This window comes from Meleagris gallopavo, chromosome 1 (assembly GCF_905368555.1).
Source record: "Meleagris gallopavo chromosome 1, MGAL_WU_HG_1.1, whole genome shotgun sequence".
NCBI lineage: Eukaryota > Metazoa > Chordata > Aves > Galliformes > Phasianidae > Meleagris > Meleagris gallopavo.
The window spans coordinates 137,712,488-137,784,576 of record NC_139404.1 but is presented as its reverse complement, the minus strand read 5'-3'; the positions used below and the strand labels follow the sequence as shown (position 1 = coordinate 137,784,576).

General features: G+C 38.9%; 3 protein-coding genes across 4 annotated transcripts; 2 read left to right on the top strand and 1 right to left on the bottom strand.

Annotated features, from left to right (window-relative positions):
- Positions 1 to 21,411: 21,411 nt before the first annotated feature.
- LIG4 (DNA ligase 4) lies at positions 21,412 to 25,364 on the bottom strand. The gene is made up of 2 exons (XM_003203219.5): positions 25,231 to 25,364; positions 21,412 to 24,973 (listed from the first exon to the last, which is right to left on the bottom strand). Exon 2 carries the CDS (start codon positions 24,954 to 24,956, stop codon positions 22,218 to 22,220), a length of 2,739 nt encoding a protein of 912 aa, XP_003203267.1. The 5' UTR covers positions 24,957 to 24,973; positions 25,231 to 25,364; the 3' UTR covers positions 21,412 to 22,217.
- A 76-nt stretch (positions 25,365 to 25,440) lies between these two features.
- On the top strand, positions 25,441 to 33,436 carry ABHD13 (abhydrolase domain containing 13). Of its 2 annotated transcripts, XM_003203218.5 has the most exons (3): positions 25,449 to 25,581; positions 27,053 to 27,088; positions 30,753 to 33,436. In XM_003203218.5, the coding sequence occupies exon 3, from the start codon at positions 30,788 to 30,790 to the stop codon at positions 31,799 to 31,801; it is 1,014 nt and encodes a 337-aa protein (XP_003203266.1). In that variant the 5' UTR covers positions 25,449 to 25,581; positions 27,053 to 27,088; positions 30,753 to 30,787; the 3' UTR covers positions 31,802 to 33,436. The 2 variants fall into 2 exon arrangements, with proteins under 2 accessions (XP_010726897.1, XP_003203266.1); XM_010728595.4 differs by lacking the exon at positions 27,053 to 27,088 and having other exon boundaries at positions 25,441 to 25,581.
- Positions 33,437 to 42,719: 9,283 nt separating this feature from the next.
- On the top strand, positions 42,720 to 56,315 carry TNFSF13B (TNF superfamily member 13b). Its single transcript, XM_003203217.5, has 6 exons — positions 42,720 to 43,245; positions 43,325 to 43,430; positions 51,108 to 51,164; positions 51,466 to 51,578; positions 51,674 to 51,824; positions 53,528 to 56,315. Exons 1-6 carry the CDS (start codon positions 42,919 to 42,921, stop codon positions 53,638 to 53,640), a joined length of 867 nt encoding a protein of 288 aa, XP_003203265.1. The 5' UTR covers positions 42,720 to 42,918; the 3' UTR covers positions 53,641 to 56,315.
- Positions 56,316 to 72,089: the final 15,774 nt, after the last annotated feature.

Sequence of the window (72,089 nt, the reverse complement as noted above, 5' to 3'; positions counted from 1 at the left end):
CACTTACTATTTTCTGGCGTAGAATGGAATGATAAGAACTGGTATTTGGGAGTTTGGTAGAGAATTTGGTATGCCCTTCAATGTTTGTTTTTTTTCAAGCCAAGAAGCTGCTGCTATTACATTTGTTTTAGGATTCATTTGTTATTTGTGATTAAAGGACTAAAGATCAAACAATGTGCTAAAAATTCTGGAGATCAGTTCCACCTCCAACATGTTTTTTTGAACTATAGTGCTATATCTTCACCCACTTGATATCTACCATTGGGAATGCCCTTTTGAAAATGGGTGTCTATTTTGAGAGAATAGCCATGGTTACAAGAGCAGCCCCTAAATTTTGAATTTAGCACATCAACACGGTCTTTCTTTGAGAGGAAAGATGCACAGTGACCTCCTCCTGAAATATCACATAGTCTTGTGGCTCAACTTTTGAAAAACAAGTCAGTAGATACAGCTGTCAAGATGAGATCCTGTATCTCAAATTACTCATTTGAGTATTCACACACTGCAATTACATGAATTCTGCCTAAAAGGAGATTTCATTTCCTCTTTGTCTGGACAAAGGCTCAGCTTTATGAAATGGGGAAGAATGTATCAAGCACATAGTGTTTAGTATAAGAGTTACTGAACTCTTTCACAGAAATAGTTGTCTCCATACACAGTGAAGAATTGCCTTTTGCAAACCTCTTAAAGCACTTCTCTTTCTTTCCCTCAGCATTGAAAGTCTGGGAACATAACTTAGCTTGTTATGACAAAAAAAAAAAAACACCTTATATTTAATATATTACCACACCATGCCCAAAATAACTCAGCAGATTTTAGTCCCCAGTATTTTTCTTTGAACATCTTTTCGCAGTAGGAAAAGATCAAGTTTTTTGGCTGTCAGTGTTAAAATCTTCATTAGTTATTTGAACTCCTTCAGTTTCTTTGAGTCTCTATAGGAGGTTTGATTTTTTTGCTTTGCTTTTTTTTTTTTTCTACTTAATTCAGTATCTAGTATTTTTCATATGCTCCTCACTTTTAATTTTGAGGTACGTGGTGCTAAGAGATAAGTCTGTGGCAGATGTAATTATCCAGCAGGATATTAGTCACCTGCTACTGCCACCTACCAGCCTTTGTCATACCAGTGTGTTTTGGCTGAGAAGGGAGCTCAGAAATCCTTCTACTTTCCTTACAATTACTTCTACACGATAAATAGCTGTGTGGCAGCCAGACAGAAAAATCAGAAGTTCAAATTTCAAACCTGAGACTCATCAGTCCTCTAGTCAGTAGATCTGACTCTCAGAACCTAGCCCATGCTTATTGCTGGCATCATGATGTTGACTTTTTAAACTAAAAAGAACAATTGTAATTTTCTAGTTTGTTCCTAGGCTCCTACCATTTCCTTCAGGCCTGTAACTTCAGCTGAATCAGACACATCTATCAGGAGGCCATTCACTTTGATGTTAAAGCTTTAAAGTACAGAGTGTAATTGGAGCATAAGCTTATTTAACTTTACTGATTATTTCAGAAATATTTTTGCATGCTTTTACCTCATTTCAGTTTGATGTCATTGCAGCTCTTTAGAAGATATGTTATCCTACTACTATAGGTTAAATTCACTTTGCATTACAATGAATAAATAGATACGCATCTGAGAACAGCCAGATCTCCACCATCCAGGATAATTAAATGGACTGGGACAGATGGGGAACAAACATGCAAACTACCCCAGGTCATAAGAATGCTAGGCAACACAAACCAAAAGCTTCCAAATAATTCTGTGAGGAGTCAGTTCTCAATAATCAGTGAATCATCAGCTTTACTTAAAATTGCTCTCACAATGGCTTCCTTGTATCAAGTAACTGGTTTCTCACAGATTTGCTCACTTAGATATGGCACTGGATCTCTCTTGGCGCCGTACATTTTGATAACTCTACACCAGAAATTGAAAATCTGTCTACCAGCACTGCTGGAAAGTGATTCTGAAGAATTTCCCTTGGATCTCTGTCATGTTATCCACTCTGCTACCATGTCACGCTGGATCTGAGCTGGCTTTATGCAGAGTGGCTCTATGATGCTCTTTCCAGAGCTGCCAGTAGTGGGAATGAGTGTTGGAAGGTCTGGTTTGGTTCTGCATACAGCAGTTTCATGGCTCCTGAATAGCATTAGATTTATTGACTCAAGGTGCAAACTGCAAAAAAAGGATAGTACTTCTGGACGTATAACCAGATTCATATGGCACTGCACTTGAGTTTAGAAGTCCAGCTCACAGAAATTAGCTCTACACAGAGTTAGCTTACCATCTTTGCCATGATTAATGGAGTGATTAATCAGCAACCGGATAAACCACCCACAGATCATTCATAGTTGATTATAGTTTCTTTTATCTGACTGTGCTCCTGGAGTGAAATTTTTTGTAACGCACAAGCCAAGATTGTTTCAGCTAAATACCTAGTGGGTATTTGCAATCAAGATGCCACAACACTGCTTGAGACAAATGTTAACTTTTGCTCAAGGGAATATGAGAATAATGGTGCTACTGTAGGTCAGTACAAAATGAAAGGCTATCAGAGTAACTAACAGCCCAGCTTCAGAAAAAGCTGAACTGAAATTCTCAAGATGCCATTCATTGGAAGGAAGTCTTGCTCTTTTCATGATCCCAGTTCACTGAAGTTTGTCTTGGCTTGGTTTGGCTTTTTTGGATTTAAAAATAAGCCCCCAAGGTGGCAGAAGACAAAAATGCTTCTCCACTTTGCAACGGTTAGGTATGCTGCCAACTGCAGAAGCACATTATCTGAGGAAAAATGTTTCAGTTGTACAGAATCAGAGACATAGGGATGGAGGTTTTTTTAAAGGAACTCTGCTCTCAGGTGCCACTGCAACTCTTACCATTTGGAACCCTGATATTAACTCAGCCAAAGGTTCTATGGGTCTCACCTATGCCATGTTTGAGTGGTTAGCAGAACTAGTAGCCAAAATACTATTTTGAGAATAATAAAAATCTTAATTAGATGCTTCTGTGACAAGAAAAATTATCTTCTTGAATTAACTGCTGTTTTGGGTATCTGCAAATGATTACACAGACTCCAAGATGGCTCAGTTAAAGGCCATGTTGAGTTAAAGTAATATAACAGGGGAACAACCTTTAGGCATATTGTATTAATGTAGTAAATGAGGGCAAAAGGACTTTAGAGACTGAAGGCTAACCTACAAAAAATCACAAAAGAACTCTGGTTCTTAACTGTGTCTTTGAGCTGCTTGACAACTATTATTATTGCTTTATGACTCTTGTAGGTATCTGAAATGTCATGGTAACTATAATTTTATGGATAGATATACCCTGAATATCTGCTGCCAGCTTTACCCTGAATCAAACGCAGCCTGAAAGCAGGTAAGCATCTCACTGATTCCTATTACTCATTAATCATATCTACTCTCATCTCACTTCTGGACTTCCAGCATTCAGGATTTGCTGTCAGAATTCAGCTACCCCAAAGAAAACACAGAGAAGATGGGAAGGGTTGCTGTTCCTGATCACAGCATCTCACTCCACACATGGAAAACCCATATTCATATGCAGTTAAAACTAGATCCAGCAAAAGAACTTGACATTGCGATCTGTATTTAAATAAGTGGATATTGCAGTCCTTGTTTTTCACATGTGATGCCAGGAATCCAGGGACCTCCAGACCGCAGGGCACAGGAAGAGAAGGATCCAAATCAGACATCATGCTAAGTAGAGAACTGTCTAAAGTTAGTACAATCTGAATGCAGATTACACAGAAAGAAAAAGCAGAGACACAAGTTGAATCCACTCCCAAACACCACAAGAACAAATCTTTTCTATTCAGGATCCTGTCAGTTTCCTTATAAGTAGCCTCATCTTAGCAGCAGCATACACAAATATGGTTCAGGGGATAAAGGTGTAGGAACATCAAGTTCCTAGACCCAGTAATTTTTGGATGAGACCCAGCTTTGCTTGTGGCAAGAGAAAAATACAGCTCCACATGTGTAGACACAGCACTTAGGCATCCAGCAGGCTCCATGGCAGAGACTCCAGAGATTTGGCTCTCCCCAGAAAAAGCAACTAAAAGAAGAATAACAGAATCCATTTACATGTTGTTCTAGTAGTTCTTCTATAAAATGGGAGATTTATGGATGAAAGCTATTCTGTAAAAGTTAACCTTTTGTAAAAGTTAATTTTGGCACCATGCTTATGGTTTGTCTGTAACTGTTCCTCCAAAGGTTAGTCTTGCAGTCATATAACACAAGAGCAGGAAGTTATAAATATTCAATTTTTGAATCCACAAGTTTTCAACACATTTATAGCAGTCATTTTATTGCCCATTCTACTTGTGTTCTTACTAAGTAAGCAGCAGTCTTTCTTGGCAGTAAGCATTTTATTCTAATAGCACATACTACCACCTGCTGTAAGAAACTGAAATTGCCTTTGCAATTGCAGAGCTTCTAAACCTCGATAAAGTAGTCAGCATTATGTTTAGAATAAATCAAGATTTCTGACATCTCCCTCTGATGCAAACTTAATTACCTAATCATCCAAATATTGTCTAATTTTATCTTAATTATATGTGATTGACATATCATATACATTTATATATAATACCAGGAGTTTGGCTGTCTCTAAGGCATATGGAAATCTATGAAACACTTCTGTTGTAGATATGAAAGAGTGTCTTACTTCAAAAATATTTATGAAGATTAGCCATTTTTAAGTAGAGAAAATTCAGTTGAGAAAGTAACAATTGCTCCAAGGTCAGCAGAATTTTTCTAATAAATCAAGACATTGGGGATCAACTTTTCAGAATACAAATTACTAAAATATTTATTAATTTACTCAGTTGACTCAAATGAAAGCTAAGAAATGTTTAGAAAATCAAGACATCACTTGGTGACTTTTTAGAATAATACTGAAGCGGAATGGAACACGTTATACTGATATTTTAATGTATGCCTCCCTGTTCTCTTCCTGCTATGTTGGTCTGTTTCCAATTTAGAAGCTGAATTATATGTAACTAACTCTTTTTGCCGAATATTCAGCATGCATAGATCCATGTAAGCGTTGTGAAGTCTATGAGCTTGATCACCCTAGTGTAACCTACCACTACAGCTATTCTCAGCTTTTCCACTATCTACCCATGAAGGAATGATTTGTTTAATCCTAAGAGTTATTGTTAATAAAAACAACAATAAAAGTACCAACTTTTTTTCGTTTTCCTTACTGTTTATGTAGTTTTACAATGTAGTTTTTCTTTTTTTTTTTACTCAATTGCCCCATCATTGTTATCCTCTCACCCTTTTCTCCCTTTGTTCAGATCTACACCTTAGGCACTCTCTACACACATTTTTCTTGGCGTCTTCAAGCTTCATTTCAGGCAGTGTCTCCAAAACTGAATGTCTTCTCTTTTTTTCTCTTTCTTCTTTTCCCCCTCCACTTTATTTATAGTCTCCATATCTTTCATTCAGAACCATTCTCTTGCTAGACTTGATTGATTTCCTCACTTTTTAACAACTCTCAAAGCTCCCCTTTTCTACCTGTAACAATGTCAAAACATTTTGCCATATGTTCTTGTGTTGCATTCCTAAACTCCATTCCCTGCCTACTTAAAGCTGAGCTTCCTGAACAGGTTTTTCTGAGCATCACTGTTAACAGTAGTGCCAACAGTAGTGCCCTGAAAGCAATGCAACACATCTGCCTTGTGATATCTATCTGATGAGCACTGCAGAGAGATGCAGGTGCTTTCTGGGATGGATAGATGGATGGATGTAAGGATGGGAAGAAGGAAGGGAGGAAGGGAAGAAGGGAGGAAGGGGGGAAGGGGGGGAAGGAAGGAGGGGGAGAGGAGGGAGGGAGGGGGAGAGGAGGGAGGGAGGGAGGGAGGGAGGGAGGAGGAAGGAAGGAAGGAAGGAAGGAAGGAAGGAAGGAAGGAAGGAAGGAAGGAAGGAAGGAAGGAAGGGAAGGAAGGAAGGAAGGAAGGAAGGAAGGAGGAGGAGAGGGAGGGGGAGAGGAGGGAGAGGAGGGAGGGAGGAGGGAGGGAGGAGGAGGGAGGGAGGAAAGGAAGGAAGGAAGGAAGGAAGGAAGGAAGGAAGGAAGGAAGGAAGGAAGGAAGGAAGGAAGGAAGGAAGGAAGGAAGGAGGGAAGGAAGGAAGGAAGGAAGGAAGGAGAGAAGGAAGGAGGGAGAGAGGAGGGAGGGAGGGGGAGAGAGGGAGGGAGGGAGGGAGGGAAGGGAAGGAAGGAAGGAAGGAAGGAAGGAAGGAAGGAAGGAAGAGGAAGGAAGGAAGGAAGGAAGGAAGGAAGGAAGGAAGGAAGGAAGGAAGGAAGGAAGGAAGGAAGGAAGGAAGGAAGGAAGGAAGGAAGGGAGGGAAGGAGGGAGGGAGGAGAAAGGGAGGGAGGGAGGGAGGGAGGGAGGGAGGGAGGGAGGGAGGGAGGGGAGGGAGGGAGGGAGGGAGGGAGGGAGGGAGGGAGGGAGGAAGGGAGGGAGGAAGAAAGGAAGGGAGAGAGGGAAGGAGGGAGAGAGGGAGGGAGGGAGGGACGGAGGGACGGGGACGAGGGAGGGAGGGACGGAGGGAGGGAGGGATGGAGGGATGGAGGGACGGAGGGACGGAGGCAAGAATAAAAGTTAAGCAACCCTCTCTTCTGCTTTAATGATAACCTCTGTCTTACTCTAAAATATCTCAGAGAGGTGTGATACCTCCTTAAATATCTAGGCCATTTCCTGTTATCTTGTTGCTTAACAACTATAATGTTTGTTGAGACATCTCATTCTGAAGCATTTTCCTTCCCTTTTTCCTTCTTCTTTTAAGCACCATAAATTACGAGGTATCTTTATGTAGGCACCTCATAAATTAAATACTTTAATAATCAGATCAACATGCTATATCTACAGGCACACGTTTGTTATTGCCTCAGAAGCAGTACATCTTTTTTTAAAGCAAGTATACATTTTTCGTTGTCAGACAAATGCATTAGTGAAGAGAATCTCTCTTAGTAACATTTTATTTGTCCAAACCTTTTTATTTTTCCTTTTATTTTGCTTTGGGTTAGTCAAAACAGAGCAGAGAAGAGATTACCTACAACTCAGCTTTATCACTGCTGTTTCTGTTCTGTTGAAGTCTGTAGGATGTCTCCAGAAATATTATCTGACAGGGAAATTGTTTCCACACTGTTTTATGCTTTCACCTGCCAGAAACCAAATCCACAAAAAAATTGAGTATGCTCTAGACTAAACAAAACAGTTAGCTTGCAGTTAGTATAAACCAGTTCTAAAATCAAAGGCTGCACCAGGATTGAGTTTTGTAAGTTAAAATATTGCCTCACATGTTGCTTGTTTTTAAAGATATCCACAGAAATTTTCTTATCATACGTGAAAACTAAATCTTAAATTTAAGTCCAAACCTACACATGCTTAAATACATGCTCTTTAAAAGTAAATTTAAAAGTAAATTTAAAAATACATAGATCAGTAGAATTGCTTCCATGCTTTAAAATTAACTATATGCTTAAGCAGTTGGCAGGATGAGAGCAACGAAAATGTGACAAGTAAAAGCACTGAACTCTTTTGCCTTTTTTTATAACCTATGATCTTTCATCTGCTACAAGGATGACACAGAAATGAAATCATCTGCTCTTGATGCACTAACAGACATGGGGGTTTTGCTTGTTTTTATTTGACTTAGCATTAACAGCAAAGGCATTTTCAACTATGAAACAGCAATATATCTTCAGGCTCTTTGAAATGCAAGCAAAAAGAAAAGGTCAATTATTACTAGAAATGCACACATCTTCACTGATGATACCATCAGAATAAGAGATGCTCTTCTCAAAAGTGAGCATTTTGATGAAAACCAATATTCTCCTACTCTGAAAGAAATAATTACACAGATGAATGAAACCATAAAGAAGATGATTATCTAAATGTTTCTGGTTGTTGGTGGTGGTGGGTTTTTTTTTTTTTTTGAGGGGTTGAAATTTCCTTTTTTAAAGTGTCATTTCTATAAACATCATTATTTTGTTTTCTGCATGACAGTAAAGTCAAATTAATTTTTAAGTCTTGATGTATACAAATATTCTGCTATTCTTTCTGCTATTCTTTCTACAAATTATTAGTAGTTAGATATGGCTCATCTTCCTTGATAAATGCATATAAATGGAAGCTCTGAATAGCTCTAATTCTCCTCTAGGAATTTATATAGGCATACAGAAACAAAACTGTACACAATCGTACATAGAAAAACATTACTTCTTTTCTTTTAGTTTAAGTAGGCAAAACAACTAAATAAGGACATAGATACACCAGAAAACTCAACTCTCACCAGGGCTTACACACAAGATTTCAGAGGCATTTCTATCTCATCAAAGTCTACAGAAGTGACCTCTTCTGTAGGAGGACACAAGTTTTGTGTGTGTGTGTCTGTATACACAAAGTTAGTATGTATAGGAAAAGCTAGATCTATATAAAGCTATCTGTGCCATGCTAATTTATTAAATTGTCACTGAAAACATAGCTTTTTGATGTTTTGGGATGTAGAAGCTCTAAACTTGAATCCATCTGTGAATGTTTATCATTCTGCATCTAGCTCTCACTGAATAAAATCTGTGAGGCAGATAAACTCTGAAGCAGTCAGCAACATGAGGCTCCTCTATGACTTCCACAGGAAAGATGCAGAATGCCTGCTGTAACCCACAGACTTGAGTCTACTTGCTTGGGTTTCCCCTGAAAAGCAGGAAGAAGTGAGCCTGCAGCCTGTCAACCACAGGATATTCAGCATAGGTCACCGACATCCGGTATAAAAACACTTACTGTAAAAGCAACCACCATCATTTTAAAGAAACTGAATTTTACGGCATATTAGGCCAAGCCCACACCAATAGGCAAGATTTGCAGTGCAAATTGGATTGAGTCCTTGCAAAGAGATGTAGGGATTGTGGATTATTATCTGCCTTCATCACTAACGGCACAGAGAGCTGCTCACTGCTATGAAAACTGAGATGCTGCTCTATATATCAGTAGCAGAAGACAAACTGCTTTTTAAGAAAGCCATAAAGCTTTAGTAGCAATTCAATGGGACTCTCAGAATTGCAGTGCTAACAAGAAGTCCCTAAGCTCTGCCTAAGGTGAGCTTTTAATGAATGTATCCCATTTTGCAACTCTAACACAGTGAAGATAACGATGTGATAATTTGTTGAAGCATTTAAAAAGCACGAATGATCTAAGGAGTAAATCATTAGATTTCCACATTATTAGAACAACTACTAATTATAAGTCAAAGACCAGCTAAAAAATCTGATGGGTGTTTTTCATAGATTTTCTAATTAATGATTAATTCCTGTAGTATTCATATCACGGCCTTGGTCATTGATGCAATTGGGAATGCTTACTGATGACCTAAAAATTGTGGAATCAATACTCTTCTTATTCAATGACTACAGGCCACAGGTGGTCAATTTCAAGAATTGTAAAGAGTAGCAGCTTTGTTTTATTTTTCATGCTCAGGAAGTAAAGTTACGTTGCTACAGTGAATTTTATGCAATTATATGTTAGCTGAATTTTCAGTGTACAGATATATTCCCTAAGCTGATTTATCAGAAGACTTCAAATGTCAACTCAGTATTCATAAAGAACGTTTGTTTGAATTAATAGATGGCTGCTGCCAGTAATATTGGGTTACAGAGCACAAGAACAGCCAGTCAAAAACAAAAACAAAAACAAAACAAAACAAAGTCATTGCTTGATTTGATTTTTATTCATTTTTAAGTACTTTCATTCTACTCTGATTGCTTTAGAATTTGTCTGCTTTATGAATGTCTTTAAAAGTAGATGTCGATGTTTTATGCTGTCGTAAGTGCCAACAATCACCACTGTTGATGAACATGGACTCATTAATGTCCACATCACTTACAGCACAAGGATGGTTCTTTCTCTCTTGAGTTTCGTCCAAATAGGACAATTAATTTTTACATAAGCTACTACATGTTTTACCAACACTAACCATGAAATTTAGTTTAACCTATGAATGACAAGAAGAAAAAAAAAAAAAAAGAAAAAAAAAGTTTTGCACAGAAAAGGTTACATTTTTTAACCAGTTGAACAGTTTTCAGAACTTCCATTATATGGAAGTTATCTTTATTTTTATTTTGAATTTCTGAAATTTATGACCTATAGATCCTTTAACTACTCCTTAAACAATACTTGTAATTATTAGTGCAAATAACATTAGACTGAAGCATGGAGAAAACAGATAAAACTCTCCAGCACAAGCCTATTAAAACAGATGGTATGATACTGCAACAGTATGACAGTGTGCTGTCTTATCTTTATTTTGGATTTTGAAGACCAATTCTTTTTAAATGCTTTTCAGTTACATATTCTTGTGATGAGTTAAGGAAGGGCATGGCAATGCCAAATACTTGTGTGGAATGCAAACCCTGAAGTCCTTAAGGAAGAAACTGCTTGTCTTAAGGAAAATGAACACTGCATTAGCAACAACACTATAAAATGAATGGATCTCCTATACGGTTGGAAGTTGCAGCATTCCTTCATCCTGCACAATACCCATTTACTTCTGTGAAGCACTGAAACACCACATAATTGAATCAAATGATTTCGATGTGAATTTCTTTCAATTATCAAATCACCTACCCAAGTGCTATAGGAGTGGCAATTATTTAATCTATGAAATGAAAAGAGACAATCTGTGGAACAGTTTTCAGTCTACCAGTCTGTTTCCCTCATCTTTGATTCTTTCTGTTCTTCCTGTTGATTTCCAAGTAGAAATTACTTCATAATAAGAGTACTGTATTTTTTTCCCACAAGTCTTGGATTCACTGAAAATTCATATAAAGCAGGTAATAGCATTGCATTTTCAGTACCCTTCTTACTAAATAAAGATGACAAATGGCACCAGGTTACAGAAGACCACAATACAGATGAGACTGATAGATTCTCAAGAGTCTGCATAAACATAGCAAGTAAAAATGAAGGTATTTGCAAGAGGGGCACACATCAAGACAAATCGAGCAAACTGAGCACTATGTTGCAGCACTGCAACACACAGTTCTCTAAGCAACAGATCCAAATGAGAGAGTTTTAAAGTAGTTTTGTGGCTTTCTGATTAGATACTTTGATACCTAATGAAGTACAAAATTTTCCTGTTACTGCATTCATTGTTCTCTCTTCATGTGAGCACAATATAGCAGATTGAAGCAGGAAAGGTGCTATAATAGGCAAAGGAATGTGTTTTCATCTTGCTGTGCCTTGGGTTGACTAACTTTATGAGAGGATGAGAGGATGAGTGGAGGAGTCATTACAGCATCTGGAATGCTATTATCATTTCTTCTTTCCAAGATGGGTTCACACAGACTTTCCCTCATATAGGCCACTAATGGCTTCTATCTCTTCTTAGTCACTTGCAGAGCCTAGGCAAAGCAATATCTTTGGTAAATTTGGGTAGAATTGGCTGTTTGGTTTAGAAGCTGTTAGATACGAGTAGACACAAACACAAGCATTCACACTTCAATTGCTCGGTACTGATTCTTTTAGAAAACTTCATGAAAATGTTAGGGGAGGCAGAGGGAACAAGTAAATATTCTGCTCTCTCTGTAAAAAGATCTGATTTTAAAAGTTGCGTCTCTCTTCAGTTTGCCTATGATCCTCGCTTTTTGATTAACATAACATTTTCCTAGGAAAAGAAAAAAGAAAAGGAATAAGAGCCTGGGAAGCTGCTATTACTATACACAGCAATAACAGCACATAGATTTTCCCTGAATCTATTTAAAAAATGTGATTGCTATGCAAGTTTGTTAAAATATATATACATGTTTTATGAAAATAGCCCTTTTTTTTAATCTCCCTCTTTCAGTTTTTCCTCCCCCCTTATAGTAACTCTGCTGTGTGCATTTCAAGCATATATGACTTAGTACTGGTAGAGAAACTTGGCTCAGACTTCTGAGGAAATTACTAAATTATGAGAAAGAGCTGTGAGAAAGTCTGCAGAATGGAGTTCCGTGAGATAAGAAAGGTAAAATTGTAGACGGAGGTAGGATTGTTGAAAGTGGGAGTGCTGGTAGATGAAGCATTCAAGGGGAAAAACACCAAGATGGAAAAGAAACAAGTCATGAAGAATGAAAAGGGATGTGGATGTTAATGCAGGAAGAGCTAAGATCCAGAGAGCAGCAGTGACCTGACCTGGCTTGGAATCTTCTCAACCTGACCTCATTACTGGCTCCCCATGGCTGGCAAAGACTGTGGGTTTCATATGGGAAGGAGGAAAAACTGAGTACACAGACATTTAGCTTCATTTTTTAATAAAAACCTCGCTATCTCTTATACGTGCCAACCAGCTATATTCTCCAAGCTGTATATATTATGCTGACACTTCTCTTTGTAAGTGGCTGAAGGTGTCCAAAGTGATCCAAACAGGGACAGTTACATCCATTTGGTAACATTCAGCAGCTATGCTGAGTTTCTGTTGTTGCCACATAACACAAATTAGTTCAAAAAGGTGTGTATCATTGTTGCCTAATGAAAAGTATACATACAAAATGTTTTGTACTATACGTTTCATCTTCCAGCCTTTGAAATATGTATTTCCCTCTCAAACCAAGTCAGAAGACTGTGTATTTCCCTCTCAAACCAGGCAGGAGCAATACAGTCACTGATTGGTACACTGTTGTCCCAAACTGAAGCTGACACTGGGAAAACTTACACGTCTTCAACCAGCAGAAAAGCTGTGATGTGTGAACTCTCTCTTCTCTATCTTGGAAGTTCTCTGGAAATAAAGTCTTCTCTGTATCAAGAGGAAAAACATCAAGATGGAAAGATATTCTCACTAGATCCTGTGGACCAGTAGCTGGGGCACCTACCTGGAGTGCCATCCCGTTTCTACCATAATTTCTCTTTTTATACAAAGATTGTCTGATGTAAAATGAATGAACAGATTTGACAGCAGGTACTGAAACTTACAATGGCAAGTGCTATATGCATTAGTTCCAATTATAAAGTTATTTTAAAAGCAAAACGTGGACCCTTGGATGTCACCAGAGGAGGTCATGCCTAGCCAATCTGGTGGCCGCCTATGATGGAGTGATGGCATTGGTGGATAACAGGAAGACAACCGGTGTCATTTATCTGGACTTGAGCAAGGTCTTTGACATTGTCCCCCATCACATCCTTATCTCCAAATTGGAGGGAGATGGATTTGATGAGTGGACTACCCAATGGATAAGGAATTGGGTAAGGCCACAGACAGAGGGTGATGATTAATGGTTCTGCATCCAGGTGGAGGCCAGTAATGAGCGGCGTCCCCCAGGGGTCTGTCTTGGGACCGGTACTCTTTAACATCTTTATCAATGACATCGATGACGGAATCAAGTCCACCCTCAGCAAATTTGCTGACAACACCAAGCTGAGTGGTGCAGCTGACAGTGGAAGGAAGGGATGCCATTCAGAGGGACCTCAACAGGCTTGAAAGGTGGGCCTGGGTGAATCTAGTGAGGTTCAACACAGCAAAGTGCAAGGTTTTGCACTTGGGCTGGAGGAATCTCAGGCATCCATACAGACTGGAAGGAGCAGTCCTTGAGAGCAGCCCTGCGGAGAAGGACCTGGGGGTCCTGGTGGATGAAAAACATTGTGCTCTTGCAGCTCAGAAAGCGAATGGTATCCTGGGCTCCATCAGAAGAGGGGTGGCCAGCAGGGTCAGGGAGGTGATTGTCCCTCTCTACTCTGCCCTCGTGGAGTACTGTGTCCAGGTCTGCGGCCCCAATACACGAAAGACAGAGCTGTTGGTGAGGATCCAGGGGAGAGCCATGAAGATGATCAGGGGACTGGAGTACCTCCCCTCTGAAGACAGGCTGAGGGAGCTGGGCTTGTTCAGCCTGGAGAAAAGAAGGCTGTGAGGTGACCTAATTGCAGCCTTTCAGTACCTAAAGGGAGCCTATAAACAGGAGAGGAGTCAACTCTTTGAAAGGGTAAATAACAGCAGGACAAGGGGAAATGGTTTTAAGCTGAAGGAGAGAAGACTTAGGTTAGATATCAGGGGGAAGTTCTTTACTATCAGAGTGGTGAGGTGCTGGAACAGGCTGCCCAGAGAGGTTGTGGATGCCCCTTCCCTGGAGGTGTTCAAGGCCAGGTTGGGCAGCCTGTTCTGGTACTAAATGTGGAGGTTGGTGGCCCTGCACGTGGCAGGGGGTTGGATATTCATGATCCCTGAGGTCCCTTCCAACCCAGGTCATTCTGTGATTCTTTGACCTGGACCAGTGCTTTTCAAAGGATAGTTTATGAGTATCCAACTTTATGAAGAATCCAGGCTCAGTGCCAGTCCTGTCTTAGATATCTAAATTTGAACGGAAAAAAAAGTAAAAATCATTCTGCTTAATGTCTCTCTCTTTTTTTTTTTTTTTCTTCGTCTTGATAGGGCAGAAGAAAGCTGTCAGAAGCCACATAAATCTTTAAGTCTTGAAATTTTTCCACTCAGTTTTTTGGGTTTCTAGAAAGAGGTCCCTTTTGATATGACAGTTCATTTGCAGAGTATCTTCCCAGGCTTTGGTAGGAAGCTTTGGTTTCAGTATAATACGACACCAGCACACCTGATCACTATTTGAAGTTAGATATATAAGATGGAAGAGTCAACATTAAGGTAGGAGGCTATATTGGCAGAAATCATTTCTTCCTTGACATGTTCTTGAAACTGCTTATGTACATTCATGGATCATTATACACTGAAATTATTTCACACAGTTTGCCAAATGCCTGTGATTCAAGTCCTTTTCTGTATTTAAGTAATTTCCAAGTTCTTCTGCCAAGTATATGGTAATTAAAACAGCTTGTATCCCTCTTTCAGATGTATTTAAGACCAAACCTAGCACAGGGTCTGCAAAGTGAAACCCCACCTAAAAGGAATGAGTAGATTAAAAAAAAAAAAAAGAAGCAGTTGACTCACTAACATTGCCAAGACCGCTTCTGCTGGATGCTAATGACCCAAGTTATCTGTGCTGGCCAGCTGCCTAACTATTCGGTTCCTGCCTGATTTTCACTGCTTGGGCTGATCTTCACGGAACCATTATTGTACAAATGCAGCTGAATAATTTAAATCTCTACTTTTATTCTTGCTAGCTTTTAAAATAATTGCAAAAGATAACTTGTGATTGTGTGTTTTCTGATTGCTAAAACTTTTGCGAGATAAGAAATTAATATTAAAATTTTCTACAGGAATTCTGAAATTTAGTCAGAGGGCAGACCACTGCGAGTGAAGGTTGTGGAAGAGTTGAGCAAAGCCCTGCCATTGCACTGACCTTGCCACTCTGACTCTGCTGGACATTCACACTGGGTTGTTTGGTTCCCTCAACATAGTGCTTTCAATCTCTCCTCAGTCTCCATTATGTCTGAAATTATAGCCAATTGGACTAGGTGATCTTAGTGATCTTTTCCAACCTTAATGATTCTATGATTCTATGATCTAGACAGTACCAGAAGGTCTGGTTTGGGGTGGGAACAAAGTTAAGTGTGGAGTAGTCTGTATGTACAATTATTAAGACATTTCAGCACATGTTCTTGTCATCTTGCCTTTCCATCCATCTCTAAACACATCTGTGTTTTCATAGAATAAGGAAGAAAAAGGTAAGGGCAGAAAAGCGCTATCAGAGGCACCACATAAATCTATAAACACTGCATCTAGACAGAGACAAGCATATAGATAGTATGCACATTTACCTGGTAGGTATTCTGGTAGGTTTTTGAAAATTTATTTTAGGAAATAAGAGATTTAGATTTACTTTTCGTGCCCTGCAATCCCTGGAGTTCACTTATACTGGACAGACAAGCAAGCCGCAGCAGCAATCCAGAGCAGGGCCTCAGCAGAGCTGTGCTGCAGCCCTGGGCAGCCTCTACTTGTTCCAGTACCTGACATGAACACAGAATTCTGTAAGCCAGACCAGAATTCACAAACAATGACCCATCACAAAGCATGTGCATTCATGCATGTCAAGACAAATACTGCGTAATTCTAGATACATTTTACACTAAAAGGAGATTTATTATAAAACAAAATACAAGCATGATTTTGGAAAGTTTGAATTGACCACTTTTGCAAAAAATACAATTTAAGAAGGCAAATTATCCAAAACATATACAATAGAATCTTTCTCCTAGATGATTATATTTTTGAGTACCAGGTCTCCTTCTAGTACAAGGATGTCACTTTATTTCCCTCAATTATTAAAAAAATAAAATATTAAAATCTCCAATAGTTTGTTACCTATACTGCACCTCAGATGCCATCAAGGTCTGCCAGAAAACCATGTGGTCTGTGAAGCAGCTGGTTATAAACTGCTTCAAAGAGAAGAACTTATAGACATCAATATAGAAAAAGTGCTTACAGGCTTAGTGTATAAGTGAAAGAAAGTTGGAGTAAAATTATGTTTTTGTTTCTCTTGTGTCTTTAATTTATGAAAATTGTTAATACCTATGATCTCACTTTTCTGTCCTGGTTGTTCTTGTACCACTGTGCCACACTGTTTTACAAAGTACACGCTGGCCTTCACTTACAGCTAGATGGAATTAACAAAATTGTTTATTTGTATTCTGTTCAGGCAATCCTGTTCAGAGGTTTTACTGTGAAAGCTGTCATATTCATATTTTCTTTTGCCTTAGATAATCTTTAGCTTGTTAGCTGTAATCACTGTTTAAATCTTTCTTATTACCTCAATAGCACTCAAGGATTTTAATTAAAAAATAATAATTCCATGACACATTTAACTACATCTATTCTAATAATACATGGGAACGTTCATATAAAGAATTGAAGTGTAAGACGGAAATACTCAAACTGGCTTTTGACTGGGTTAATAAAATCATTCTGCTGGCAGCACACAGGTCTGGTATTTAAAATCTGTAATGCACCAGTCAGAAGAGGCTAAGGCTGGGGAGAAGTGTGGGAGAACAGACAAGAAAAAAACAACCACAAAACATAAAATGAGACTTGTCTGTTACCGTCTTTTCCCTGCATATGCATATCTAAACACACACACAGGGCACCTATCCACCTGCATTTGACCACAATGTTGCATATTTTGGCTTCTCAGTGGTTAACCAGAAGCTCCTTAATTGCAGGTGTGAGATGTGGAAGCTGAAAAGAAAGTTTGAAAAACACCTCGCATCTTGGTGCTGCTGCAGGAATGCCTGATGCAGCAAGGCATGGTTTAAAGTTGCCCTATACAAGAACTGGGAAGAAGCCTGCTCTTCCCTGCATCCCACTACCCTGCAGGGATTGGCGCTGTGGACTCGAGCACTGGCCATGATTTTGAAGTCTACCAGCACAAGAATGAAGCTTTTACTTAAGCAACTCTGGATCACAGCTGGGCAAGCAGTTAAGATGCTGGACTTGTTTTCATCTTCCAAACTGATGCAGCTATGAAAGATCTTCTGTTCTCTCACATATAAACATGTACACTGGAGTACTGTTCTCAATTTTGGGGACCCCACCACAAAAAGAACGTGCGGAGCTGTTGGAGCGGGTCCAGAGGAGGGCCACGAAGATGACCAGAGGGCTGGAGAAACTCTCCTTATGAGAAAAGATTGAGATAGTAGGGCTTGTTCAGCCTGGAGAAGAGTGGGCTCTGAAGAGACCTCACTGCAGCCTACCAGTACTTGAGGCAATCTCATGAACAGGAGAGAACACATGAGAACTCATAGCACATGCACTCATCTTGTGTGTAACAATCATTTTTTTCTTGAGATTAAAGTTCAGAAGACTATTTTACTTTGTTTACAATACATGACACAGGAGAAAATTGAACTCCAGTTTCATAATTCTACATAGTTCCTCTATCTGCAGCATTAACAGAATAATGAATTTAAATATATTTTATCACTAATATTGCAATGTGTCTGTTGAAATATTATTGTTCTATGGGTTTCCAAATAAAATCACATGCTTGGGCATTCTACAACTTTCTGCATTCTTTGTAAGAAAATATAAATACTAATGCTTGCAGTTTAAAGTTGAAATCATCCCTTATGTTCTTCAAAATAATCTTCCTCAAAAATTACAAAGAAAGGAAAAGTTACATCGCTTGAAAAGATACCAATTACCTGCTAAATATATTTTATCTAAAAGAAAATAATTTGAGGACAGACACCTCTTAATTCCCATACTTCTGGAAAGTTACACAGAGAAACATCTGAACCCTAAGTGCCAACTCTATCTTTACTATTCCATTGATACTATAATTCAAACTTACAGACAGTTCCCTCATTTGTATCCACTCACTGCAAAAAGTAGTACAGTAAAACTTCATAGGCCCATCCACTGCAATGTGGTATAACAGCTGTTACCAGCTGCAGATGTCTTCTGCTTGGTTTAACTGACTGTTACCAGGAATTTCTCAAGCCACCTTCAAGTGAATATTATTTTCTCTTTCACAGAAAATTTTATAACCTATAACTTCAAGCCCCTCTTTTCAAAGAAGTCAAAATTCTGAAATTACCTATGAATTGAAATGATTAAATGACTCAGATATTCTACAGAAAGGTTGAAACTGATTGTTACAAAAAAGTATGTCAACCTCACTAGCAAAATAATGAGATTTTTAAAACCTGTCACCAGATCATTAAATCGGCGTGCCATCAGAGGAGTTACACGCCTTATCTGTCGTTTGCCATAGCTGACAGAACTAAGAGATTTTAACTGATTGCTCTTCACTTGAATAAGTGGACCTTCTGCTTCTCCAAGGTTTTTAAGCAGACTCAAAACTAGCAGGTGTACTGTTTCTGTGAAGAGTAAGTGAAAATTGATCAACAGCATCATGTAGGTTCGGTGGTGGTGGTGCTTTCTAACCTGTGAAGTTCTGGTCCATCAGAAATCCTACTCGTGTGGTTAAAATAATTTCCCTTGGAAATTATCATTGGTGCATGCCAAGTATCAAAATAAACTGACTGCCACTTAGCTACACAGGTTAAATAAGTGAATCAGCCCTGTTCTTCAGACATAAAGAAAATATGAATTGATTAACTAAGAGAACACAGTTTTCATTACTGCTTGAATAATAAATTTTTTTTAATCACATTTTAAGCAACACTATTTATAGCCTCCTACCTAATTAATCATTTAATTAGTTAGTGATCACATCGTGCAGTATGTATAAAGAAAAGCATATATGAAAAGTTTCTTGTGCTGACTAAATACAAATTCCTGCCATTCTCCAGCAATTTATCTTCTTAAGAGAAGGAAGAAAATGAAGGAATTTAGTTCTGATATTCACTAAATTAAAAGCTGCATAAATAGACCCAAAGCTATTGTAATATCACAGCTCAGTAGTACTACAAAAAGAGGTAAGCTTTTTTTCATCCATGCAATTGAGCTTCTCCACTATTATTATTACTACTTGCAATATTTTAAATGTGATTGCTAGGATCATACATCTTCAACAATCAGCTGCTTGCAATCTATTGTGTATACATCATTACCTTCGGTGTTATTAACTTTTGGGTCTTCAACAGATAATTAAGCCATTAATAGCATGGTATTTTACAAGACTGTATTTTAAGTCTTATCTGCAGATGCAAAATGTATCTTTTTAAGCCCCTCAAAATGGCAGAAATGCCAATTAGTTATTTTCAGTATATAGGAATAAGAACACAAAACATGAAATAAATTCAGAGGACTGAGCAGCAGTGTCAGTCTGTAAACACCAAACAACTAGCAAAGGCCTTCTTGTTCTGCCACTGGTACACAGACTAACAACTTTGTGGAAAGCAATCCTCCCCCTCCCATAAAAAGTGAAATATTCTTACTCCTATTTTTAGGTTTCAACTTATTCATAGACTTAACAAGGCAGGTGTATTCCAAGTATTAATGGAATTAGAACAATTCAGTAAATTATCCTAGGAATAAATAACTGTTGTCAGTATCATATTCCAATGCCTTCTGAATGTCAGTTTCTTAAGATTGTGCTTTCTTACTTTCTCCTTTAATAACAGGAGAGCTCCAGCAGGTCCTGAACGTTGCTCTCTTCTCCCCTCTCTTTCACTGACAGCATTTTTGAAAAGTGGCAGTGAATAGGAACAACACCAGACTTTTCTTCCCTGAAAGTATAAGATCTACAGTTCTCTTTTCTCAGCTCTGTTCTTCCTCCACTTCTTCACAACCATCATCACCTAAAATAAGCTTCATATTACAGTGTAAACTGGAAGGTTTGTTTTCAAGACAAGTTATTTAAAAACGAATAAAATAAAATTAGTTTTACACAAGATGTAAATAAGCAAAAAAAAAAAAAAATTCACCTACAAAATCCCTATTTTCAAAGATCTAACTGTAATTAAGGAAATGGGAGCATTTACTGCAGTGAAAAGTACAACAGGACGATGTTTTGTAATCAGAGGTCTTCAGGAAGTTCAAACTGCAGGCAAATGTTTCAGCATTTTGACTCCAGCTTTTCCTCTCTTGAACACTGTCTTTGATGGATGATGATTAGCTAGCAATATGGCTAGTTTTATATGGGTTTTTTTGTTTGTTTGTTTGTTGTTTTTTTTATATACCAATCAGAACAGACAGGAGACAAGTTTTTTTGTACACAAGCACCTTTACTGGTCTATCTCAGCTCATACCACTACCTACAGATCTTGCCTTATATTCAGTCTTCCTTAGACATCATGCCAGAAATCCTCTGCATACCTCCTTAATTTGACTTCTTATGAAAAGCTTTAGAGCCTGGAACAAACACTCCTACTTCCTGAATCATTTCCAGCCTTCAATTGTTTCTCAGAATTTTCTTAAAACTAAGCAGATCCACAAAATTCTTCAAACTTTCTTGACTTTTTACAGTAGTTTCTATTCTGCCACGAGAAATGATTCTGTTGTGTCCTCCCACAGCCTATATTCTAGATGTATACACTTTACCCACAGAGCAATACATTCCAGCCACCAAAGTGTCCACAGAAGATCCCTGAAGACCAATTAACAATTCCTTTATTACACTGATATATGAAGTACAAAATTTCTTGTTAAACATTTTAATGTAAACTTGCAAAAAAGTAACTGAAAGAAGAAAATACACCAACTAAATTATTTGACATTATCTAGTATGCTAACTATCATGCTACATATAAATATGCATGCATAACAACTAATTTCTAAACTAATTTCTAGCCCTAATTACAACTGAGGCAAAACACAAAATGAGACATGAACTAAACCAGCATACTGAACCCACAGGATACTTTTAAATTTGTTTTTGTGAAAAAGAAACCTGCTGTTAATACGCTGTGGGAGTTAGTAGAAGACTATGAAGCTTGGTGAGAAATTATTAGATTTAGATTCCGCAGCCTTGCATAGCTTTGAAAGAAAAAGAAAAACATTACTAGTAATTCATATTTTTCAAGAGTTATTTCTCACTTAAAAACAAATAAATAAATAAGCAGGCAGACTTAAAACATACTTTATTTTAAAAATATACATTCAAGTAAATATCTGGAAATTCATTGCACATTACTGAAAAAGCACATGAAACTTTTTTGAAAGATAATGTGTACAAGCCTGGTTACGTCATGGTTGACGGTTTAACTTGAACTGTAATGGAAAAAGATATCATTACAGTTAAGTAATTAATTTGTAGTTTATAGATATAGGTAAGTATTAATTTATTAGCACCTCAATATGAAGTTTGAGTTCTATTTTACAATGTTTATAGAAAGAAACATTGGATCAATGCAATATCCTAAAATCAAAGTGCTACTCAGGTTGCACGGAGCTTAATACTAAAACCAATGTAAACAAAGTAAAACAGCACAAAGAAAGCATATAAATTACTCAAGTATGCACCATACCATACATATATCGTATTCTTTTTTAAAAAAAATATGAATCTCATCATCAATTGATAAATAAATAGTAAAATTTCCATGAGATAGTTATTGTCTCCATCTTGAACAACAGAGGCAAGCATTGCTAATAGCAAGGAATTCTCTTATCTAAAAGATTAGATCTCTTCTGAGAACTGTCGTTGAAGTAAAAGGCTTACATTACTTATCTTGTGGCTTTTTCTCTCTCACCAGCATAGCTTTGCATCCTCTTGCTTCCATGACAGTATAGCTACAAGTCTTCCTTCAATTCCAGAAATAGTGTTATTCTTCAGCCACAGGTTTAAAACACAAAGAAAATTTAAGACAAGCTCATAATATCCAGTTCAATTTGTGACCAAAACTTTTAATCTAAGGTTAAAAACCACTTTAAATTAAGAACTGATTTTCATTCTTTGGGGCTCCTTCCTTAATTGACACTGTTACCCACAGCTCAGATACAATTTTAAATTTTTTCCCAAACATTCTCCTGAGAGCTTTCACCTCTTTTACCCGGGAATGATCTTCTCCTATAACAACATGGGACACACCTTCCTCAAGAAGAGGAACTACTTTTGCACCATAAAAACGGAGCTCCAAAGCTCTAACTGATAGTCTTGTGCCATGGATTTTGGTACTGGGCTTGTTAATAGTAGCATAATAGTCCACATAAATAGTGTTTCCTCTGAATATACACAGTTGACAGCTGTTCCATGAGTATCGTTCTTCTAACTCAGCAATCAAGTCCAAAGGCATCCTCTTATTATCCTTCACTCTTGAGAACACTTCCTTGAGTTGTGCAACATCTGTATCTGCTGTGTAGCTGTCTCCATAGCAATCATACTCACGAGCAAAATGTTCTTTTGTGTCAGGAGACATGTGAATCATAAAGGCTGGCTGCCAAGGTACCAGCATTTTGGACTGAAAACACTGAAGAAGCCACTCTGCTTTAACCACATCATATTTGTTGGAAGCAATGATGTTTTTAACTCTGACATTCTCAGCTCCTACAATGACACAGTAAGTGTCAGGTCCAGGGTTCTGTACCACACTGCCACCACATTCAGCTATTTTGCTTTCCAGTTCAGACTTGGAGTATCTTCCTGTTCCTGTCATAACACAAAATTCTACATCCTCAAACACACTGGAAACTTTGTTGACATTAGAAAGATCGGGAGCTTTAAATTGCTCAGCTATTCCAATTACCTTCTTCACCTTTGGTACAGTTCTCCTTTTCTTCTCTTGTGGCTCATCATATTCATCAATATATAGGTGCTTGGATGCCAGCTTCCCTTCTGCTCTGCTTCTAAGATGTTCTAGCATGTCCAAAGTCATGCATTCATACCATTCTTTGTCCTCTCTTATTTTTTCAATTCTGGGGAATCTCAAAGTACAGTCAGTTTTGTACATATCACTGTCAACAATCTCAGCTGCCTTGATCTGAACTATGACAGAGTTGCAAGGCTCAATGTACATTTCAGGTTTTTCAGTGCCACACAAAATGTTACAAGGAGGGTCCTTCCTATTGTAAGGCTTCCAATGTTTAGCCAGTTTCAAACCCAGATCATATAACTCCTTCATAGTGTAGCCAGAGCCAACACGACAAATAGAGTGGAAAGCAGTAGGTTTTTCATTTGGAGCTGGAGTTTCTGCAATAGCACACAGAAAATGAGACATCATTCCACCACGTGAGCCTTTTCCCCAGTACCCACCAACAATAAGAAGATCTAGCTCATCCATCAGCCCGTTGACATATTCCGGCTTGATTTTTAACCAGCCTTCCCCACGTTTGTCAGGCTTGTAGGTGGACATGGGATCTTTTATCATAATCCCTTCCTCTCTGTTATCTATTGCTTCATTTAAAGCATCAATTACTTCTTTTCTTGTCCTGGCACTTTTTTTATGTACAACATGTATCCTGCCTGTTACTGGGGTAAATACATTATTTAAGATCTTGTATCTTTTGCTCAGGGATTCATGACCCAACTTCTGATCATTTATCATTAATACATCAAACACACAGAAGCAGGTCTGCAGATCAGAGTCCTCTACCATTCTTTTGATGTCAAATTTGTTTCCTTTTTGCATAAAGGTTTGTGTTTCAGGATTGTAAGCCATCATTTCACCATCAAGAATGCAATTTTGTATGTCATTTTTAAATACATTATGAATAAACGGTGTTAATGAGCCATCAAGAGGGGAAGCACCAAACTGCTGAGTATAGTCAAACCCGTTTCTGGAAAAATATTTATACACATCACCATCTTTGTGCATCTGCATACGTTCACCATCCAGTTTAGTTTCTATGTAGAATACCTGGTTATTCATCTGCTTCTCAATTTGCTGGACGTCAGCAATAGCAGCGAGCATTGGTTTAAAGGCAGAAAATAACATGATAGAAACATCGCTAAGTGAGACAGAGGGATCGTGCAGCTGCCTACAAACTTTTTCCAAATCTGTTGTGACATTGTGTAATTCAGCAGCATCAGGATGAAAAATTGAAAATATCGTTTGTTGACTAACACCAAGTTTTAGATCCTTTATAATCATCCGGATAAGCCACTTTTGCTCGAGTGCTGTGCTTTGGGTAATTAATTGAAGAAGGCTTTTCTTTACCAGTCCCTTGTTTTTTGCAGCATTGTTGTTTGCAATGGCATCCAGCAGTTCATTGACCTGCTCTACAGTCAACCTGCCTCGCTTAGGGCTTCGGGGTTTTAACACAAAGTATGCAATCATTGCAAAGTCTCCGGCATCTCCTCGTGAACCAGTGGGCGTTCTGTAATTTAAAAGCTTCACAGCATCCTTTCCATCTTTTGGTAGGTTAAGCAGCTCAATGTAAAGCTTTGCAAGCATGGTTTCCTTAATTCCATACGCCATCCTTTCCCTTTCCAGCTGTGGAAGAATAAGTCGCATAGCAGGATAGAAAGAATCGGTGACATCTTTCTCTTTTTGATGGAGAGCACTGTGGAATTTCCTCCAGGAATCCAAGAAATCCTTGAAGTACTTAGTTTTCTCCGGACGGGATTTACACTTCTGTATTCGCTCCAGGGTGGAACACAGGTCTGCAAAAGGCACATGTGAGGCCACTGTTCTTTTAGGAGAAAGCTGTGAGGCGGGTGCAGAAGCCATCCAGGTAGGTTTTTTCACTAAACCAGAAAAATACACACGTTTGTAAAGGAAGGAGATGCCAGCATATTATTCCATCTCAAAAGAAAATAAAATACATACAGGATGTGCCCCTCAGTACACACCCTTGCTGTGGGCAGGCCCACTGCCACCATCACACCGTTACCACAGTATCAACGAGGCCCGCCCGCCCCTTTCCAGAGCAGAGGAGGAGTAGCAGAAGACTGGGTGAGACGGAAAGGAACCGCCGCAAGCCGCCGGCCCCAAACAGACTTACACAGAATCAGGGAAGCGCAAAGCCCGGAACCGCTGTTCTCAGCCTTCCGCCCCTCCCCTACTCCGGAAGGGGCGGAGCAGGGCGGTAGTGCCACCGCGCTGCGCCTGCGCAAAGAGCGCTGCTGCGGGGAAACCGCAACGGCCCGGCAGGGCCTGAAAAAAAAGAAGAAAACGGAAAGAGAAGCGGCGGCTGCGGCGTGACCCGGAAGCGGAAGTATACATTGCCTGACCCGGAAGCGGGAGTTACGGCCGTTGCCTTCCTGGCTTGGGAGGAACGGAGTAGAAGTTGCGCTTTGGGCCCGTGCTCGGCTGAGGCTCCGCCGGCGGCGGTCACCGCGGGACGATGAGGCGGGTGGGTCTGATTCCTTCCTGTCTGCCCCGCTGGGAAGTTGGCGCGGGAGGCGGGGTCATCTGGGTCTCTGCCGCGGGAGGCCGCGGGTGCGCTGGGAGCCGGCGGCTGTTCTGTGGGTGAACGCGGCTCCGCTTGGCCGAACGCGGGCGTCTGTGCCAGCGGCTCTGAGAAGCTCTTTCGTGTGCCTTCCTCCCGGCCCCGGGATAACGGAGGCTGCGACGTGTTTCCCCCCCTCACCCTCCGGGCCTCATTAGTTTCTATGTGACGCAGCCCCTACGCGCGGGGGTGTTTGAAGAAGGCAGGGCAAGAGATGAAGACTTCTTTCTCCTTAGTGTGTCACGGGAATAAATGGAAAAGACGGAGCAGGCTGTAAAAATGGAACTAGTACGTTTTAAGAGTCCGTACTCACTAGAATGCCAAGGCTCTAAGATTGTAACAGCCGTCATTTTTGCTGTTGCTCTTGTTTTCTTAACACAGTGCCATCATAACTTGGGATATACTTGTAAGAGTCATGAGGATTTGTCAGTTGTGCATGAGTGACGAGCATAATGGAGATTAAGAAAATGACATTTTCAATCATGAGCATGCACAGCTTCATGCAGAGCTATGGAAGTGTGCTCTAGTAGGAAATGAGGCTTTCTGGCTCCAGAAAACAGCCCTTAAGTGTCTGACACTGCATTGTGCACACTGTACTTTTGGCTCAGGTAGGAGTAGCTGCTTTGTTTCTGAGAGAGTTAATCAGTAAGATTTTTAGAACTGAGAGTGTGCAGTTTTCCCATTGCTATTAAACTTCTTGTAGGTCTTTTTTTTCCGGACTAGTTCTTTCTCTGGATCTGTATTTTGATAGTTGAGGACTCAATATTTCTACTTAGGGAAGCCTTTGGAAGGAGTGTGAGTAAATGTTAAACTTGTGTAAAACTTGTCTGGAGGAGGTGGAATGTAGAGGAAGAAATTACAGTAGGACAGGACAGTTATCTTCAGATTTCTCTCTGTTTTCTGAAAAAAAGGCTCTTTTTCAAAGCCATGAAGAAATCCTAAGTGCTGCAGTGATTATTAAAATTTAACATTTTTGAAGCTCTTTAAAGAGATCAGATATGTTCCTGTTCTTAACTCTAACTTTGTGTTCATATTCTGACTAAAGATTAAGTTTTGGAGGCACTGTAGATCTACTATGACTTTATTATTATATGCTATACATGCTTTATGCTATATATAATGTATGTAGTCCAAGACATTTCAGAGTGGTTCTCAAACTACATTATAAAATTATGTTTTCAACTTTATCAGTTCTTTCGTGCAAAAGCTTGAGTATGGTATGCTTGGCTTCATCAGTGAGTCAGGTGCATAACTTCTAAGAGTACTGGCTGTCAGCACTCCTGAAGCTTATTTCAAATAATCAATTAAAAACATTGATCGTGTGTAACGCAAAAAGCAATTTTACTCAAAGTTCCCAAATGAAATTGTCTTTCAGGCAGAGATCAAGCACGGAAAATCGTCACATACAAAGGTAAATGTTTTATAATATGATTAGTGTGTAAGATAGCTTTTTCAGTAGTAAAAACATAGGGAAAGACAAAAAATATGATTAAGTCTGTGGCAAATACAAAAATAGTTTCATCTGCTGTTCAAAATGGGTGAATAATTGTTCAGAAGTTTTTATGGACTTAGTTGATAATGATATTAATATGCTTTAGAGCACAGCAGAATACCATTTAAACATTTTGCTTGTGAAGACAATTTTTTTTTCATGGTTTTTATTATTATGATTATTTACGTTCTGGGTGGTTACTTAAGTATGAAACATGTAGCTTATCTGATGAAACACAAAAGTCTGTCAGTGGCAACAATTCCTGGACCATAGATTCAGCAGTGAAGACAGGTAGATAAGACTGCAACTCAGGGCTGCCAAATTTCACTTCTGTTTTGAGATGCAGTACAATTTGTAACTTTGTAAACCAAACTGATCTTTAATGGTCTTTAAACAAGATGCATTGTTTGAGGCACAGCAGCCTTCTGGCTATGTCTTAATTTCAGATAGTTTTTAATGTTGACTTGTGCCATGCTTCTGTTCTACAGCAGAAACCTTTAACACAGAAGAACTTAGTATTATAAGTCTGTTTTCTGCTTGATTACCAGTATAATCAAAAAAGCTTTCACAAAAGCTGTCTTTTCTTATATAGCTTTATCAGAAAGACAGGAGGAAATTTGAATCAAATAGATGATAAAATTCTAATCATAATCATGACTAGGAAAAGAGCAATAGGGCTTTGTTTATATAGTCTGAAGAATTTGGTTTCTGGTAGCAAGGCTTGATTTATGAAATCCTGTTGTTTCACATATATATTTTAATAATGTAATAGTTGTTTTGTTGGATGAAGTGTAATAGCACTTTGGTAATACAAAATTACGTTGAGTTTTAGTTGTTGGACACGTTATATTTTCTACTCCAGTAGCAAAGTATAGCAGCAGTATTTCAGTAGTTTAGCACCTTGGTAGTATTATTTTACTGAAATGAAAATAGGAAGCTATGCAGAAATGAAGCTAATGTACTCACAGCTGGTTTTATAACTTACCTATTTCCTAATATCAATCCTTAGTGTATATGGAATAGCCATCTACAAAGCATCTTATTGTCTTACGTACCATTTTTGACCTTTTTTATTAGTCATTTTTATTCCTCTTTTATGCATGTCTTGTAGAGAGAGCTTTTTTGGGCTCTGTTTTCTTTCATAAGGAAGCAAAATTGGATAGGAGGTGTGTAGGAGGAGTGTTTTTATTGTGTTGTTACCAGTGCTACTAATCTTGGTCTTCTAATTCAATGTAGGAAATGTTTGTCCACTTACAGAACCGCAGAATGGTCAAAGTTGCAAAGGACCATTTGGGATCATCTAGTTTATCTCCAGTGCACCAAGCAGGGTCACCTAGAACACATTGTCCAGGAGATCACATCCAGGCAGGTTTTTAATATCTCAGAATAGGAGATGCCATAAACTCTGTGGGCAGCCCATTCCAATGCTCTGTCTCTTTCAAAGTAAATAAGCTTTTCCTCATGTGCAGTTGGAACTTTCTGTGTTTCAGTTTGAGTCCATTGCCTCTTGTCATGTTGTCAGGCACCATGGGAAACACCCTAAACTCATCCTGTTGATACTCTCTCTTAAGGTATTTGTACACATTAATAAGATCCCCTCTCAGTCTTCTCTGGGCAAAAACAGGCGTTGTTCACTCATTCTTTCCTCATAGGAGAGATACTCCAGCCCTTTAATCAGCTTTGTAGCCCTCTTCTGGACTTGCTGGGGCTCCATGCCTTTACTGGGGAGCCCAGAATTGCACACACTACTCCAGTTGTGGCCTCACCAGGGTTCTGGCTCTCACCAGAACGTCCCTCAGCCTGCTGGCAACGCTCTTTCTAATGAACCCCAGGATCTCATTGGCCTTGACCACAAAGACACACTGCTAGCTCATGATCAGCCTGCTGTCCACCAGGACTCCCAGGTCCTTCTCTGCAGAGCTGCATTCCACTAGGTCAGCCTCCAGCCTGTACCAGTACATGGGTTCTTCCTCCCAATATATAGGATCCTGCTTTTGCCCTTGTTGAATTTCATGATGATCTTCTCCCCTCAACTTTCCATCTAATTCAGGTCTCTCTGAATGGCAGTGCAGTTCTGTGATGTATCTGCCTCTTCACCCAATTTGGTATCAGCAAACTTGCTGAGGGTGTGCTCTCTCCCTTCATGTGCCTTGATGAATAAGTTGAATGCAACAGATCCCTGGGGGGCACCACTAGCTACAGGCCTCTAGCCAGACTCAGTACCACTGATCACAACACTGAGCTCCAGTCAACCAGTTCTTAATCCACCTTGCTGTCCATTCATCTAACCCATGTTTTCTGAGCTCACTTACGACAAAAGAAAGTTCTGTTAGAAATGGAAATATCTAATATCCTTTGTCCTAAATTGATTGCAAAACTTAAGTTTTCAGGCAACATTTGTGCATACTTGAATGTGGATACTGAATATGAATTCATAAATAATATAAGAAAATTGAGTTGGAATAGTTGTTCTCTAGGCTATTTCTTTTTTCACCGCTTCTGCATGTTTGGAGTAGATAGAGTGTGTAAAAGGTTCTTCACATTGCACTTGGTGAATGTGCAAATCTTAAGGTGTAACATTTATTTCTGATTTACTTGTAATCATTTGCATAAAAGATGGCAGTTTTTCCTGGACTTTTTGCATGCTCATCTGGGGAGTGCAAAGACTGGCTTATAGAGGTGACCATTTTTTAGCCTGATCCACAGAATTTAATCCTTTATTTTAGGACATCACTTTCATCTTCTGCGTTGTATGTTTATGATGCCTCTTTTCTTTTTGAACTTACCAACAGTTGTGCTTTTCATCGATCAGGGTAGCATAACATAGGTAGCTATTGTTCTCAGTGGTCTTGTAGCTAAATGGCATGACTGTCATCATACACATTCAGTATGGCTTACAGACCTGAGAGCATACAACTATCATTATAGATCAGAACTAAGAAAAAAAATAGCAAAATGTGCATTACAGATGTAAGCACAATGTGGTATCTTGCTGTAATGGAGTTTCTTTCTTCTGGTAGGTTGATGTGTATTCTGTAATCACAGTTGATCAAGGTTGTGCAATACAACACTTAAACAATGGCTGTCCCTACATGTGCGCTGTTAGCCTTGACTGGTTGCAGAGTGAAGTACATAGGCTTACTGAATGTTCCTCTTAACATTACTTAATCAGTAGCAGTGTAGAAAGAAGAGCTATTTTTGTTTGTGTTCCCTGGATTCTAGAATTACTTACGAGAACCTTTGACAAACAGATGTGTATGTTTTCTGCCATGGACAACAGGGATGAATGAGGGAAAATGCAGGTTGAGGTTCCAGTAAATTAATCTTTAGTGCTACTGTTAGATATTGCCTGTTGAAATACTGTAATTGGGATTTAGGATTATTTTAAAGCCTTTTGCTTATGTTTGCTTTTCTACTTATTACTCAGATCTGAACGTTTTCCAAAAATTGGAAGGAGTTTTCCCATCAAGTATAATGTTTATGCTTTTGTGTAATAATGTACAACAAAGCATTCATACTTTCAGAAGATTAAAGCAATTCCTTTTTTCTCTTATATTTATATTTCTTTTTGGATTTTTTACAGGATTTACGTGGAGTAGAAGATCACTGACTACTACAATGGAAAAGTCACGGATGCTTTGGACCTTTGTTGAAAGATGGCTACTAGCTTTGGCTTCCTGGTCTTGGGGTCTCTGCCGTATTTCTCTTTTACCTTTGATAGTAACTTTCCACTTGTATGGAGGCATCATACTACTCTTACTAATATTTGTGTCAATAGCAGGTATATTATATAAATTCCAGGATATGCTGCTTTACTTTCCTGAACAACCCTCTTCATCACGCCTTTATGTTCCTATGCCTACTGGTATACCACATGAAAATATCTTCATCAAAACCAAAGATGGAGTTCTTCTCAATCTTATTCTGCTGAGATACACGGGGGACAATGCAGCATATTCTCCAACCATCATTTACTTTCATGGGAATGCAGGCAACATTGGCCACAGGTTGCCAAATGCTTTGTTAATGCTAGTAAACCTGAAAGTAAACTTAATCCTAGTTGATTATAGAGGGTATGGAAAAAGTGAAGGAGAAGCAAGTGAAGAAGGCTTGTACATAGATTCTGAGGCTGTGTTAGACTATGTAATGACTCGGTCTGATCTTGATAAAACAAAAATTTTTCTCTTTGGCCGTTCCTTAGGGGGAGCAGTAGCTATTCATTTAGCATCTGAAAATTCCCATAGGATTTCTGCCATCATGGTTGAGAACACCTTTCTTAGCATCCCACATATGGCCAGCACTTTGTTTTCTTTCTTTCCAATGAGATACCTTCCTTTATGGTGCTACAAAAATAAGTTTCTGTCCTACAGAAAAATCTCTCAGTGCAGAATGCCTTCGCTCTTCATCTCTGGGTTGTCTGACCAGTTAATTCCACCAGTTATGATGAAGCAACTTTATGAATTATCCCCAGCTCGGACTAAGAGATTGGCAATTTTTCCTGATGGAACTCATAATGACACTTGGCAGTGCCAGGGATATTTCACTGCACTCGAACAGTTCATCAAAGAAGTAATAAAGAGTCATTCCTCTGAAGAAATGGCAAAAACATCATCTAATGTAACAATAATATAACTGATATTCTTCTTTGGTGTAGGGTAAACCTGCACTGTGTCTTGGTTTGTGAGAAGTGGTAAAAGAAATGCCCATTTTTAAATGTATGTCATGTCTGTACTTGCCTGAAGAGTGAAATTAAACTTTGAAAGGTCTGATGCTTTATTAAGATGTTCCGGATAACTTTTACATTTGCAGCATTGTAAATGAACCATTTTATGTCTTTCTCATACTTTTTTGATATCTCCAAATATTCCATTTGTTTGATATGTACAACAGTTGCTATTAAAAGGAAAAAAAAAATAATCGCTACAAGAATAGTACAGAACACATTAGTTTAGAACAATGGGAGGCTTCACTGCTGTGTGTGTGAGCTTTATGGACAGTCATGGTTAGCTCAATGATTTGTTGTTTCTCCTAGAGTTTATTTAAATTGTGCCATGCATGAGATAGTTTTATTCCTTGAAATTTTATATTATGCAAGGTGGGAAGTCTTTTAATGTTAAATAATGTACAAGAATATTAATGATACTGTATACTTACAGGTATACTATCCTTCATTATTTTTTTTAAAACAGTTATGCATACGTGTATATATATATACACGTATATATATATATGTGTGTGTATATATATATATATATATATATATATATATATATATTTCAAACTACAATTGAAGAGGAAAAGACATTTTCCCTGTTTTCAATTTACTGTTTGTATTATAGTATGGCCCATTTTTTATTATCAAGTTGTAAGCAGCTGAACATGATGGCTGATGGATTTTGCCCGGGCAATTTCTTCGTAAAAGATAAAGGTAACACTCAAAAAGAGAACAGCATGATTTGACTTTTAAAGGTCTTGTCCAGCTAAGTCTCTCATCGCTAACTTACAGGCAAACTGTTGATGTTGTCAGCCCATATACCTGAGGTAGGATTTCCTAAGGCAGAGTGGTCACTATGATGGAAGGGAGCATCACACAAGTTATCTATTTGTGTTTGGTTTTAAGTGTCCGTGCCCTTTGTTTCTTTTGGAGGTATAAATAAATCTAAATAAATACCAATGATTACAGCTGGGGAGTAACACAGACTGACATTACAGTAAGAGTAACAAAAATGAGCACCACATTAACAAGTATAAGATTAGTTGGAGAACATTAATACTCTCTTGCTTGTAAAACAAATTTTTATTTTTTTTTTACACTTCTGTCCCATGGTGTGAAAGTAGCCTATGCATTGGCAGTAGAACTGAGTTTTCTTTAGTTATACTGAAATTTTTTAGGATCGTATCTCATCATATCAGAGCCAGCAATGCTCTGAATGAGCCTGATTCTGACTGGATGTTGGGTTTTGGCTTTATCCAAGTAATCTTTCCAAAGTTGTATGGTATTACTTCAGTTTAATGGGGTGTGTTGTGTAAATTATTCTACAGATTGATTTGCTTATCTGCTGCAGCTAAGAGTTTGCCTCTTCAAGAAATTTTTATGGGAAGAGCTGTGGAAAAATCTTCCACCAAACCTGTACAATTTCCCTTCAGGTTGAAATTTTTAAATAAATTATTTTTTTCACTGTGATGCTGTGATTCAGAAAAGCATCACAATATTTTAAGCTTGAGCATAAGTTCTTTTGTTGAATAAAACTGCTTTCCTGAACTAGTGCTTCAGTAGTTATGCCTCCAATTTTTTACATGGAATTGGTTATTATGTGGACATGCATGTTGTCAAGATTAAAGATAATGATACTTATTTTATTATAAACAATATTATCTTTTCTAATTTTTTTTCTTTTTTAAACAAGCATACATACCAGAAATTGCTTCTAACTCTGGTAAGTATATTTTGTCATTCTATTACTAAGATCTGTTCAGAAATGGTTGAAAAAGGTGTAGACACTTTTGAACCTGAAGATTTAAAATCATTGTAGACAAAGTATAGCTTAGAACTTGACAAACCATCTCTTCAAATGTGCAATGGTCATTTTTTTTTCAGAGATTTTTAGAGAAAAGATTTTGGTGCCATTTGATTTGGGAGGACTGAGGAGCATTCTCTTTTTGTGATGTTTTAAAAAACAGTGCTGGTTCTTCTGTCACCCATGATATATTGCTTCAGTTATTTCTTTTGAATACTTTTGAATTAAGGTGGAAGGATAAGGGAGAAAGAAAAATAAGTGGATGTGTACTACTTTTTCTGAAAATAAGTGGGAAAGCCAAAAGAAAAAAAAATTACTTGAAGACTAAATGCAGATAAATAGTTGTTTCAAAAGCTGCCATAGCTTGCCATTAAACACTATTGTATTTTTCATTATATGTGAATTTTCTAAGTAATGGAAGATTCTACTCCACTTTGCACAGATCAAATAGGCAGGCAAAAACATCAACCCAAAACACTTACAGTACCCTTCACGCCTTCTGGATTACGTGGCATTTCCATGCAAACGAAGTATTCTTGTTTGGGCCCACAGTTAAGTCAACGTCAAATGTGTGGCCTTGGATTATGGTAAAGAGGAGTTGTTCATAGTGCACTGTATTTAAACCTTTCTTTTTATTATCAGGCCATATCTTTTCACCATAGTGTCTGCAGGACATAAAGATACCTGGTTTTACAAATACCGAGAAGATGCAGTCATCGTTTATGCATACTTAATATTATTTTCTTCCACCTTCCATATAAGGAAGAAGCAAAAATGGGCTTAATACATTGGACACATCCACGTGTAGATGAATGCCTATTATCTTTCTGTTTTTCATTGCATTGGCTATGAAAACCACTGAAAGAAGACAGGAAGAAAGTAGCTATCAAATATTCAAATGCTGTAAATATGATCTGAGGGAAAAGAAAGAAGAAACTTGTAGCTTGACAAGACAGCACTTGCTTTGTTTTGTGGTCTGCATGATGGCAACTCATGGTCGTCTGCTGTGGAAAGCCATTTTCAGGCAGTACATTGCAAGAATCATAGTAATAATTTCAAATTGCCAAAAATTCTTAAGATACTATTGCATTTATTGCACTTAATTCCATTATATGTTTTCCCATACCAGTTCTCCATTTGTGTATAGATGTTTTCCAAGTGATTGTTGTATGTATATATATGTTTCATTTGAGAAGAGGAAGTTGATTTATTTTCACAGATTTGTAAGAAAGCCTTTCACACTGAATATGTTCATTAAAGGAATTGTCCCTTTTATAAGAAGAACTTTGTTTAAAAAAAAAAAAAAAAGGAAAAAAAAAAGTCCAGGGGTGGAGGAGGAATGGTGGAGTGATGGAGCTGAACAGCTGTAGCTGTAGAGTCCATGTAAGGAATCGTCTAGCACAAGATCTTGTGTGTGTGGTATTAATTAGTGGAAATACTTGAGGCTTCCTGCTGATCCAAGTTTACATTCCTGGTATTTGCTTCTGAACTGTGAAATGCAGAGATAAGCTATGGTTTGAGATGGGAATAAAAGAAAAAGGTAAAGTGATAAAACTGCCCTCATGTCCATTTCTCAGGTAAAATTAGAAATATAGCACAAATGCATTTGGTAGGCTATGGACAATCTCTCAGATGAAGGGCAAATGGCTTAACTATTTATATAGAATATGCATATCAGCATCTCTTAGCTAATCATTTGTGTCACCTTGAATGTTCCTAGTGAAGTATACAAGGCTGAATACCAAGGTATGGTCTCCTATTAGCAAAAAGATGCAGACGTACCTCCATTTGTATTCCATAATTTAATTATTGAAAAGTATATTTTTATTTTGTTAATAGCAAGTGATTTTCCTAAGGATACATCTGCCAAATACAAAAGCAGTGCCTCCTGCACTGGTGGGATCAGCCTGGTGTATCCCACTGAGAATAACCTACAATGCCATCCTGTTTGTATAATTTAGAGTAGAATCCTGCAGAAGTGTAAATAGAGAAAGCATATTCAAGTTCTAAACAACACTCATGTTTTGAATTCAAGAATAGTCGTTGAATAAATGATTCAAGCTCCTTTGTTTGATTTTTCTTTAGTGTATAGTTAATGGAAAAATGTCTTATTAAAGTATTCTTAAGTTTGTAGACAAAGCATAAATGTTATTGTATATGTGCTAATTGTGGCAAAGTTTTACATTCTCATTCTAGTCTGGTTTTTACAATAAAATTAATTTTACAAAAACCACTTTTCTATTTTTATGTACTGACATATGCAATAAATTGATACATTAAAAGTGCTGTTGATGTCTTGTTCTAGTTTGTCACCTGTCTTCAGTATGAGTGCAGGGTGATTTTGTATGCCTGGTCAGGGTATCATTTTCAGTTGCCAATATAACAAACCAGAACACATGAAACAGACATCTATGTTTGTTAGAGGTGACATTTGTGGAAAGTTATTACATCTAGGGAGGGAAGATAAATTTGTCTATCTCTAAACTTTGTCACATTCTTGCTTTCACAAAGCATTAGTAAGTAAATAAAACTGATTGTAGCCCTCCATGGCTTTCTGTCACCTTTTGCCTTTCAGGGCTTCTTTTTTATCTGCAGAACTGAGAGTTGGTCTGAACATGTGTTGCCTAGGAAATATTTTTCATTGTGTTTCTGATTAATTTTACCACTCATTACTGTTAAAATTTTAAACATCAATTTTAAATCTGTTAATGGTCCATTATCAGGCTTATAGTTAACACATGTAGTTAACATGGAGTACTCAGAGTGAAGCAATTACTAATTTCTCAGGATCTACTGTAGCTCAGATTTGGCTACTTCATGTGAATAAGACCCTTCTCAAGTGAAAAGCAGTTTGATGCCTTGTGAACTGTTGCTAAACTGCTTGAGCGGTGCTATTCTGAAGAACACGAATCTTGCACTTGATTTTTCTTATTTGAAAATTCAAGCAGGTGGGTTATGAAAAGCATAAAAAACTGCATCCTGGAATGCCTCATGAAGTTACTTGTTTGTAAGCGAACTATGTTGATTTGATTAGTAGATGTGTGTAGGCCCTTTTATCGTATCGACAATAGGACAGGATTTGAATTCCTCAGAATTTGCAAGGACTGCTTAAATCATACTAAAAGTTCATAAAGGCCTATGTACATCAGAACTGAAGGGCCAGAAATTAAGCTTAAACCAAAGGCAGTGGACTTGCCAAGACCATACACAGGTAACAGCTTGGGAAAATACTGAACCACTGGCTCGTAAGTTCATGAATGTGCCTGAGCATTAAATCCTTTGCTGGACCCTTTTCAAGGTCTTAGTTTTAGGCCTTTTATTGAGTTCTCTTTCTGTAAGTAGACAAAAATAAACTGAGTATTTTCTGGAAGTGTGCTGAAAACATTAGTGTGATTCATTTGTTATGGTTCCACTTGAGTGGGAACAGAGTAACTCTCCTCTGTCTTGAAGAATGGCAGTTTTCTTTTCTCTGAAAATAATGCAGAGTAAGAACAGTCTTGTTTTTAATGCATTACAGAGCTTGGTTTCACTCATAATAGTGTCAAATATATTTGTCTTAAGTGATGAGCTGAATATTGCTATGCTGCAAAGGCACAGTAACTGGGTTCTAGCTCAAGTTCCAGAGAGATGTTTCTGCTAGCGGCTAGGAAGCAGATTTTGCTGCTTGAAGATGGAAAGAAAGGAAGTTCTACAGCTGTTCTGCATTATGCTTACGTCTGGTGTGGGGTAATTATTTACAAGAAGGCAAAGTAAAAGGTCAGGCAGAATAATGTCCCTTTCAGTCCTTGAGGATTCAGGAACAGTGTAGCAAATAGATGCAGCTATGGAGAAATGCTGTGATTTGAAAATATTTGGATTCCCATCCTGTGCTGTCTATTAAAGGTCCACAAACTTCATCAGCAGAAGAGCAGTCATTCCCATGTGAAGGGCTCTTTGTTTACTTTGCTGCCATACAGATGCATTTTTAGCCCATCTGTGTAAAATCTGTCAAGTTGCATAGTGTCAAAGAGCTGGAAATACGCTCCGTGTTGCTAGTTACCCAAACCAGTGAGGCTACAAGACAAGTGAGCTACAGCTGTATGACAGAGCTCCTTTTGCTCCATGCAGTAAGAAAGAATTACTACAGCGTCATGGGGGGAGTGGGTGAGGAGGAGTTAAGGTGCTATAGTATATAATTGTGTGTGGTTTGTTTTTTTGGTGGATTTTTTTTTTTTAATTATACATTTGATTTTATTATATTCTTTGTTCTGTTGCATACTTTAAGAGACACCTATAAGAATTGCTTTTCCTTCCTGTAACGTTTCCTACCTTCTTTGAAAGCACTGTAATAACCATATAAATAGTAATGATGGTTGCAAGTCAGCTGAATATTTGCTTTGTGTAGTGTACTTACCAGATTTGGATCAAAATTGTCTAGGTGTGTAGAAAAATAGTCTTAGGTGAGGCATAAATCAAGCACGGCATATTTGAAATGTATAGAGAGTGGACATTTGCAAAGACAAAAGAATATTCTTGTTTCAGAAAATTATCTCATGGATTTTTTTTTCTTGTAACCAGTTAATAGATCAGATAAGATTTAAAACGTTTGCGTCACACATCCTCTACTTGTAATGTATTCAATAGTTTTCTAAGCCACATGTAAATCCTGGCTGATAGCTGGATGAACTTAGTAAGTGTCCTTAAAGATAACGTGTGCTGTTTCAGAATGCTGTCTATAAACGATCTTAGTGCAGATAACTGTAACAGCAGAAAGCTGTCCTACAGGATTTATTCTAATCTCCACAATAATTGACCCTTTTCTCCATCATCAGAAAGGACTTGAAATGCATAAGCTTTGCTTATTCTGTGCTCTATCTGCCCAGTCCTGTCTTCTGTAGTATGTAGTTGGTCTCTTTTTGTAATAGTCACAGGGATCTGTTCCATTTTGTGGCTGTTTCAGAAGTATATTGGACCTTTATCACTGGAAATGTACTCTTAATATGATCACTGATATTGGCTGGATCTCTATGCCGTATCCGTACAACCTCCCTGTTAAAAACAGAACATATGTTTTTAAGTAAATTTCTTTTGAAGTATTTTAAGTATTTAAGTATTAAGTAATAATTTTAAGTAAATTTATGTTTCTTCAATAAGCTTTTTCTTTTCTTTTTTTCTTTTCTTTTTTTCTTTTTTTTTTTTTAATTCCAGGTCTTCTTATTCAAATCATCTGCTTCTCTTTTTCACATTAAACTTCATTATCAGATTTTCTTCCCTCTCAAAGCAGAAGATGCTTTTTGTGGTTAAAGTACAGTGCTGGATTTCAGGAAATCAAGGGTTCAGTTTCTGGTTCAACCACAAATTTCCTGTGTGATTGCTTACTATCTCTGCTTTGGTTCCCCACAGATGTAGTGACGATGTTTTACACATTTGCAGGTTAGCAGGTCTCATCTTGACCTTTTAATCAGATATTCTGTGTAACGGAAATGAAAGAATTTAGCTGCTTGCAGAAATTACAGTTTGTTTCAGCTGTAATATCTCAGAAGTCTAACCAGTCTTCATTCTGTTAAAGATCCAACCTACCAAAGATTTCCTAGCAAAACACCTTCACCATTAATAATCTTCAGTGGTAAAGTTTGGTGGTTTTTTTTTAAATATTATTTTTTTCCCCTTCTTAGTTTGACTTATACCCTCAAGAAACTCATAGTTACGTGCACGTGGTACTAAGAAACATGGTTGGTGGTAGGTGCAAGGTTGAACTAGATGATCTTAGAGATCTTTTCCAACCTTTATGATTCTATCTCATGCTCTTTCTCCCAAAAGTAAAAGTCTGGGTTCAGTACAATTTTTAGACCAGCTTATCCAATTTCTTAATAATTTACTTTGGTAAAATTAGAAAATCTCTTAGTTTGTGTTTAACATAGCTCATTATTTGAACTAAGGTGGCACTAAATGGTTGGATTACTCTGTGCATGAATCAGCCATACTGTACTGTGAATAGGCCATATTTTCTGAATAGCTTTATTTTAAAAATTTAATCCTATTTATTTCCAGTGTTGTATGGCCAGGAGTAGACTACTGCAGTTTACTGCAGTAGCATTTTATTTTCTGGAAATTGTTTGGAAAAAGGTGCTCTGAACTGAGCTTGTGGTGGCCACTTGTTGCCCTAAGGTTTTACTGCAGGGATTTGTAGCACAGTGCATGCATCCTGAGCCAAAACAGTTAACATGGCACAAACTTCTGCACAAGAGCTTTCAAGAAAGACAGGCACTAGAAACAGGCTGCTAACCACGGAGTGAATGCCCTTTCTGCGATAAACTCATTCTGACATGTACAGTCATTCTGGATTTTTGTTCTGACCCATCTTCACTGTTAAGTTTTGGCAATGCAGATTAGTTAAAAGCGCAGCTACGGCTGCCTCTTATTTTAGCACAGTATTTTGCTACAGTATGTATATCCAAATGCTCCACTTCTGTTTCAACATGGAAATCCTATTAAGAGCTCATGTTCAGAGGGAGTCAACACCCTCTCACGTCTCCTAATGGACAGTCCTAATCTCAGCACCCCACTTTACTAAAACTGTGACTTAAGGAGCTGAAGAAACTGCACCTCACACTTGTCTTAAAGCAATGCCAGTAAGGTTAACAGAACAGTAAGGTTAACAGAACCTTACTGGCATTGCTTTAAAGCAAGCATAAGGCCTGCTGTGCTGCGCTGTGACAGGGCCTGGCCTCAAGGCACCACCTGCCCCTGAAATCCACATGCTTGGCCTTGAAGCCTGCTTGTTTGTTTTCTAAATTCAACTTTCTGAGATGTTGTTCTGATGCCTTTCGAGGCCTAGAAAAGCTTTGCTTTACTATGATAAAATGTTAAGTTGTACAACTATGTAAGTACATAAGGCAATTTGTGCTTTTTTCCCCCCATGACTAATCTCTCGCTATCATTATTTATCGTTCCACTACATTTCTGTCACTGCAAAATTCATCAACAATTGCATTTCCCTTCTCATCACTTAAATGCTTGTGAAACTGCAGGGTAGCATGCCGTCAAAACCAGACTGATCCCTTTGATACTTGAATAGAAACACCTGTTAAATTAAGAATTTGCAATGTGTGGGTTGTTCTGATTTGCCTCCTTTCCCCTTTGAAGCTCTCATCTGTCTTACAGAAGACCTCTGTGTCACTGCAATTATTTTGTCAGCCCAAATAGTGAACCCCTTTAAAGATGTGGGAGCAGGAAACAGCCTATTTTCTGTAGAAGTAATGAGATTGATGCTAATTATATACCTGTCAGCTTGTTAATGACCACAGAGACCTCACTGGCCAATTTATTCCCAGTATTCCTGGACAGCTAGTTATGACTTTCATTTTCTCAATTTGTTTCATCTTCCCATATAGCGTGCCTTTTCTGGCTGTCATATTATATTTGGAACACAGTAATAGAATGGTAACGTTCTCATATCCAGTGATACCTCAAAGCACATCTGTTTAGTTCTAATAACTTATTATTAGAGCTTATTATGTGCCCAAAACCTATCTTAATACATCTTAAATTTCCTTCAGAATGTAGTTCCATTTACACCTTAGCCTTGAAAACAGATACAGACAGGGTATTGTATGGTATTCTGCTCTCATTCCACTGTATAGCGGTGTCACTTTTCAAGGTATGTAGGCATCTTCTAAAAGCACATTAAGGTATGTGGTATGCATTTCTTTTTTTCTCTCCTTTTAGGAAAATAATGACTTGTCCATGCAGGATATTAAATAATTGTTAGAGGTGGCAAAGCAAGGAAAAGAGTACCTTGGATTGCAATGGGAGTTGATAAAAATTTTAATGACACCAATTTCCCAAACTCTTAAGAAACAGATGTGGGAGAGACTACCTAATTTTTATTTTATTTTTTTTCTTTATTTCTGCTCCTTCGTTCTCCTTCCCAACAGTATCAGCTTGATCTGAACTGTTCTGAAAGGTAGGGTCAGAAGATGCAACTCACTTGCACAGTATTTGAACAGACCTTTAAAAGCTCTCTCTTTCTTGTGCAGTTAAAGTCTACCTATGTGGCCAAAAATTGTAGTTTGCAGTGGGGGATTTTAGTCCTGATTGTGATTCTTTTTTATCTTTCTTTCTGGTCCAGATCACTGAAACCCTTAATGAAGGAGTAAAAAAATTTTTTTATTTTTATTTTTATTTTTTTGTGAGAAGACAATACAAGAAGCATATGCATGTGTTTGGGATGTTTTAGTAGAAGAAAAGAATTCCTTATGCAGGAGTTTAAGATGGAAGGGTCAGTAAAATCTTAAAAAGAGATTAATTGAGGCCATGCACAGAGGATTCACCTGAAAAACTTTAGCATGCATGTTTAATGTTCCCTTTTTGAAATTCTCTAAACATTATTTTCCTTTCACACCCATCGGTTCTTCTTTCTCCCCGTTCTTCTTTCCTCTCTCTTATTCCTTCTTATTTTCTAGTTTTTCTCTTCCTTCTAGGTCTCCTCTCCCTCACTCTCTGTCCACATGTGCATCAACACATCAACATCCTTGAATTCCACAGTGGGATCTCATTTATCAGATGAGTTTGTTCAGAAGTCATCCTTTCCAAGTGCATGATAAATTGAACTGCAGACTGTGCCACTTCATATGCTTGAGAGACCAGTAAACTGTTATTCATACCTGAGTATATTTTTCACCATTGTGTTTAGGAAAACACAAAACTTGGTATTTCAGTAAGTTGCCACTCTGTAGGCTTACAGTCACTTCAGATATGTATGCATATATATATTATATTATATACATATATGTATATACTTACAAGCATGCATAATAACATATGCTCAGAGATATGCTGCAAGGAAACCTTACGTTGTTTCTGCACTTCTAGATAAGGTTTTAAATACCCATGATACCAGTCTTGCCTAAATTTAAATATAATGGGAAATAGTGAAAGCAAGTTGCCACAAAAATAAATAGCTGAAAATGAAAGGAGGAAGGCAGACTGAGCAAGCAGCTCATCAGAAAGTACTCATTGCCAGAATGCAGTGCAGAAAGAAGAAAGCTAAACGGAGACTGAATCAGATGTTCGCTCTGTACATTAGGTTTAATGGTTGTATCAACGGCTTCATATGACAGGAAATGATCTGGGCGTTTTGTTCACTTATTCTGGATGCCCTTAGTTTCACAGAGCAACGGGTAACATGGATTGCACCACAGAAGGGGACAGCTGAACTCTCCCTCTGGCTTTAGTGAGGAAAGAGCAGCGATGAAATCCGTGGACTGTGTGCACGTCATCCAGCAGAAGGATACCGCCTCCTCTCCCTCTGGCCCCCCCGGTGCTGCTTCAGGCACCACGGGACTTTTTTCTGTCACATTCCTGTGGCTTGCAATGCTCCTGTCCTCTTGTCTTGCAGCAGTGTCTCTTTACCATGTTATCACCCTGAAAACAGAGCTAGAAGCTCTGCGCAGTGAGCTGATCTACAGGGTCCGGGCAAGGTCTCCGCTAGAGCAGCCACCCGTGTCCCCTGGTGACAAGAAAGCAGGTGCCCCTGTTTCTTCCTTCCTGCAAGTGTCTGCAGCTGGCGCCAGGCAGGTAAGCTTGCATGATGGCTGCAGGGGATGAACTTGCAGGAGATGGGTTGCTCACATTGACTGCTGTCTGTCCCTGCTAGGAGAACAGGCTGCCTGGCCCTAGCCCAGCTGAAAGTCTCCAAAAGGAAATCTGGGACGGGGGCAGAAACAGGGGGAGAAGGTCTATTGTCCACACAGAAGAAACAGGTAAATAGCACTGGGCGGAGTGGGAGGGGAGGCTGCAGCTGGTTGCTTTCTGGAGACAAGCAGCAATGTTTGGCTCGCATCTCCTCCTGTAAGCTGGGTACTGCTCTGAAAGCTTATTGTAATTATAAAATTATAAGTAGTAATTATTAAATGATGCTGTGAACCGCATTTGCTTTGCTGATTACCACACTGTTTAAGGTATTATTCCTGCTGTCTGCAGGTTGAATTTTGAACACTGGTTCCCTGTTCTTGTGACTAAAGTATTTCTCAATGATCAACAGTAGAGTTGTGTACGGCAACTTGAATTTTTTCATCTTGGAAGTTGCTTGATTCTAAACCCATCATTCGCAGTTCAGGGTAATGCTTAACTTGTTTCTCTCTGGTGAATATTAAAGAAGGAAAGCTATTATTAAAAATTGTCAAGTCATTTTTCTGGGAAAACATACTCATCCTAAAAGAGAGAAGTAGCAACAAAGCTCCTTGACTTTAGGGAAGTAGGAGCTTTCAAAGAGAAAGGCTAGCTTATACCTGTCTGAAAAGGCAGACTACAAAGAATTCAGAAGATTAGCATTGTCTTTGCATAAAACCTTCTATTAATATAATTAGCAAAGCTAATAAAGGTATGCCCATGCAATAAGGCTAGTACTATGGCATTTTTAAAAGGTGCTGTAGCAAATATCAAATACTGTGCTCTATAAAACACCTCTGATGTGTATTATAATGTTGATGTATTTAATGGGATAGAACTGTTTTCTTCGGGAATACAATTCCTCCTTTTTTTTTTTTTTTTTTTTTTTTTTTTTCCTTTCCAAATACACAGATGTACGATAAAATGAAATGTTGAATTTAAACATAGCAGTTTGCATACTCTAATTACATTGAGTGTAAGTAAAAATGTTCCTGAGTTGTTAAATCAGTTCAGTCTCCTTAGATACTTTTAGATTGTTTTGACTGATGGAAACTGATATCTTGAATTACTGATTAAGGGTAAAATGAAATAATTTGTAGCTAAAGACTAAATCAGAGTTTGCTTAAAATGTATTTTTGATTAATTAATGTGAAATGTTAGGATTCAGAGAGCTAAATGAAATTTAAGTTCTATAGCACGATCACTTTATTTACCTCCAAGTCTCTCAGAAGAGAATATTCATTTAGGATATGACTCAAATTCCATAGGCTCAAATGCAGTTTATTCTATTATATTAGTAGTCATTGATCCAGGGTCTTGGTTAACAGTGATTTCACAATTAAGATTGAAGACAAGATTGCTTCAATCATTTTTCTTGAAGCTTGTTTATTACTGTGATAATCACAGAGCTTCCCCACCCTAGTGTCTCCCAAATAAAAACTAGTCAACTTTTATACCTAAATTACAACTACCACTAAACATAAGGAGGCTTGTCTTCTTTTAAATGAATGTTACAGGCATTAGCAATCTGCAAGTTATTCTGTTCACTTCACAGCAGCTTTCATCTTTATTCTTACTGCTATTTGAGAGTGCATGGGGGAGAGGAGAGTTTTGGGTTCCTCAGCTCCGCTTCTTGCAGGCTTAAAATTCTTCTCCCCAGGCACCACCTCTGACTATATCCGTACATCTTTCTTCATCTGAGCTTCTAATAAAGCTTTCAAATTAATGTATATTGATAACAGCACAGAATATGAACATTTATTCAAAAGGGAAAACCTGCATAGGCTGATCTACTACAAAACTGTTTCCTAACACAATTATCCAAATATCTTGCTTTGTATACAAATAAATGAAAAAGAATTATATTACAGATCTTCCACTTACATAAAAGTGGACACAAGTTACAATTTTAATTAAAATAACAATTGAACAAGAATAGATCCTATGCAATGCTGTTCTTTCATATTTTTATAGGCTAGATGTTAGCCGGTGTTCATGAATAAAAGTATTTGTCATCAGTATTTGTACATTTTGTGTCTTGAGAAAATTTCCAACACAAGTATTTTGAAGGAATGGGTTTTGAGCATTAGTTCCAAATAAAACTACACAGTTAGCAGCCAGAACAAGAGTTTTTGATACAATGACTGGGAGATAGTGGGGGATTTTATTAATATGCAGACAGACAGATCATCTAACCACTTCTAGCAGATGTCATATCAGGACAGTTAGGAACAGAGACACTTTTTCTTTTTTGCCTGTCTTTTTTTAAATTTTGCCTGTAGAGAAAAGCTGAAACATCCTCCTTGTCACAATTACTGATTGCCTCGCCAGCATGCTGCTCTCTGAGATGTTTAAGTTCTTCAGTCCAGGATCAAGATACAGGTCTCATTACTCAAGGCAGTTCAGAGTACAAAGTTTAATTTGCACACTCTCTAGGTGTTTAGCTCTGATCATCACTACATGTTCAGATTCCCCTGGTCAGCTAGGAAGGTGAGCATCAGGTCTTCTCTAAACTTAAATTCAGGAAAAGTTCTGCTTTGATCAGATCAGGGCACCTGTGGTTGTTTACTTCAGGATACTGAGGTTATCCATTTCAAACAGTATGACTGTGTATATGGAAGGAACTGAAGAGAAATACAAAGCTCACAAAGCAATGAAACAGGACAAGCCAGCAATTGACTTGGAAATTTTTCACTAGCAGTTCTCAAGTTCTTCTCCCATGTCACTTGCATTCACACAAAACAACCAATGTCATAAAAGCACAGAGTATAAGTTATGAGAAGGCATCGCCTTTGCCACTGTTCTTGGTACAATTGCTTTATGGCAAATTGGTATATTTTCCATCCACAGAGCAGTACATTTTCTGGTTAGAACCAGTTTGACTCTATGTTGTTTCATAGAATCATGGAATCACAGAATGATTTCGGTTGGTAAGGTCCTGAATGCCCACCCAGTTCCAACCCCTGCCATTGGCAGGGACACCTCCCACCAGGTCAGGCTGCCCAGGGCCCTATCCAACCTGACCTTGAACACCTCCAGTGACATGGCAGGTCTCCATGACAGAGGGATGGCATGAACTTATACAAGTGGAACTTGATTTCAGAAATCTTTCAGTCAGAAAAGCTAATATTTTCTTACTAGCCTAAAAAAAATGTTGCATGAAATTCCCTTACCAAATACTCAAATTACTTCTTATTTTGCTGTTCAAAGAGGGGAAACACAAGAGTTCTCTTTTCATTTTATAATATATATATTTTTAAAAGCTTACTTCTTGAAAGGCGTTATTCTTTTTAGTTTCTGCTGACAACAGGCCATCTCTAAAGGAAGTATGCCCTTCAATGTGAAAGAGTAGAAAATGACTTTACTCACTGCTTGCAATTTTACTTCAAGGATTCCATCAACTGAATGAATGAATCAGTGTTGTGTATTATGCAGACTATTGTGCAATCCAAAACATACAGAATATTTTATACTGCGTAATAGAAATCTATATAAACTGTTCTTAAATGTTAGTAAATTATTCCTTATTACACTGATTCTAACATGCTACTGGTGACTCCACTAAAGATCAAAATAACGCTACCAGTACTTCAAAGACATTGAAGATCTGGGTCACATCTGTTAATGCAATTTTTATGCTGGGATTGTTTTAATCCATGGTTAATGACACAAAAAGATTTATTAATAAAAAAGTAATAAATAAACTAGTCTATAAACCTGCACAAGCAGAAAGAAAAGGAAGATATCTAATGATAAGAAATAAATAACTTAAGGGAAGAAAAGCTGCACATCGTCCAAGAACATGCATATCATTTATAAATTAAATTATCTAGTATTTAAGCATGTTTCAGGAAGTCAACAAAGAACAGACCATGACCAAAGAAGGAACCTAAGCAAGCAGGTCCATTTTTTAAAGTTCAGATTTTTTTTAATTATTTTTTGCTTCAGCAAAACTTGAGGTGGGTTTCTCAGGCCTCAGATACTGAAGCTTAAAAATTTATGTGCAAGTTTGCATATAAGAAACTTGCTGTTTTCTTTGAATGGATTACGAAGTTAGATTGCAAGGTATTAAACAGGTTATGGAAGTTAAATGATTCAAAAACCTGCATGGAAGTGGGGATTTGTCTTTACGGACATTGTGTCTTAAATTATGCAGATATGCAGAAAGCTCAGTTCTTATCCTTCTACAAAAGCTAGCTCCTTTTTTTTTTTCAGAGCTGTGGTTACATTGCTCAGATGGTGGAGAACACATCCCTTCATATGCTAGTTGTGGTTTATAAGGGCATCTGGAGGCATTAACTTCTTCAGAATTGGTCGTTTTGTTCATGGAAGAAGATTCTGAAATGTTTTTCTCCCACCCACACACTGCAGCGCAGTTTACATCACAAGAAAAGAATTCTCATCAAAGCAAAACTTCTTTCTGAAATCAAAAGAGGTCAGGGCACACCGACCTCCTGCTATTCTAGGTACACGTTGTTTTGTACAGTGAATCCTCCAAGTGATGCTCACTTTAGATACTTTTTATACATTTTTAAGAAGTATTTTACTAGTTATGTTTTCTGCTTACATTATTAAATGTCCCCAAATACTTTAGACAACAAAACCAATGTTTGATCTACACTGAACTGAAGGACATTCAGATTGAGCTTTTTATTTACTCAGCTCTGTAGTGATAGTAAATATTCAAGTCATATTTGGTCATATATATATTTTTTATATTGTACTTCATGTAAGACCTGGGTCTTTCTAGGAATTTTTAACATTTCTTAACAACATCAGTATTTTTAGTGAAAATTCCTATTACTCTCCCCAGAAAATAAACTTTGTATATCCATGTTTTATGTTTAATGAGTGGTAAACTTGTTCACTTGAATTTGTTTCAATGAATTATTTAACTTTAAGCACATGTATCGTTCCATCGAGGTCAAAGTGAAGTATTTGTATCTGTGATTGGAAATAGTTATGTGTTAGTAGTGGCTTCTGAGCAATTGTTTTTAAAGCACGTTGCTGTTCAGTCCCCCAAATAGTTTCTAGGAAATTACTTTTCCTTTTTGTGGCTTTAGATAAAATGGTCACTGTGCTGGTTTCTGTTTTCTTTATTGTCATGAATGGCATTTCTATATCTGTATTTCTTCCTGACAACTAAAATCACTTTTTTCTGTTGAGCCTTGAAGTGTATGGATTCTGTATACACTAACCAAAAAGATGGTTTTGGGGGGATTATATGTAGATTTGATATCGTAGAATATCCTGAGCAGAAGGAGAGCCACAAAAATCACAGAGACCAACTCCCAGCTCCACACAGGAGCACCCAACATTCAAACCCAGTGTTTGAAAGTACTGTCCAAACACTTCTTGAACTCCGGCACTGGGGGCCGTGCCTACAGCCCTGGGCATCCTGTTCCATGCCCACCGCCCTGTGGTGCAGCCCCTTTCCCTAACCCTCAGCTGCCCCTCCATGCCGTTCCCTCGGGCCCTGTCACTGTCACAGAGAGCAGACATCAGATCTGTGCAGAATGCAGCAGAACTTTTAAGTGTTTTAAAATATATGAAAAAGTTCTCATACTGTGCCAAACTTGCTGATTTCAATTACTGCATGGCAGTTTTCAGGAAAGATGACTAGTATTTCACTGCTGCAATGAAACAAACACAAATCAAGATTACAAGTCTTGTTTACTCTCTTGTTTGATTAGTGGAAATTCCAGTGGCAACATTGATGAGTTCCCTTGAAAACGGGAATGAAAATTTTGATTTGGATTGCTGAAATAGTAGGGAACCTGCATATTACCTTCACTAGGAAGGCACTTTGTTCCAAGGGGGTGTAAATGAATACTTTGTGAAATAAATTGCTTGATGTGCTTCGTTGTGCAATTCCAGAAAATCGTATTTTGTTTTTGTTTGGAAGCTTCCCTTTCAGAACATTTTGTCACAACTGAGATTTAAAAAAATTAATGAAGTATAAGACTTTTTGTTGTTCTTGTTGACTTAGTTTTCTTTTCTTGTCAAAAGGCAGGGAATCCCTGGAGGCATTCAAGGCTAGGCTGGACGTGGCTCTGGGCAGCCTGGTTGGCGATCCTGCCCACAGCAGGGGAGTTAAAACTAGTTGATCATTATGGTCCTTTTCAACCCAGGCCATTCTATGATTCTATAAATCTAGATACCTTTAAATTATTGTTTTGAAAATCCACAGATTTCTTGGCATCTTATAGAATGTATTGACTGATAGCCAGAATGGGAGTTTGCAGGATAGTGCTCCTGTTAATGATAGTAGGGCTCAGTTAGGGTTCTTCAGTTCTTGAAATTTTGAAGCATTCCCACACTTGAATCTTTTCCCACTGTCTGTCAGTGCCAATGGCATGCTGTTCAGCACCTAGCCCTCCTCTGGTATTTGCTGACAGCCCCCTTGAAAGGAGATTTAGGTAAGTGCAGGAGGCTGCTTTCTTCTCCAACCCTGTCATTCCATACAGTGCATTGAGAGGTGGGTGCTGATAGGCGCATGGTTTGGCACAGGGGTGCCACTGACAGGTGTAGAAATGTGATCTCGTGGAATAGGGCATTGCCCTTTATAGTAAGAATGTTTGAATCTGCCCCTTAGCATTTTTATTGGAGAGAAAAAGAAAAGAAAAGAAAAGAAAAGAAAAGAAAAGAAAAGAAAAGAAAAGAAAAGAAAAGAAAAGAAAAGAAAAGAAAAGAAAAGAAAAGAAAAGAAAAGAAAAGAAAAGAAAAGAAAAGAAAAGAAAAGAAAAGAAAAAGAAAAAGAAAAAGAAAAAGAAAAAGAAAAAGAAAGCAAAAATGGAGTTCCAGCAATCTAAGGCAGAATTTTCTTCTTTTAACTTAGTATTTGTTCCTGAAGAGTGTAGTAATTGTGACAACTTTGCTTTCTGGCCTTCAGACTCCTACAAGCAGATGTCCTCATGAAAATCTACTCTATCCCTTTGTCTTTTATTCTGTATACTGACAGAGGAGATTAGCAGATTTTTATTTTTAGTTTTTAAATATCTTCATATCACTTGGGAGCTTTTATTTCAAAATAGCACAGGTTTTTTTTTTCACAGATCAATCTCCTGTTTACTGTTTAGCATCTTCAGCCTCTACAGTTTTGAGTAATACTTCATTTTTTGTCACATACTAAGATATTTGTTGTCTGTGCATTTATTTACTACCAGTCATTTCTGTACTTTCCCTCTTAGTGTACAGGATGAAGGACTGTGGTTTCCTGAAAAATACACTGAAAGTACATCTACATGGATTTTGAGAGTGTACGCTTGCTATTTTTGAAATTACTCTGTAACCAATACATATCATTAACATTTTACAGAATCCATAACTGGAAATTAATTTAAGTAATATAGTAAGTATCATTAGAAAATCCGGTATCTCTCATAGCTGACAGGGTTGGAGCTTTTTGAGCTCTTGCACCGAAAATTAACAGAGCTAATTGATCTGATGGTTCCTACCTCATTTGACTTACTGCTGCATTTGTAAACTATATTAGGACCAAAGATTAAAACAAGCAAGTATAATTTATGCTGCTGTTTGAGGCTCACACTTATCTGCATATTCTCTGAAAGAGGTACACATTGCAGTATGAATTTTGTCCTGGCATGTTTAAGTAAAACCTACCTTGAAATTAGTAGAAAGATTCTGTTTTCAAATTGTTGAGACTAAGAATTTTTTTTCATGCTCATCCTTTTTTTTTTTTTTTATTAAGGAAGTAATTCAAAAGTTTACTGTATTCTACAAATGATTTGTATGCTTTCACTTTGCAGTGCTGCAAGCCTGCTTGCAACTGATTGCAGACAGCAAAAGTGATATCCAACAGAAAGGTAGGAATATATTCCACGGTTGATAGCTAACTTTTCTATGCCCTATTTTATCTAGCTTCAAAGCAGTAAATGAGTTATCTGGCCTGATTTAAAAATAAAATAATAAAATAAAATAATGAAGTGTCTGCATCTGGACAGTTCTTGCAAATGTCCTCTTTTAAGGGGGAAATCCAGTGAGACTGGAAGTCTTAACTAAAAGTCAGCTTTCTTAACTTTCGGCAGATGAAAACTGGGGAAGTAAATTTGTGGGTTGGCGTTCTGTTTTGCTTTTCAATTATTCCAAAATTTTTATTTCTTTTAGATGATTCAAGCATTGTCCCTTGGCTTCTGAGCTTTAAGCGTGGAACAGCTCTGGAAGAACAGGGAAATAAAATAGTGATCAAAGAAACAGGATATTTTTTCATATATGGCCAGGTAAGAAAGCTCAGTTCACTTCAGCATCTGGCTTTTAAAGGATTTTTAATGTCTCCATACAAAATGTTTGAAGTCCGTACCTCTTCATCCTGCAGGTTTTATATACTGATACAACATTTGCAATGGGACATCTAATACAGAGGAAGAAAGCTCATGTGTTTGGTGATGATCTCAGCTTGGTGACATTATTTCGTTGCATCCAAAATATGCCACAGTCTTATCCGAATAATTCTTGCTATACTGCTGGTAAACATCTAAATTTTTTCTTTCTGTTGTTGGCAAATAAACTGTATTAAATGGAATCTGCAGTGGTGGGTGATTAAGGATTGTGAGAGTTATAAACAAAATGAACCGCATTCATGGAGCCAGTCAATTGCAAAACTGCAGAATACTTTCGAAAAGTATGGCTTTATATAAAGCCTCAACAGTTGGACTTTACGCGTGTAATTAGATGATCTCAGCAATTCCCCTCTCTCCATTAACCTTATAAAATGATTGGATACTTTGGTGCTTTCACAGTTAAATGCCTGAAGCAGACAAAAGGAGTACATGCTGTCCTAGAAGAAAACTGAGCTTAACTTAGATATTGAATTCTTCATTTGAGTATGCCAGCAAAATTTTTAAGAGCATGCTTGAATTTTAGTCACCCAATTTTTACACCCCTCGCTTTTCAAGAATGTTCATTATCAGCTTAAATCTCTACTCCTAATAATTACTGCAGATTTATTATTTGGTTAGATGAAAAAGAGTTAATTTCTGTGAAGAGATTTTTGATCGCACTAATCAGAAACACCACAAAAGAAGACCCATTAAAATCTTCAATGCAAGTCCAGTAAGCTCAGTGCATAATATGTATGTATTTTCCTGCTGTAGCATTTCAGGAATTATTGTCTAGGCCTATCAAACCACATCCCGTAGCTCTTATCTGTCTGTCTTTCTTCTTTGCTCAGGGATTTGGGGACTTCCAGCTTTGTTATTTTCTAGCAAGGTCTCTGTGAATAAAAGCCATCCTTTTTTTCAATACTTTGTGTAAAATCTGGGTAACATTCAGTAACAGGAGCTGACTGTTGGTGGCTGGGTGGCACTAAACAAATGGGACTGGGAACGAATTTTTTTTTCCCTCACAGAAATTGAGGCTTTCCAGACTTCATGCCCTTCCATCCACATATTTGGACATCACAACTACTTTCAATTTCATTATTGTTTTGTCCCACCCTTGTATTATGCTCCCTACCTCCACCACTTCTTTCTTAACTAGGATCTCTACTCCATCCTGCCACTTTATGATTCTTACTTTCCCACCACTTGCTTTCACCTGGAAAACCAAATCTTGTTGCAGCATCTCATGCTGTTGAGCATGTATTGCTGCAGAAGTCACTTTTGCTCCCAGTTCAGTGACTGCAGCATGAAAGCTAGGTGCTTTCAGTTATCATATCAGCTGATGTGTGGCTTGAAGGAAATAGACTTCTGAGTTCCGCAGTTGCAGTGGGTCACCTGATGTCTGCTAACTTCACTTGGTTGGTAAAGCTGATGAAATCTCCCCCATAAGCGTGGGAACAGAGCCATCTAAGACCAACAATGCCTGGTGCTGACCTGGCTGCCACACCACCATGAGATGAGCAATCTGGGCGCACTGCAGTTGTGTGATTTTTTTTTATTATTTTTGATTTTTTTTTTTTGGCAGTGTTTGCTTAAGTGAACTGACACACTGAGTACAGAATGGAATTGCTAAGGAAAGGAGGGTGGATCCAGCTCCACAGAGGCTGTCAAGTATAAGATTTGGGTGGTCTGAACTACCTAAGGTTGTGCCTAAAGACAAAACGAGCGCTTGTTACAAGTAACAAGCCATGCTTAGATTTGTTTGATGATACGCAATGACTTTTTCAAGAACTTTTATGAAAATAATGTCTGTGAAATATTAACTAAAAATATTCCAAATCTTTTGTCAGGCATTGCAAAATTAGAAGAAGGAGATGAACTTCAACTTACAATACCACGAAGAAGAGCTAAAATATCCTTGGATGGAGATGGTACTTTTTTTGGTGCAGTTAGACTCCTCTGAAGCCCTTTATTTTTGTAACTATGCTTAGTGCAATTTTCTTCTTCTTCCAATGTCAAAGAAAAAAGAAATTGAATTCTACTATAACTGCCAATTCAGTCTCTTTCTTTCCGCCATCAGCTTCTGAAATCTATTCTTTGGTCTAATAAGCAAACCCAAAACAGGAAGTAGACCAGACGTACTTGTAAGATAAAAATGTCACGTGATTACCAGAAAGACAATTTATTTTACACAATGGGAGACTCTAAACAACAGCTGTAAGGACGTGGTTTTTTGGCTTTGAAGTAAGTTTCAGTGAAGCAAATCAAAGAAGGAGTTGACCACAAAGTATAGCATGAACACAGGACCATTGTGCTTTTATACAGAAATGGAAAACTAAAATACAAGTGCATCTTACTTTGCTTTGTTAAAAAAAAAAAAAAAAACACCCTAAAAAAAAACCTCTGAAGCTAGAGTACAAGGAAGGATAATGAAACAGTATATTCCTCATCATAAAATAGTGGTGTCAGCTAGTTTCTGTTTATTTTTGTTGTTTGTTTCTTAGTTTGACATAGAGATTTATTTTGGGAAGGAAAAAAATCTAAAAGCACAGGATAATGAAGCAAATGCTCGTAAGTATGTAGAATGGTTGCCACTGCCTTGCTTCTTCCCTGAGGACAAAAGGACATTACTAAAATCTATTAGTATTTACTAATTAAGATGAGTTTTACTGGAAATAAGGTATATAAGATGCTTTGACAGCTCAGTCTTCAGGGAATATGTGCATCATGTATCTAAACAAGTTGGGCATAGAAAGAAACACAATGAAATTAGGCACAGTACAGTAGTACAAATTGGATTCTGACTTCATAGTTTCTGCACTCATATACATATATGTGTATTCTGTGTGTATAAATATACATATGCAGTATATATATATATAAATATGAAAGTATATACACACATATATGAGCCTTTGGCACTTAGGTATAGTATCCTATCTTTTTTTGGACAGCTTATCCAATGGAAATATTGCTGCATACATATTTGTTATATTTGTCTTGGTTTTGCTATTATCCATGCAAAGGAATACTGTAAAAACAAAAATCCAACAAATATGGAACCAGCCATACAACTAATAAAATACATTTATTGCCCATAGATCTGGCCTCAATCACTAGGATAGATATAGATACTTCTGTGCAGTTTTGAAGAAGAGGCTCTTCAGGGGAGACCTGATAGGAGCTTTTCAGTCTCTTACAGGAGGCTATAAGGAAGAAGGGACAGACTTTCTAGCAGAGTCTGTGGTGACAGGAGAAGAGGAAATGGTTTCAAACTAAACAAGGGGAGATTTAGACTGGATATAAAGAAGAAATTTTTTTACAATTAGGGTGGTGAAGCACTGGCACAGGTTGCCCAGAGATGACATGGATGCTCCATCCTTAGAGACATGCAAGATCAGACTGGACGGGGCTCTGGGCAACTTTATTCAGCTGTAGGTGTCTCTGTTCATTGCAGGATAGTTGGACTAGATGACCTTTAGAGGTCTGTTCCAGCTCAACATTTCTATGATTCTATGGGGAAATAAATAAATAAATAAATAAATAAATAAAAATAAAAATAATAAAAAAATAAAAATAAAACAGCCAACCAACACAAAAGTAGATCAGTAGAAGAACAGATTTTTTTGTTCCCTCTTATCTGTTCACATTGTTCAGATTTTTTTCTTTCTCCACCCAGAAATCCATATGTACTGCATTTAATAGGGTGGTTCAGGACTTCTGGGAGCTACTGTAATTAAAACATTGAATACTTATACCACTGGTCTGCAAAGAAATATGAACGTGATAATGAAATGGGTAAAACAATAAGAGCCATAGTATTGAACTGTGCTTCACTTGAAAATGCATTTTTAGATATTGAGAATTTTGTCATAAAATCTCATTTAGTAAAGAAAAGTTGCTTTGTATATTGCAGTACCCTTGCCTGTTTTTATAAATAGTGCTGACTGATTTGATTGAGTTCTTAAGGTGATAGAAAATAAATAAAACAGATTTGAAGCCAGGAGTTATGGACTGTGGTGAACTAATGAAAGAATTAATTCAACTCCTCTGTGCTTCAAAAAGACATTTCAGCAATAAGGGTATGTGCATTGGGTTACCATACCAAGATTTTTGTGAGGCCTAAGCTTTCAAAATGTATGAAAGACCTCTGTATACAAATATATAAAAATATCTGTTCTTTATTTATGTATCCTGGAGGTAAAAGTGAATTTTATTATTATTTTGTAACTGCAATACTAAGTTTTCAAGAAAGAGGTCTGAAATCCTCTACTGGAGTCCTCAGTTCAGCCGAAGTTTGTGTGATGCTGCATGTAAATAAAGCATTATTAGCATGCACAAAGCTAGCTGGCTCTTATTACTGAAGTACATTAAAGAAGTGCACAGACTCGTGAATCAGATTGTTTTTGGTTTTAGTGTTGAATGTTTATATGAAAAAAAAGTTATTGAAAAGTTATTGTTTTCTCTTAGACTTGATGTTTAAATGTGCAAAATTACCTTTTGGTATGTAAGTTTTCCCTAGGATTTTAGTAGGCTTGTGTATCCTTCATGTAAGCCAATTCTGAAACACAGTGGATTGGCACCATATAAGATGTAGCTTTGATACTTTATTTTAATAAAGTAATATTTTAAATATTTTATATTTGTTATGTATTATATCTGTATTTTAAGCATATGGCATAAAGTCTGTGAAGCAAAATCTGTTGTTGTCACTGCTCCTTTTCCTGATTGTACTTCTTCCTTCTGGTGCTAGCAAACATGGTCAGTGCAGAACTTTGAAAAGGGTTTGGGGTGTGGTATGACTCTGTGAGGAAAGATTTCAAAAACTGCTCCCATCCTACAGTGGAATGGGACTGAACTTCAAGTTTCTTCGCCAAAAAATTTGAACTATGAAAACTCCCATGTGTACAGATAGTGCTAGTCAACAGGCTGGTCAGATATCTCTACTGATTTTGTTGTTGGGTTAGTTTGCTGCTGGCTTCCTGAGAAAACTTATCTTCTTAAAATTGACCTGCTTCTGCACAAGGCTGAAGTTTAAAAGGCCAGCATTTTCAGACTAAGGCAGGAAGAAAAGGCGAATACGTAATTCCTGATGGTTCTGCTAACAAACTGATGATAGATGAGATAACAAAGTACATCCAGTCCACAACTGTATTTATGTTTCAGTTTGTGGGAGTTGCTGAAACTTCCTGCATTTGATAAATGGTATTTAAATATATGGTAGGTAATAAGAAGTATCGAGTTGATTCATATAGTACACTCATTAAGGATGTTTAACATTTGTTCCTGCAAATACAACAAACTGCAAGTAATATGTTTTTGTTATTCATGTGATAAGCAGCATCACTGCAAACATAAGGGATTTGAATATTTTGTTTACAATACATTTTCATGGACATGTGCAATTGTATCATTCTTTTAGGCTCATTGTGTTACAGAACCTGAGGTTATGTCAGGCTAGCAGCCAGTTACTAGTGGTGTTCCACAGGGCTCTATTTCAGGGCCAGTACTTTTTAATGTTTTCATCAGTGGTTTGGATGCAGGACATGATGGTACACTAAGTAAGTTTGTGGATGACACTAAATTGGAACGAACTGTTGACTCCCTGAAGGGTAGAGAGACTCTGCAGAGATCTTGACAAAGATCCCCAGAGAGAGCTGGGGAATCACTAACTGCATGAAGTTCGACAAGAGGAAATGCTTAGTTCTGCACCTGGCATGAGGCAACCTTGGAACCCCAGTATAAACTGGGGGATGACAGTCTGAAGATCAGTCCCACAGAAAGGGATCTGGGTGTTCTGGCTGATGGCAAGTTGCGCATGAGGCAGCAGCGTGCCCTGGCAGCCAGAAAGGCCAACCATACCCTGGGTTGCATCAGACAGAGCACTGCCACGGGATGAGGGAAGGGGTTGTCCCGCTGTGCCCTGTGCAGCTTCACCTCCAGCACTGCGTGCAGGTTTGGGTGGCACAGTACAGGAAAGACATAAAACTATTAGAGGGTGTCCAAAGGAGGGCTATGAAGAAGGTGAAGGGTCTAGAGGGCAAGATGTATGAGGAGCAGCTGAAGTCCTTTAGTGTGTTCAGCACGGAGCAGAGGAGGCTGAGGGGAGGCCTCGTAGCAGCTCCACATCTCCTCTGTGCTCTCTGGTGACAGTGACACAAGGGAATGGCATGGAACTGTGTCAGGAGACGATCAGGTTGGAAAAGGTCCTTCATCAGAGGGTGGTGGGCATTACCCTAGGCTGCTGCAGTTCAAGGAGCATTTGGATAGCACTCTCAGACATAGGGTTTGAACACCGAGTGGTGCTGTATGCCAGGAGCTGGACTCAATGATATTTCTTGCATCTCTTCCAACCTGGGATATTCTATAACTTCCTTGTTAATGATGGACAATTGACAGATACATCACTGCTTTGAAACATGAATTTTAAAATTTAAAATGAAAATATGTTATGTAATGTGCAGTCATACACAAGGGTCTTCTTTTTCTGAGCATTTCTCAAATTGCTCAGCATCTGCAATAGTAATAACTTAATTTCAATTGTCCAATAATTGTGCCAAGCTTATACTACTGTATATCTGGTTTATGTCTTAGGTTGAATTATCTTGGACAACTTCAACACCCAAAGTTCTGCTGTTCTAAAAAATAAATCAGGGAAAATGCATCATTCTGATTATTTTTTAATTATTTGACTACTTTTTCTTATTAAAGGTCAGGATAATGCTTTGAAAGAAGAAATGTCTGTAATGTGGGTTTCTCTCTGTTTTAAGCAGGGTTGCTGTTTTTTCATCCTTTCTTCTTGTCTTTCTTCTGTACTCACACTTGACCAAGGTGTGTGCTTTTGAAGGATGTTTTATGCTTGCTCATTTAAAGACTATACTGTCTCCACAGAATTTTCATCAATGAAGGGAGGAAAGTTTGCAGTTGTTTCATCTCTTGGCTAGTCTTTGGGTTAGAACCATTAGTGAGATCTGAGGTTGTCTTTGAAGCTCAGTCTGGGCAGCAGAGAGAAGGAAGATGATGCAAACACAGGGAAGAGAGAAGCTAAATATTTGATGTAGAAAGGATTTCATGGAATTGCAGATTGCATAGATCTTAGAGGTGATGGGGAGAAACAAACTAGATTTGGATTTGGAGTAAAGAAACTGGAGGGAAGATAATTAGGATTTGATTGTGATGGCAGAGAAATATAAGTGCATGAAAGGATCTGTCTCTGAAAAACCTGGTAACTAAATGAAGTTAGGCAAAGATTGCAGCTTTGTGGAAAAGAGCCAACAGTTCTTGCAGTAAAGCAAGCTAAAAATAAGTCCATGAGGAGTCGTGTCAGAGATGAAAGCTAGCAGCATACATAACTGTATTATCCAGTAGATTACGGGAAGGGTTTATTCTCTTTCTTTGGCACATTTCAGAGTATATGAGGGACATTCCATCCAGTTTAGGCACACTATACCTCAAATACAAGAAAGATAGTGAGAAACTTGGAGGGAGTCCTTTGAAAGGCAAGGGGATAGTTGGAGTGGAGCACACATCTGCTCTACAATTTGGGACTGAGGTAAGTGTGTTTGCCGAGCCCATAGACAAGGCAAGGGGGTTCTAATAGCAGCCTTATAACACAAAGAAGTTGTCAAGAAAACAGAGTCATATCCTTTCAGAGGTCTACAGCTGTTTCAGAAGAGACAATGAGCTCAAATCAAACTGGGAAGTTCAAACTTGACATCAGGAGAAAGTCATTACCATAGGGACAGCCAGGCATTGGAAGTTGCCCTGAAAAGCTATGGAATCTTTGTTCCCAAAGATTTCCAAAACCTTAAAACTTGGAGAAGTTTCTAAATTCAGTGTTAATACTACTTTGAACTGATGTTGCAAATGATCCATTAGTGATTCTGTGGTAAGAAATTAGAAGATGTGAAAGGAGAGAAAGGACTGAGACTTGAGGGAACAGAGAAGGTTCTGCTGGTATAAGAAGTGTTCTTTTCCTGAGTACAAATGAAACTTGGATTCCTCAGTGTGTGCTTCAGTAGTGTCAGCAAGTATTTCTGTAATGCATAGCGCAGGTTCCAATTAAGCACAGCAAGCTGCTAGCAGTCATCAGATAATACATGACCTGAAATTCAAGTGTGTAAATTGAATCAAAATGTGTATTGGCCAACTAATAATCTTCATTCACTCACTCACGAGGTTTCTTTGGCTTATTTTCCTCTCCTTCCCACCCTACTTCATTCAGTAGATAGAAGATATTTACTTCATCCCATGGGAAACAGGATATTGATGGAAACTGTTTTAAGATGGGCCTCAGCCTAATTCTCAGAAATATTGGAAGGAAGTGGTAAATGAGGCAGAACATGTCAGAACAAAAATTATGATGGCCTATTTAAATAAGAACTGCGTTCCCTTTCTGTCTGTAAGAAGTGAAAAGCCATATTTACTTTCCACAGATGATTGTTGTTGTTGTTATTGTTATAATTATTACTTTAATTCTGGAGTTATTTCAAATCTGACTTAGAACTATTTATCCCCAAATCTATTTTCATAAGCTTCTGTTCTACAGATCCTGTCTCTGATCCTGATGGGCATTAATCACTCTGATAGCTGCAGGATCTCTCCATGTATAGATGAGTTCCCCTTCTGGACTGAGTTCAGGAAGGGTACTCACCTCCCAGATCTTTGTGTCTTGGGGAAGAGTCATGATGAACTTCCTCCAAACAAGTGACTGCCACATCCAGTGGCAATACCCAACAACCCTTTCAGAATTCTAAGCTGTGTTCCTTCTAGACCTCATTTCCATTTTGGTAAAAATTCCTTTGGTCTGAAATACTTTCAACCTGCTGGGCTCCACAGACTGGTGTTTTTGATGACTCTCTACTTGGTCTAAAACTTTCCAAGCTGCCCTTGTCTTCACCACAATGTTCCTTAAACCAGATTTTTCACAGGTGGTCACTCATTGAATGTTCCTCATTTTCTGGTTGACTGAGTGGTGTCCTTGTGATCTGGTTTGCAGAAGTGTTGAAATTCACAGCTGCAACTAAAATTAGCTGTTCTCTGAGTATATGAAGAGCTGTACGATTCTGCTTATAAATACTACAGCAACAAATATTCTGAAAAAGCCATGGGGGAAAGAAATTCTGATCTAGAGGCAGAATTAGTTAAGATTATGCAGTCAGACAAAGAAGTATCCTTTGGAAAGAGTAGGAGGAAAAATTCTTAAATCATCAGTTGGGTGTTGAACCATATGTGCACTTAGTGTGATAGGGATCTTTATGGGAAAGCCAACGTGAAGCTATATAAAGTAGCTTCTGTTATATATACGAGGAAGTAGGACTGAGGTTATGAAGTCAGTTTTGGCTCATCCTCACTGTAAGCATTTAAAATTTGCATCGGAAGATTTGATGGCACTGAACACAGAAGATCTTCAGGGTCCTCCTCCAATTTCATGCAGTAAAAGGTAAACTGCACTCCCCCCAGCCTTTGCAGGAACTACTATATGTAGATATGGAAGAAGTAGTGATTCCACCTGTGCTCAGTCAGTGTTCATATCCCCACTAAGGGAATTAGAAGACAACCACTTCATAGTTACTGACATCACTGGCGAGCAACCCTAGCACTTTTAAAGCAGGAAGAGTAAAGGGGAAGAACTGTTGGAGAACAGAAGATACTCACTGTCCAGTGGCAGACTGCTGGCGCAAGTTTTCTTAACTTTGTTTGTGCTCTGTATGAAAAAGGCACAAGAATGAGAGGTTTGAAAGTCTGATTTACAATAATCACCCTACTGAATTGTCCACTAACAGGAGATTCGCATCCTCCCCAGGCCACAAGCAAGAAAGAGATGGTAAGAGGGAAATGAGTAGATAGAATGGAGAGGCATGCCTACTGCTGTATTGGGTGGGAAGAGATGAGAAAGGCAAGGCAACAGCAAGATTGAAGGTGCTTTGCCAACAGTGAAAGCAAGAGAAGCATGTGGTCTACCGTTTTTTTCCGTCACTTATTTCCTCTTTCCACCTGTTTCTATCGTTTTAGCAATGCCAAGCTTAGGGAGATGAAGTCCCTCACTCTGATGCAGGCAGTCGCTCGCCCGCCAGAGGGCAGCGGTGCCCGCAGTATGAGGCATTCCCATCTCTGGCAGAATCGCAGTACATATACATATATACATATATTTCCTGTGTTCCATATGCAAAAGTTTTCCCCAGGCAGTACATACATATACAATACTCCTCCCCAAAATTATTAGCATAGAATCCTTCCTTCTTCAGTGATTTTGGGTGGGGATCTCAAGACTCTCAAGGATGAAGTAAGCACTGTTCCTCATGACTGCAGATTGCCCTCCTCTTGTTTTCCCCAAAATAACAACAATAAAAAATGTTTGGAGGTAAAACTGTTCAGTTCATATTCTTTTACAGAAGTCAGAAACAAAGCAATGTATTGATTTGTTAAAGTCATATAATTAACTAGCCATCAATTAAGTATGTTTTCAGGATCAATTTCAACAGACAAACCACAGTATTCAACACTTGAAAAATGTAAATAATGCCTTCAGATTTTTAAGTGCCATTTATAACATGCTGAGCAGAACTCAGCCCCCACACACACTTCCACTGACATCCCCCTTGTGCATAGCCCTCCTGTGGAGCAGATGAGTGCCCCTGCCTTGTGTCTGTCCCCATGTCTCTTCCTGTACCCATGGGCCCACGCACTGGTGACAAAGGCACCGTGAGGTCCCCATGGCTTGGTGAGATGGCTGATGTCAGCCCCATTTACCTCTGTACTTTCTCCCCATTTCCCACTCTCAGTACAAATTTCCATCTCTGTTCTATTCTTCTTTGCAGGCTGATTGCTTCTGTGTCAAAAATCTCTCTGTGATTTGCTTGTTGCCTTTTAGTTTTACTGATGATCCTTTTCCTCTTCAGCAAAATTGGATAGGTTTGCCTGCGATCTTTTGTCACTTTTTATTCCCCGCCTCAAGCTCCCTGTATTGTACCAGCTGTTGTAATCCAGGCTGTTTTGTAAAGGGGTACCATGCAAGCACTCTCCACTACTCATAGTTTACATATGAAAATTAGTTTATTGGAGTCTCTCAATTCCTTTTAAATTGGATTAGGCATGTTCACTTTTCTTTCTACTTGGTTGCTTTTGTTTTCTCTCTTTCAGGATACGGTCACAAATCTCAGTCATGTCAGACCTGCACAAATACATGTGGTATTGCTTTACCTCAACTTTGCAAAGAGAGCCTCTGCTTAGCAAAAAAAAGTTATAAGGTGCCCTGTATAGCTTGTTGTGAGCATCCCCAGCAGAAGCAGAAGTGGTGAGTTCTGGCTCTGTACCCATCTACTTGCACCTGCCAATGAAGTTAGCACTGTCTCCCTCACCTGTCAAATTAAGGCTCCAATTCTGTACCACTCAGTGGAGTTTTCATGCATTTTTCTAAACCCACAAAAATCTCAATTCAACTGCTTACCCACTCATTTGCAAAACACTTCCCTACGGGCAAGCTCAGATCAAGATCTCTGAACAGACAGTTAGAAAATTCCTATGTAAACTCTCTGTGACAGCATCACCCCTTCCCGCCACACAAAAAAAAAAAACCCACAACTTGTTTTCAGAACTCCTGGATAGAGGAGTTCATGAAAACTGAACATCAGGACAAGTTATAGAAAGTCACCAAAAGCATGATTCAGATAAAATACAAATAATTTCAGTCCAAGTGCATGATTCACCTTAGTTCCATATAACTATTTAGGCAGCCAAGTAATAGCAGAGTCTTTATGCTTTCAGCTCTCCTTGGCTAAAGCTCCCTCACGTCTAATGTTCTGCCAGTGTACATACCTCGACACAGCTAAATGACTGTCTCAGTACTTATCTCAAGTGTAAATCTGTTTGACATTCATAAACTAATCACCCCTACTTATGACAGCTCTAAGCATGGCACATTTTTATTCCGAAACATGGCCACAAGAGAAGGAAGTGGTGGCCTGATCTTATTATACACAATAGCTTAGTGGTTTCTACACTTGCTGAAGAAATAAGGCACAGAAAGTTCAATGTTCACATTAGACTGGGAGGGGAAGCAAACATCTCTAAGGTCTCCTCTCTAACACTGCCTGCATTGAAGGGAAGGAGCAAGGCCAACTCTCACAGCTGAAGGCAGGATGTGAGGACAGAAACTGTGACGGTGAAATTCAGTCTTACCTGAATACTAAAATCAATAAAGAAGTGCTGCAGCGTCTGATGCACAGACTCAGATGTGAATGATCCAAATCGTTTATAACAAGTTCTCACATCACTTATATACCTTCACAAGTTTTCTTTTTCTAGCTTTCCCATCCATGTAGGGCTCATGGTAGTCCCCTGCTTAACTGATGTAAATGAAGAATTAGATAAAGTAGTATCAGGTATCCGACAGATAGCACGCAACACCAAATCGTTCACTTGTTCAAGGCATTGCCTATCCATCTGTACCTGGGCCTGAAGTGTTGCCCAGACCCCGAAGTGTTGCCCAGACCCCCTTCCCCATGAGTTCCTCCATGCCAATATGATTTAAGTTATTCAAATTATTCATAGCCTGCATGGTAGCCTGCTCTCGGTATTCAGTCATAAACATAGTATATTGCATGGGAGACAGGATCGTTCGTAACAGAATTTTCCAATCATGAGGAGTCATAACATAACTGTCACCAACTGCAACGAAAAGGTTATATGCAAAGGCAGACTGAACTCCATAATCTCTCACTGACTTCCTTAGCTCCTTTACTGCCTCATAAGGCAGGGATTCCCACTGGGGGAGCTGATTTGGATGATACATCACAGGAAAGGCTTGCATCGTATCAGCATCACCCCGTAATATTGCTTCTTTTCTGCATTTCTCTAATGCACCGTAGTACGTTGTAGAAGAATTTGTCTTTCCCGCATTCTTCAAATTATCATCACGAGGGAAAATGCTCGGTTTGTCTTCCGGACCTACTGGACCAGGATTTAAAAGTTCCTCTGGTTCCGATCCGTCCTTGTCTTTAACCAACTTACACGCAGGCTGCAGAGACTCAGCAGCAGTCAATGTACGCGGGGTGGAGGAAGGGAGCCAGGCGGCTGGCGTCGGGGGCGGAGCGGAAGGCAGCAGCGACGGGAGGGGTTGCGATTTCTCTTCTCCGCAGCCAGGGGTGGGGTCGGGGCCGCGGATCGAATGCGGACCAGGGCTGCTTTCTGCATCGAAGGATAGCGGCGGGGGTGGGAAGGAGGGCGATGGGGAATAGACGGAAGAAATTCTTCCTTGTCGAATTTGTTTAAGCCTTTCCATTATTTGGTGCCAAACAGGTAAAAGTTTAGCAGCCGTTCTGTCTTTAGTAATAGAAGCCCCCCGGAGTTTTGCACCAGTTTTGTCCCAAAGCTGTCCATCGAAAGAGAATCCAGTTTTCAGAAATTCAGGAACATTTTCGCTTATCCATTTGAGAAAAGTAACTGAGGCTGATTCTGAAACGTTAAAACTAACTGTAATGCTGCAAGATTTAGTTGGTTCCTTCGTTAGCGAACTCTCCATAGTTCCCGACTGCTCACCTTCCGTCCTGCAGAGCGGTGCGGGCGCGCTCCAAACAATCTCTCCGCAGTTCAGTCGGGCGGCTGAAAGAACTTCTTTCCTTTGAGGGTGACAGAACACTGGAGCAGGCTGCCCAGAGAGGCTGTGGAGTCTCCTTCTCTGGATATATTGAAAACCCACCTGGATGCTGTCCTGTGTGACTTGCTCTAGCGAACCTGCTTTAGCAAGTGGTTTAACTAAATCATGTCAGTTTTCAAAGATTATCTTTTGAAGAGGCATTATATGAAGAATCACAGAATTACAGAATTGTAGAGGCTGGAAGGGACCTCTAGAGATTATCTAGTCCAACAGGCAAAGTAGATTCCCTAGACCAAGTTGCAGAGGTAGGCGCCCAAGCAAGTCTTGAGCATCACCAGAGGAGGAGACTCCACAACCCCCCTGGGCAGCCTGTTCCTGTGCTCTGTCACCCTTATCCTGAAGAAGTTCTTATGCACATCTGTGCAGAACTTCCTATGCTTGTGTTTCTGGCCATTTCCCTTTTTCCTGCTACACACCACTGAAAAGAGTCTGACCTCTTCCCTTTGCCTCCCGCACCTTAGGTATTTATAGACATTGATCAGATCCCCTCTCAGTTTTCTTTTCTCAAGGCTGAACAGACCCAGTTCGCTCAGCCTTTCCTCATAAGAAGTGCTCCAGGCCGTTTAACCATCTTTGTGGCTTTCTGCTGAACTTCTTCCAGGAGATCCACGTCTTTTTTGTACTGGCGAGCCCAGAATTGGACATAATACTTTGGAAACATGCTGCCAAATTTGACATATATCAAGGAATGCTTCATAAAGACAAAACAGCAAAACTGAAAAAAGTATCAGCTCAATAAAATATTTTGGGAAAACTTAAAACTCAGTCTCTGTTATAAAAGCTAGTTACATGATAGGAAATCAGATTGCAAAAAAATCAAAACAGCTTACTGATGGTGAGTTTATTAAGCAGTATATAGAAAGCATGACAGATACAGTGTATCCTGATAAAAAGAACTGATTTTTCTAGAATCAGCTTGTCTCACCAGACTGTAGCCAGGCGAACTGAGTAAATAGGAAAATCTATCAAAAGAAATTTGGAGAGTAAAACTGCTAATTTCAAATTTTATGCTTTGGTGATAGATGAGAGTAGTGTTTCTACAGATACGGCTCAAATTGCCATTTTCACTGGTGGTATTGATAATGAACATATTGTCCCTGAAGAAATGGCTTTTTTGGTATCATTAAAAGACATAATGAATCTCCTCATTTTTATGAAACATTAAAAAAGACATTAAAGCGATTTTCTTTAACCTTTGTCAACATATCTGGTATAGCCAGTGATAATATTCTGGCATTGGTAAAAAAGGGGAGCTTAGAAAATTAATAGATGATGATGCAATTGCCACCAGAAACTAGGATTTGATGAAATATCACTGCATTGGACATCAAGAAAATTTATGTGCAAAAGCTTTAAAAATGAATAGTGTCATGCAAATAATCATCAAAGCTAAGAATTTCTTAAGGTCCAAGGGACTAAATTACTGCCAGTTCTAGGAGTTTCTTAAAAGTATGGATGTCGTTTACGATGTAATCATTTACTGTTCTGAAGGAAGGTGGCTAAGTCAGGGTGAAATGCTAAAAAGACTTCATGATTTGCAAAGTAAAATCAAGTCCTTTATGAAACCAAAATGAAAATTTGTGCCAGATTATGAATATTAAAAATAGCTTACAGATTTAGCATTTTTGGTGGACTTGACCGCTTAATTAAATGAGTTGAAGATGCATGTTTATTCATGCTATGTTTCAGAAAATAGCAGCAATTGAAATGAAACTTAAATTATGGCAAGCTCAAGTTATGGCAAATAATTCAACTTAAAGAAAAATTTGGTCACATCTCTCAGGAAGAGTAGCATTTCATCAAAAATCTATGACAAACATTTGGAGTGCTCATTAGGAATGGCAACCGCTCCCAACAAACCAGACTGGTACTTCAGTTTTTCAAAAACAAGCTCAAACATCCCACTAGTTTGTTATATATGTGGCTCTAGACAATTCCTGTTTGCTCAGTGTTGCCCAGACAAGCCAAAACGTTGGAGAGCCTGTGATTCTTGCCTGATACCTGCTGATGTGACAGTGTTGATGATCTAACGTAGTCACCTCACACGCACAGCAGGGGAGTTACTCTGTTTCTTCTCGGCAAAAGAGATATGGTATGAAAGAAATATCTGAACAGTACCAGCCTTGCCATGAGAAGTGGACACTCAGGCTGAAAGCATGTATGTCCATGCTGCAGTTCAGGGCTCAGGCTGCGGAGAATGCCTGGCCCTGTCACTGCTACAAGAGGGCAGCAGGGATATCACCGGTTTGCAGTGTGAGCAGGTGGATGATCAGCTCAGCCTGGTCGTAGAGGTAAAGGAAGAAGTAGAAAGGCTGAGGAGCATCCGGGATTGTAAGAGGGAGATTGATTGGTGTAGTCTGCCATCCCTACAGTAAGGGCATAGGGGAAATGCTTCTCAACCATTGGGGGATCATCTGCCCTCTCACAGTCAGATAGGAGGGGGTGACCTCAGAGACAGCGAGGGATGGAAACAAGTCCCTGTTTGAAGCAGCAAGCTTCAAAGCAGATCACTTTGCAGCGTGTCCCACCCTCCCATGTGCCCTTACATAACAGGTATGAGGCTCTTGAGCTGGAGGGAAAGGTTGAGGGAACTGAGCTTGTTTAACTTGGAGGCTCCAAAGAGATCTCATTGTGTCCTTGTGGTACTTGAATGGAGTGTATAAACAGAAGGAGAAATGACTGCTTATGAGGGTGGATAGTGATAGGACAAGGGAGAATGGTTTTAAACTAAGACAGAGGAGATTTAGGTTAGATATTATAAGGAAGTTTTTCACTTAGAGGATGGTGATGCACTGGAACAGGTTGCCCAAGGAGGTTGTGGATGCCCCATCCCTGGAGGCATTCAAGGCCAGGCTGGATGTGGCTCTGGGCAGCCTGGTCTGATGGTTGGCGACCCTGCACATAGCAGGGGGGTTGGTAGGTCAACAGTTAGTTAATCTCATTACCTATGAGCCCACAGAGCACAGCAACAGCCTCTGGAACTTCCTTGGATGCACTCTGTTGACTTCCTTTAACTTAATCCTTGCTGAACTGCTGTAGGCATCCTCAAGTTTCTTGAGAGAGTTGCTGGGCATTCCTCAGTGCTCCTGGACTTTGACTTCAGAAGCCCCTGAGATTTTCTGAAGTTTCTCAGATTTAGCAGTTGGGATTACTGAGCAAAATGCTATGTGTATGCTTCTTTCAGAGATGGCCCAGACTGGGCAGCAGGGTTTGGCGTGCAAAATCAAGAGTGAGACTGAGGAAAATACTCAGTGCAGGCCAAAGCTAGATCACTAATTTCTGTCAGCTCCTGGACAATCTTTTCTTTGGTTTAGATACATTTAGTTAGGAAGTGAAACATGGGAAATGTTATCTGCAGTCTTTCCCTCTGCATTTGATGGTGGTGAGTGAGGACAGTGTATTTTGTCATTTGCCATGCTGCCGTGGGGTTGATTCTGGCTTCTGCGGACACACAGTGAGACTGCATGTTCTCTTCACAGCCACACAGCTCCCCAGCAGTGCTGATCTTCTTATTCTTGGGTATCTGGTGCACTCCACTTTTCTGCACTTTCACAGCAGCACACATTTCTCTTCTCGTGCACCTATTGTCTTTTTGCTTGCACCTGAGCAGAAGAGCTCACAAATTTTTTTCTGCCTTTGAAAATCAGACAGAGGACTGCTGTAAGGACTGAGAGAATGCAATAGTGAGTGCTGAGAATACGGCATAGGGAAGAGCCTTTGGATCTGGATGGAGATGCTACCTTAGCACCTGTGTAAATCTTGCTTGCTGGGCAGAACAAAGTGTGATAGAGTTCACAGGATACAAAGACAGTTCTAGGTCAGCAAAACAACAAACTCTGAGTCCAGATGATGAGGTTTGTGCAAACAAAGGAAACATAGGGGTGGACCTACCTGGGGAATGGCTGATAGGCAAATTGGGAAGAATATGAACCCCAAGTACCTCAGCCAATGGGGAAAGGGAGAATGGCTCACCAGCATCAGGATACAGAGATAAAAGAGGGGCTGTCTCCCCCAGTACTTAGAGAAACCCCACAGGGATATACCCCAGTCCCTTTATTTGAATAAAGAAAGCTGAAGACTTTGCTCTCTCTCTTTTTGGAATAAAGATGATCAAGCAAGCTTCTTGGAGCAGAAATTTTCCTAGCAACAGCAAAGCAAAGCAGTTAATCACTCCTTGATCCAGCACTGTCTTGGTGTCAGGGCGTTCAGTAGTGGCACCAGCCAGTCTTCAGCCAGGAAGCATTCCTGGGCCTTTCTGTTTGAAAGCAAACAGCTCCAAAGAAATGCTTTCAAATGTGAAACAGTCCACAAGGTGTGTTGACTGTCTCATGCTCTAGATCTGCGCCAGCAACATAACAGAAAGCTATTTCTAACTCAGTGACCTCATGACACCAGAAGCCATCAAGGAAGGTGTGCAACATATGGGTGGGCTCTGGATCAATGGGTGGGCTTGACAATGGACAGCATTGCACAGATTATCCGTGAACATGAAACCTGTGCTGCAATTAAGTAAGCCAAGCCCATGAAGCCTCTTTGGTACGGGGGATAATGGATGAAATATAAATACGGGGAGGCCTGGAGGTGGATTCTATCACACTGCCTCAAATCTGCCATGGAAAGCGCTGTATGCTTACAATGGTGGAAGCAAACATCTGATGTCTGGAAACACATCCTGTGACCCATACCTCCACCCAAAATGCTATCCTTGAATAGCAAATGTTATGGTGACGTGGCACCCCAAAAAGGACTCAGATAAAGGAACTCATTTTAAAAATACCATCATAAACACCTGGGCCAAAGAGCATGGCACTGAGTGGATATGTCGACTCCTCTATGATGCACCAGCTTCTGGAAAAGTCACATTATATTTTGGAGTGCTAAAAACTATGCTGAAAGCAATAGTTGGCAGAACATTAAGCACTGAGATAAACTTACAGTACAAGTCACCTCCTTAGTCAACACTCTGGGATCTGCCAATCGAAATGGCCCTGCCCAATCCAGCCTCTTACGTAGCATAGCAGGGGATAGAGGCCTTGTAGTACAAAAAAATGTATGAGGGACGTAAAACCTTTTGGGTTACCCCAGCCTTGGGCAAAAACAAGCCCGCCCATGGGACTGATTTTGCTCACAGTCCTGAGTTCACTTGGAGGGAAATGCAAAAAAAGAAACATGGACATTCAGTGTGTACCTGAAGGAGACTTGATGCTGGGAGAGAACAGTCAGTCTTTTGGGTATATATGCACATATGTACACATACCTGTATATAATGTTAATTATAGTTTATTGATCATGTAGATACATATATCTGTGTTGTACAACTTGGGCATGATGTCATGATGTGGAATAAGTGGTGAATGCTCTCATGGTAGTCCATAATATGGACATCACGCAATGAACTGATGGAAATGGGAAAGCTGCTAAGGGAGAACTAGAGTTCCCCAAATGCTCCACTCCTTCCCACGTCGTTTCCGGGAGGGAGAGACAAAGTGACTTAGTGATGTAAGGACATTCCTTATTGCTCTGCATTGCTGAGCCTGCAGCACGGTTAGGAGACTCTCCCTTTCCCATTTGTCTGATGTATTTCTCTCATGGACACTGTGTGTTCTCTTCCGTGGCACACAGCTCCCCAGGGGTGCTGATCTCTACATTCTTGGTCCACTGGGGGTTCTATGTTTCACCCAGTTTCACTGTTCTTCCACAGGTGCATGTACTTTTCCTCTCTTTTCCTGACTCTATTGGCTTTTTGCTTTCATCAGCGATTTCTGACTGCTTGCGAGAGTCAGGCTGAGTGGACTGCTCTGAGTGCTGACAGACTAAGGAAGAGGTTTCTGGGACCTTGGAATTGGGAAGACACTTCAGATTTGGGTTTAACTTCCCAGACTGATCTTCAATTTCTATGGTAATTCTCGCAAAGTGTGGTCGTTTTACTACTGGAGAGGTGTCTTCCTTTCTCATGCATATGCCAGCTCTACCTAGCATTGCACCTCTGCAACAAAAAGAAAGGGGTTTTAGGCAAGACTCAAAATTTGTATGACTTAAGAGACAAATGTCAAAGAAATTTCTCAACACAAATCCCAGCAGAGGGCTGTCCACAGCTCTCACTGCAAATGCTTCCTGGCACAGAGCAGCCATCTAGCAAAGACTACTGGACAAACAACTCACTCTCGTCTCTTCTTCAGCAGATGTTTTGCCAGGTAACCCAAAGCTGCCAGAACAACCAGAGAGAACAGCACGGCAAGCACTGCAACTGCAGAGTGATTTTCTCCCCGTTTCTGATCCACACCCTCTGCTGTTCTCACAGCACCAGCACCTGGAGAACACGAGACAGTGCAACACACTCATGAGTTCTGCACTACTGATGGTATCACAGTGTCTTGGACAAGCGCAAGTGATTACAGTATTCACTCCATTACTGTCCCTCATTCTCATGTCTTACTAGCACTGGATAAGGATTTCTTACAGTTCTCCTGAGCAAAATCCCACTTGGGAGAGGCTGAGAAATCACTACCTCCAGCTGTGTGTCAGGTAATGAATACGCGTGCATTGCACATGTTGTAATTCCAAGGACCCAAAGCAGGATTCTGCAAGGTAAGCTGACAGCCATCCTCTATGGCCCGCTCTGCCACTGCGGACAGAACAGCTCCTGTTGTATGATATGAATGCACCTCCTCAGTTTTGCATGGCAGTAAACACACATTGCACAGAAGATCTCCCCAACAATTGATAGTATCTTCCTCTCAAGAAGGTGAACAGAG

Bases quoted from the DNA above. Each gene is read 5' to 3' on its own strand.
- LIG4 (XM_003203219.5), bottom strand. From the start codon at position 24,956: ATGGCTTCTGCACCCGCCTCACAGCTTTCTCCTAAAAGAACAGTGGCC.
- ABHD13 (XM_010728595.4), top strand. From the start codon at position 30,788: ATGGAAAAGTCACGGATGCTTTGGACCTTTGTTGAAAGATGGCTACTA.
- TNFSF13B (XM_003203217.5), top strand. From the start codon at position 42,919: ATGAAATCCGTGGACTGTGTGCACGTCATCCAGCAGAAGGATACCGCC. The intron at 51,579-51,673 runs GTAAGAAAGCTC...TTCATCCTGCAG, and splicing joins ATTTTTTCATATATGGCCAG to GTTTTATATACTGATACAAC. The intron at 51,825-53,527 runs GTAAACATCTAA...ATCTTTTGTCAG, and splicing joins TAATTCTTGCTATACTGCTG to GCATTGCAAAATTAGAAGAA.